We start from the raw sequence: 60,972 nt of genomic DNA, 5'->3' as shown, positions 1-60,972 counted from the left end.
TTTTATTCCTTATTTAGAAACAGGGTCTCATTAAGGTGTGGAGGGCCTCACTAAAATAGCTGAGGCTGGCCGTGAACCTGCGATCCTCCTGTTTCAGCCTCTCAAATACTGGAATTACAGGTGTGCATCACCACACCTGGCAGCTTTCTTTTTTTAAAGAGAGGATCTTAGTCGGGCGTGGTGGTGGCACACGCTTGTAATCCCAGCATTCGGGAGGCTGAGACAGGATTGTGGTTGGTGGACAACCTCAGCTATTTAGTGAGGTCCTCTGCAACTTAGTGAGACCCTGTTTCTAAATAAAAACTAGAAGGGCTGGGGGTGTAGCTCGAGGGTCAAATGCCTCTGGGTTCCATCTCCAGACCCGAGAGAGAGAGAGAGAGGAGAGAGAGAGAGAGAGAGAGAAGGAGAAAAGGGAGGGAGAGAGAGGGAGGGAGGGAGGGAGGGGGAGAGAGAGAAGGGAGGGAGGGAGGGAGAGAGGGGGGGGAGAGAGAGGGAGAGGATGAGAATGAATGAGAATATGAATCAGTCTTGCTTTGTTGCCCAGGCTGACCTTAAACCCCTGGATTTAAGCAATCCATCTTTCTCAGCCTCTCAAGTGGCTGGGACTACAAGCATATGCCATTACACCTGGCTTCTTTTTTCCTTTTTCCTGATGTTTGCTAAGATTTCTGTGTAGAAACAGTAATCGTTAAAATGTTACAGACATACGTGAACATGAAAGTACAGGTTGTAGAGTTGGAAGTAGCAAAGACAGGAAAGGTTTGGCAAGTTGCAGTCGGCTTGAACGGGCTGCAGGAAGGGAGAGGGAAGTTCTTTCAACCTTGTCAAAGTTGTTAGAATGAGTCTGACCCCATGAGAAGTTCTAGTCACATTTGCAGATCATCCACAGTGGGTACTGTTTGACCAATCTTTTTTGACGGGTTCCCTGAAGGAGTTTTATATTTCGAAGAAAGGAAGACTTATATAATTAGGATCATTCATTGCCAATTTCTGCTTACATTTATTTAACTAATTCTTTGCAGTTCTTTCCATGGTGGTTACCAAGCATTATACACAGCATGGTGACATTTGGCCATGTGCTATTGGGGGTCCCCTTTCTGAATGCAGGTACATTTTGCAGTCATGCAAATAAGTCACTCAGTGTAGAGTAATGTGCTCCAGTTGAGTGCTTCTGTTGGGGTTCTCCAAAGAGTGAGCAGTAGGGGTAGAGGTTCCATACAGATACTCCTCCCACCCAAAGGCCCCTCGGGAGCAAGTCAGAGCACCCAAGAAAGGGAAGCCAGTAGAGTACTTTTTTTTACTTACCCACCATCTCTTCTTTAACCAAAGGCACCCAAAAAGAAAGGGAAGAAAGGCAAAGCCAAAGGCACCCCTATTGTTGATGGGATAGCTCCAGAGGACATGAACAAGGAGCAGGTGAGCAGGGCCTGTGTGGCCCAGGCCCAGGGTGGGGCGGGTGCTGCTTCAGAGGTCTTGGTGAGCATCTCAGCACGGCCATACCCCACCATCTCCCCTTAGTCTGGATCTTTCAGTTTTTTCCAAATCTACAATTTTTAGATGCATTATATAAGGAAACATTGGTTTTAAATTTATGGTACTGGGGATGGAACTCAGGGGAATTCTACCTTTGAGCTGCACCCCCAGCCCCTTTTACTTTTTGTTTTGAAGCAGGGTCTCAGTAGGTTGCTTAGAGTATTGATATGTTGTTGAGGCTGTCCTTGAACCTATAATCTTCCTATCTTAGCCTTCCAAGTACTGGGATTTCAGGCATGTACCAGCACTCCCAGCTGGAAGGAAATATTTTTCTGATATTTTTTTTTCAGTATAGGGTTTGAACCCAGGGGCATTCCACCTCCGAGCTACACCCTCAGCCCTATTTTTTTTATTCTTTACATTGAAACGGGGTCTCACTGAGTAGCCGAGGCTGGATGCAAACCTATCCTCTTCTTGTCTCAGCCTCCCAGTACTGGGATTACAGGTATGCACCACCATGCCTGGCTCTATAATAGCTATTTTTTTTTTTATTTTTTGTGGTAATGGGAATGTAACTTAGGGGCATTCTACCTCTGAGCTATACCTCCAGCCCTGTTTTTTATTCTTTATTTTGAAACAGGGTCTCACTGAATTGCAGAGGGCCTCATTAAGTAGCTGAGGCTGTCTGTGAACCATGATCCTCCTGTCTTAGCCTTCTCAGATGCTGAGATTACAAGTGTGTACAATCATGCCTGGCTTGTGATAGCTATTTTTAACTTTCTTTTTCTTTTCTTTTCTTTTTCTTTTTTTTTTTTTTTTTTTTTTTTGTGGTACTGGGAATTGAACCCAGGAACATTCTTCCTCTGAGCTACACCCCCAGCCCCCTTTTTTTTAAATTCTTTTTTTTGTGTGTGTGTGGTACTGGGGATGGAACCCTTAGGCTTTCTACCTCCGGGCTACACCCCCAACCTATTTTATAATTTATTTGGAAACAGGGTCTCACTAAGTTGCTGAGAGCCTCACTAAGTAGCTGAGACTGACTTCGAACCTGTGCGATCCTCCTGTCTCAGCCTCCCAAGTACTGGGATTACAAGTGTGTGTCACCATGCCAGGCCTTATTCTTTATTTTGAAACAGGGTTTTACTAAGTTGTGGAGGACTTCCCTAAGTATTTGAGGCTGGCTGCAAACCTGTGATCCTCATGTCTCAGCCCCAAGTACTGGAATTAAAGCATATGCCACCATTCCTGGCTCTGTTTTTAACTTTCTGTGTTCCCTTTCAGTCTTACCCTATTATGCTTTGATGTTCACAGAGCTGTTATTATAGTGTGTGTGTGTGTGTGTGTGTGTGTGTGTGTGTGTGTGTGTGTATTCCATTCTCTTTTATTTATCATTAAACATTATAGCAAAAGAAAGTTTTTGAAGGGAATATGATTTACCTAAAAATCAGATTGTATCTACCTGATTAGTAATTTATTTTTTTCCCTTTTTTTTTTTTTTGGTGCTAGGGATTGTACCTAGGAGCATTTTTCCTCCAAGCTACACCCCCAGCTCTATCTCTAAAAAATTTTTACTTGGAAAACAGTGTCTTGATAAGTGCAGAGAGCCTTATCAAGTGGATAAGGCTGGCTTCAAACCTGTAATCCTCTTGTGTCTGTGCCACCCCACCCAGCTCATTCATTGTTTTCTTTTTTTAATTTTTTGTGATACTGGGGATGAAACCCAGGGGCTTTCTACCTCCAAGCTACACTCCCAAACCTATTTTTTTTTTCTTTATTTTGAAACAAGGTCTCACTGAGTAGCAAAGAGCCTCACAAAGTAGCTGAGGCTGTCCACGAACCACAATCCTCCTGTCTCAGCCTCCTGAATGCTGGGATTACAAGTGTGTGGTACCCCGCCCTGCTCTTTCATTGTTTCTGACAAAAGCAACCCCTCCTTTCTCCTCCCCTCCCCCTCTCCCCTCCCTCCTCCTCCTCTTCCTCCTCCTCCTCCTCCTCCTTTTTACAGCACTGGGGATGGAACCCAGGGGGGCATTGTACCTTTGAGCTACACCTCTCAGCCCTATTTTTTATTCTTTTATTTATTTATTTTTATTTTTTTGGTGGTACTGAGGGTGGAACCCAGGGGCTTTTCTACCTCTGGGCTATACTCCCAGACCTATTTTATATACTTTATTTGGAAACAGGGTCTCACTAAGTTTCTGAGAGCCTCACGAAGTAGCTGAGGCTGGCTTCGAACTGGCTCTTTTTTTGTTTTTGTTTTTTTGAAACAGAGTCTCACTGAGTTGCAAAGGGCCTCACTAAGTAGCTGAGACTGTCCGCAAACTGTGACCCTTCTGTCTCAGCCTTCCAAATGCTGGGATTTCAAGTGTGCACCACCATGCCCAGCTCCTCTTTCTACCTCCCAGCTACACCCCCAGCCCTAATTTTAATTTTTACTTTGAAACAGGGTCTCACTGAGTTGCAAAGGACCTCACTAAGTAGCTGAGGCTGTCCATGAACCGTAATCCTTCTGTCTCAGCCTCCCAGATCCTGGGATTACAAGCGTGTGCCACCATGCCCGGCTGAGGGATTCTATATCTGAGATACACCCCAGCCCTACATATATATATATATATATATATATATATATTTTTTTTTTTTTTTTTTTTTTTTTGCAAGTCTGGGGATGGAACCCAGAGGCATTTGACCTCCAAGCTACTCCCCCTGCCCAAGCTTTTATTCTTTATTTTGAAACTGGGTCTCACTGAGTTGCAGATAGCCTCACTAAGTAGCTGAGGCTGTCCGCGAACCTTGATCCTTCAGTCTCAGCCTCCCAAATGCTGGGATTACAAGCGTGCGCCACCACGCCCCCAGCCCTATAGTTTTGATATTGGAGGTTGAACCCAGAGGTGTTCTATCTGTGAGCTATATCCCAAACCATATTTTATTTTTATTTTAAAATAGAGTTTTACTGATTTGCTGAGGGACCTTGCTAAATTGCGGAGGCTGGTCTTGAACCTGCAATAATTTTTCTCAGCCTCCCAAGTACTGGGATTACGGGTGTGCACCACCATGCCCAACTGTTTTTTTATTTTATTTTCTACCTCTGGGCTATACTTCCAGGCCTCTTTTATATTTTATTTGGAAACAGGGTTTTACTAAGTTGCTGAGGGCTCACTAAGTAGCTGAGGCTGGCTTCAAACCTGTGTGATCCTCCTGTCTCAGCCTCCCAAGCACGGGGATTGCAAACGTGTGCCACCACGCCTTGCTCCCAACCCTATTTTTTATTCTTTATTTTGAAACAGGAGCTCACTAAGTTGCAGAGGGCCTCACTAAGTACCTGAGGCTGGCCACGAACCTGTGATCCTCCTGTCTCAGCTTCCCAAGTACTGGGATTACAAGTGTGTCCCACTATGCCTGACTTAATTTTTTGTTTTGAAACAAGGTCTTGGCTGGGCGTGGTGGGCACCCTTGTGATCCCCGGCTTGGGAGGCAGAGACAGGAGGATCGCGCAGGTTCGAAGCCAGCCGTGCTGGCTTAAGAGACCCCGTTTCCTAATAAAAAGTATAAAATAGGTCTGGGAGTGTAGCCTGGAGGTAGAAGGGCTTCCAGGAACCCCAGTACCACCAAAAAAAAAAAAAAAAAAAAAGAAAGAAACAAAGTCTTGCTGAGACTCAATACACTGCTGAGGCTGTCCTCGAATCCATAACCCTCTGCCCAACTTCCCAGTTACTAGAATTTCAGTGTGTACCACCATGTCCAGCTATCTTTTATTTTGAAACAGAGCATTACTAAGTTGCTGAGGATGGCCTGGAATCAGTGATCCTCCTGTCTCAGTCTCCCAAGTATTGGGAATATAGGTGTGCACCATCACATCTGCCTAGTATTACCTCTTATTTGTTTCCTATGCTCAGTTAGGGGAAGGGGTGAAGTCTTCTTAGGTTCTTTGTAGGAATTATTTTAAGCCACTTGTATATTTTGATGTAAAGGGCTGGAGAACATGATTATGTAATTATAATATTACTTAAAAAGCTCTTAGAGCCGGGAGTGGTGGTGTATGCTTGTAATCCCAGTACTTGGGAGACTTATACAGGAGGTTCACAGGTTCAAAGCCAGCCTCAGTAACTTAGTGAGGCTCTCAGCAACTTTAGCAAGACCCTGTGTCCAAATAAAAAGTAAAATAAATAGGTCTGGGGGTATAGCCTGGAGGTAGCCTGGCTAACTCCTTTAGTACCATATCCCTCCCCCACAAAAAAAGATTAAAAAATAAATACAAAGGGCCATGTGACCTGAAGTTGGAGCAGGCCAAAGGCTGCTCCTGAATAGTGGTGATAAGTGCTTTATTGTACATGCAGGAAAATCACTGGCAGTTTAAGCAGGAAGGTGATGGGATCAAGTTTGTATTTTGGAGGTGGATGGAGAATGGATTGAACATTGTATTGCCTCAATATCAAGACCTTGCTTCAAAAGAAAAAAATTTTAAAAAGGGCTGGGAAGAGGTAGAATGCTCCTGGGTTCAATCCCCAGTACCACAAGAAAGAAGAAAGAGAGAGACGGGGAGAGACAAGGGGTGGTGCAGGGGAGGAAAAGCTAGGAATGATGGGTATTCGTAAGAAATCTGAGTAGTAAGTGATGGCAAACTCTAACACCATGTGAGTCAAACAGAGCAGGGAGGAATGCCGTTTTCTGTAATCTTTTCTTTTTTCCCCAGTATTGAGGATTGAACCCGGGGCATTCTACCACCACACTACACTCCCAGCCTGATTTTTTATTCTTATTTATTTATTTATTTATTTATTGTGGTGCTGGGGATGAAATCTAGGGGCCTTCTACCTGTGGGATACACTCCCAGACCTATTTTATTATATATTTTTTCCAGTACTGGGGATGGAACCCAGGGATATTCTACCTCCGAGCTGCACCCCCAGCCCTGTTTTTATTCTTTTATTTTGAAACTGGGTGTCACTGAGTTGCAAAGGGCCTCACTAAGTACATGAGGTTGTCTGTGAACCACGATCCTCCAGTCTCAGCTTCATGAATGCTGAGATCACAAGAGTGCGCCACCACACCTGGCTGCTATTTTATATTTTATTTGGGAACAGGGTCTCACTAAATTGCTGAGAGCCTCACTAAGGAGCTGCTTGCTACCTTCGAACCTGTGTGATCCTCCTGTCTCAGCCTCCCAAGGACTGGGATTACAAGCATGTGCTACCATTCCCAGCTCCAATTTTTTATTCTATATTTTGAAACAGCATCTCACTAAGTTGTGGAGAGCCTCACTAAGCAGTTGAGGCTGGCTGTGAACCTGTAATAATCCTGTCTCAGCCTCCCAAGTACCGGAATTACAAGTGTGTGCTACCACACCAGGCTAATGGAATTGAGTGACAGTAGTGGTCTGTGTTGGGAAGACATTTGTCATTTTGAGGGGCACTAGTCAGATTTCGGGATGCTGTGCTCTCCCATGGAAACTCAAGCCCCTGCCCAGTGTCCTTGCCTCAAGAGCTCCTGGTTGGTTATTTTAGTGAGAAAGGTTGTTTCCCTGTGGGGAATGTGGTTTTGGGAGAGAAAAACTTTACAGTAAGTGGCCCAGTGCTGTACCTAAAGATAACCAGTTCTCGAGGGAAATGAGATCCCAAGAAAGCTGTAAGCCTGACCTACTTTTCTCTTTAACCTATTTGCTGATTTGTGATTGGCCCTGGACCAAAGGCTATTGGGTGTTAGAAATTTACTGGCTTTGTGGATTTTTTGCTTAACATTAGATGCTTTAAGGTGAATGGTTTTTTATTTAATATTATTTTGTAGGCATGTTTACATGCTCCTACATCATTTATTTATTTACTTATTTTTGTGTGGTAGTGGGGATTAAACATGGGCATTCTTCTACCTCTGAGCCATCCCACCCCTGGTCCATTTTTGCTTTGTTTTGAAATGGTCTTGCTGGGTTGCTGAGGCTGGTCGTAAACCTGCAGTCCTTCTGTTTCAGCCTCCCAAGTACTGGGATTACAGACGTGCCACCAGGCCTGGCTTGCTACATTATTGCATGTGTGTGTGTGTGTGTGTGTGTGTGTGTGTGTGTGTGTGTGTTACTGGAGGTTGAACCTAGGGGCATTCTACCTCTGAGTTACACTCCCAGCCCTTTTTTTTTTATTATTTTACTTTGAAACAGAATCTTGCTAGGTTAATGAGTCTTATTATATGCTGAGGTTGCCCTCAAACCTGGGAGCCTCCTGTCTCAGCCTCCTAGGTTTTGAGATTACAGGTGTGTGCCACCATGCCCAGCTTTACTACATCATTTAAAAAAATTTTTTTTGCGGGTCTGGGGATGGAACCCAGAGGCATTCAACCTCCGAGCTACACCCCCTGCCCAATTTTTTATTCTTTACTTTGAAACAGGGTCTCACTGAGTTGCGGAGGGCCTCACTAAGTAGCTGGGGCTGTACACGAACCGCGATCCTCTGGTCTCAGCCTCCCAAATGCTGGGATTACAAGCATGCGCCACCACACCCGGCTTTTTCACTACATCATTTTAATATCTATTTTTGTCATATAATACTTCATTTAGTTGATACATTCTAATTTTTCTTTACTTTTTTTTTTTGTGGGTCTGGGGATGGAACCCAGGGACATTCGACCTCCAAGCTACACCCCCTGCCCTATTTTTTATTCTTTGTTTTGAAACCAGGTCTCACTGAGTTGCAGAGGGCCTCACTAAGTAGCTGAGGCTGTCTGTGAACCGTGATCCTCTGGTCTCAGCCTCCCAAATGCTGGGATTATAAGCGAGCGCCACCCCGCCCGGCTTACATCCTAATTTTTCAAACATTTTCCCACTTAAGCCGGGCGTGGTGGCGCACTAATCCCTGCGCTTGGGAGGCTGAGACAGGAGGTTCGCACAGGTTCGAAGCCAGCCTCAGCTACTTAGTGAGGCTCTCAGCAACTTAGTGAGCCCTGTTTCCAAATAAAATATAAAATAGGTCTGGGAGTATAGCCCGGAGGTAGAAAGCCCCTGGGTTCCACCCCCAGTACCACCAAAAAAAAAAAAAAAAAAAAAAAAAAACAAAAAACATTTTCCCACTTAAAACCATCCTAAACCCGGAGTGGTAGTGCATGCTTTTTTTTTTTTTTTTTTTTTTTTTTTGGCAGGTCTGGGGATGGAACCCAGGGGCATTCGACCTCTGGCTACACCCCCAATACTATTTTTTATTCTTTATTTTAAAACAGGGTCTCACTAAGTTGCTGAGGCTGCCCTTGAACCGCAATCCTCCAGTCTCAGCCTTCCGAATGCTGGGATTACAAGCGTGCGCCACCACGCCTGGCTTCCTTGCCTTTTTCTTCACTCACGTGCCTCTTGCTGTGGGTGGGCCTCTGCTGGGTGCCTTGCCTGATCCTGTGCCTCGTCAGGTGGAGGAGCATGTCAACCGCATCCGGGAGGAGCTGGACCGTGAGCGGGAGGAACGCAACTACTTCCAGCTGGAGCGGGACAAGATCCACACCTTCTGGGAGATCACAAGGAGGCAGCTGGAGGAGAAGAAGGCTGAGCTGCGAAATAAAGACAGGGAGATGGAGGAAGCTGAGGAGCGGCACCAGGTGGAGATCAAGGTGAGTGGACTCTCCCGCCTGCACTCCTGGGCTTGACCCTTAGCAGCACAGAAGCTGGACCAGATGCTGGGTGGGCACAGCTTTTACCCTCTCTTTGAGAGATACCCTTTGTGTCCTTTATTTTTTTTTTATTTAAGAATTTTTTGTGTGGGGGTCTGGGGATGGAACCCAGGGGCATTCGACCTCTGAGCTACACCCCCTGCTCTGTTTTTCATTCTTTATTTTGAAACCAGGTCTCACTGAGTTGCAGAGGCCTCACTAAGTAGCTGAGGCTGTCCACGAACCACGATCCTCCGGTCTCAGCCTCCCAAATGCTGGAATTACAAGCGTGCCCACCACGCCTGGCTTGTGTCCTTTATATTGGGAACCTGCAGGTGATTTTTCTAAGAGGTTGAGGAGAAGAAGTTTTATTTCTACATTGGCAGGAGAGTTCCTGCACGTCTCCAGTGTTTGAATCGAAGCCTCCATGATGTGGAAGGAGCATGGCTCTGGAAGCAGGCTGACCTCCTTATAGCCCAGCTGTGCCACTTAGCACCACACGAGCTGGGCATGCATCTCCTGCCAGCCTAGGTACACTTCTGTCTAAGGTGTCAGGGTGTTAGCAGGTGGAACCCCTTGCCCTTCAGGTGTACAAGCAGAAGGTAAAGCACCTGCTGTACGAGCATCAGAACAGCCTGACTGAGATGAAGGCTGAGGGCACAGTGGTCATGAAGTTGGCCCAGAAGGAGCACCGCACACAGGAGGGCGCTCTGCGCAGGGACATGAGGACACTGAAGGTGGCGCTCAAGGAGCAGGAGCTGGCCAACGAGGTGGTGGTGAAGAACCTGCGCTTGGTAAGATGCGGGGCCAGGGCTGACAGGCTGCGGGGACCCTGAGCCTGCTGCTGCTTAAATCTCTCCTTATTCAGTAACGGGAACTCATGTTTCTGTGTGAAAAAACGACTCCCACATATTTTATTTATTTTTTGTGGTACTAGAGATTGAACCTGTGGCATTCTACCTTCAAGCTACACCCCAGACTTACTTTGATTTGAAAACAGGGTCTCACTAGGTTGATGAGAGTCTCACTACTCCCTGAGGCTGACCTCGAACCTGCAGTCCTCCTGTCTCAGCCTCCCAAGTACTGGGATTACAAGCATATGCCCCTACACCTGATTCTTCTTTTTATTTCTTATTTTGAAATGAGCTCTTGCTGAGTTGCTGTGACTGGTCTTGAACCTGAGATCCTCAGGCATCTCAAGTGCAGGGATTACAGGTGTGCACTGCTGCACCTCGCTCTGGCTTACTTTTTTTGTGTGTGGGTCTGGGGATGGAACCCAGGGGCATTTGACCTCCGAGCTACACCCCTTACCCCATTTTTTATTCTTTATTTTGTTTTGTTTTTTGTTTCATTTTGTTTTTTGTGGGCCTGGGGATGGAACCCAGGGGCATTTGATCTCTGAGCTACACCCCCTGCCCTATTTTTTATTCTTTATTTTGAAACAGGGTCTCACTAAGTTATGGAGGGCCTCACTAACTAGCTGAGGCTGTCTGCGAACTGTGATCCTCTAGTCTCAGCCACCCGAATCCTGGGATTACAAATGTGTACCACCATGCCTGGCTTTTATTCTTTATTTTGAAAGAGGGCCTCACTAAGTAGCAGAGGCTGTCCGCAAACCGTGATCTTCCGGTCTCAGCCTCCCAAATGCTGGGATTACAAGTGTGCAACCATGCTCAGCTCTGGCTTACTTTTGATACTGGGATTGAACCTTTTTGAGGGATGCTGGGAGTTTCTAGATGGAAGCTGAAATTCACTTGCTGAGTATCCATTAGGTACCAGGCCATGGTTTGATTCTGACAAAATACCTTCTCAAGTGGGCTGTGATCCAGAAAGGAGAGAGACAACACATGGGACAGAAGACAGATTAAATGTGTCAGTGCATATAGCATAGCTGGTATGGATGAGTACTTTTGGAAGAGCAAATTGAGAGAAAGGTGGGGAGCTTAAGTTGGAAGGTTTGTAGCTTTTTACCAGGGCTCCAGGATTGCCTTATTGATAAGGTGATGTTTGGGGAAATGCTGGAAGAACTAGGTGACCAGGCTTGGGGAGATCAGCCCAAGAGAATGGATAGGCTGGTGGAAAGGCCTACAGCCAGAGACCAAAGAGTAAGGAAGCTGGAGGAATGGGTCGGAGTTTGTTGGCCTGGAAAGCCACAGTAAGGATGGGAGTTTTGACTTGGGGTGAGTTCGTAGCAGTCTGAGAATTTGGGAGAGAAAGGATGTGTCTGAGTTTAGTTTTGAAAGGTTCTTCCTGGATGCTGGGTGAGAAGACTTTCTCAACACATTTGCCGCATGATGGGAGCAGCCTAGCCTGAGGTGACTAGGTGAAACTCAGTGGCAGTGTAGACTGTAGCATGAGAGTACTGAGGTGTCAGGCCATTCCTGAGAGGCACAGGATGGCTGGTTTCAGATTAATTCAGTGATATGAAGCTGGCTACTTAGCCTAAGGCCTGAGTATGTATGATGTTACATGATCAGAGTACACCTTTTGGTAAAAATACTGCTCTAAAAATAGCTTAAGGTTTTTATTAAAAATTTATTCAAGCTGGACGTGGTGGTGCATGCATGTAATCCCAAGCCTTGAGAGGCTGAGACAGGAGATCACAGGTTCACGGCCTGCCTCAGCTACTTAGTGAGGACCTCTGCAACTTAGTGAGACCCTGTTTCCAAATAAAGAATAAAACATAGGGTTTGGGATATAGCTCGGAGGTAGAATACCTCTGGGTTCAACCCCTGGTACTGCACACATGAAAAAAAATATATATAAAATATTTGATTATTTATTTCCCATGGTACTGGGGGTTGAACCTAGAGACATCCCACCCCCGAGCTACACTTGCAGCACTCTTTCTTTTTTTATTTTTTTAATTTTGAAACAGGGTCTCATTAAGTTGTGGAGGGCTTTGTGAAGTTGTTGAGGCTGGCTATGAACCTGGGATTCTCCATTCTTCAGCCTCCCAAGCACTGGGATTATAGGCATGCACCACCATCCCTGGCGGCTGACTACCTACTTACCTACCTTCCTTCCTTCCTTCTTTCTTTTCTTGAACCCAGGTGCATTCTACCTCCGAGCTATATCTTCAATCCTATTTTTATTCTTTATTTTGAAACAGGGTCTCACTAAGTTGTGGAGGTCCCCACGAGTTGCTGAAGCTGGCCACAAACCTGTGATCCTCCTGTCTCAGTCTCCCAAGTACCAGGATTACAAGTGTTTGTGCCCCACGCCTGGCTCCTTCCTGCCTGTACTTATTTTGTGGTACTGAGGATTGAACATAGAGATACTCTACTACTGAGCTACATTCCTAGATACCCGCTTTCTTTTTTTGTGGTACTGGGGATGGAACCCAGGTGCTTTCTACCTCCAGGCTATTTTATATATTTCTACACTCCCAGACTTATTTTGTATTTTATTTGAAACAGGGTCTCACTTTGTTGCTGAGAGCCCCACTAAGTAGCTGAGGCTGGCTTCAAACCTGTGCGATCCTTCCTGTCTCAGCCTCCCAAGTACAGGGATTATAAGCGTGTGCCACTACGTGCAGCTTCTAGACACCCCCGCCCCCCGCTGTTTTATTGTGGTGCTGGGGATGGAACCCAGGGGCATTCCACCTCTGAGCTATACCCCCAGCCTAATTTTTTTATTCTTTATTCTGAAACAGGGTCTCACTTTGTTGCTGAGAGCCTCACTAAGTAGCTGAGGCTGGATCCTGGATCCTCCTGTCTCAGCCTCCCAAATGCGGGGATTATAAGCATGCACCACCATGCCTACCTCCCTTTTTTTTTTTTAATGGAATGAAAGACTGAATCCAGGGGTGTTCTACCTCAGAGTTACACTCTTATCCTTTTTTATTTTTTACTTTGAAACAGAGTCTTTTTAAATTATTGCACACTGGCCTTGAACTTGTGGTCCTCCTGTCTCAGCCTCCCAAATATTGGGATTACAGGTGTGTGCCACTGCACCTGGCTTCTTTTTTAAATATTTTATTCTGAGACAGGGTTTATCTAAATTGCCTAGATTGGTCTCCAACTTGTGATCCTCCTGCTTCAGCCTCCCAAGTAGCTAGGATTCCAGGCATGTGCCATTTCACCTGGCATAATAATTATTAAAATAAAATTTTTTGTGTGGTACTGGGTATTGAACCAAGGAGAATTCTACCTCTGAGCCATATCCTTACACCCCAAAGTAGTTTTATTTTTTAGTTAGAAACAGGGTCTTGCTAGGTTGCTAAGAGTCTTACTATGTCAAGGCTGCCTTTGAACCTATGGTCCTCCTGTCTCAGCCTCCCAAGTACTGGGATTACAACTGCATGCCACCATACCCAGCTTTAAAAAAATACTTCTGCCGGGCGTGGTGGGCACGCTTGTAATCCCCGCGCTTGGGAGGCGGAGACAGGAGGATCGCACAGGTTCAAAGCCAGCCCTGCTGGCTTAAGAGACCCTGTTTCCAAATATAAAAAAGTATAAAATAGGTCTGGATCCTCCTGTCTCAGCTTCCCAAATGCTGGGATTGTAAGCGTGCACCACCATGCCTACCTCCCTTTTTTTTAATGGAATGAAAGACTGAATCCCGGAGGTAGAAGGGCTTCCAGGAACCCCAGTACCACCAAAAACAAACAAACAAAAAACATGTATTTAAGCCGGGCGTGGTGGCGCACGCTTGTAATTCCCGCACTTGGGAGGCTGAGACAGGAGGATCGCACGGGTTCGAAGCCAGCCTCAGCTACTTAGTGAGGCTTTCAGCAACTTAGTGAGACCCTGTTTCCAAATAAAATATAAAAAAGGTCTGGGAGTGTAGCCCGGAGGTAGAAAGCCTCTGGGTTCCACCCCTAGTACCACCAAAAAAAAAAAACAAAAAACTTCTGAATAATGCTCTAAGCAACAGTGAGGCAGGTTAGTAGGAGCTACCTGAAGCTTTGGAGAGATCACCCAGGTCTGTGTGGACCTAGCTGCTGTCTCCAGCCTTGGAAGGCTGTATGGGGAGACCGAGGAGTATTCAGTGCTCAGGGTTAGCATTGTTCCTCAGGCTCAAAGGTGACCTTGCTGAGGGAGTTGGTCACGAATGTGGAGAGTCCCAAAATCATGTTCTCGGCTTGAACTTGGGGACCAAAGGAGCCCAGCAACCTATTAGCAGCCATAGCACAGAGTTTATTGAGCTGGATTTTTCCAGGGTTAGAAGGAGGGTTGGCATAAAGGGAGTGGCCTCTATGTCTCTGTTTGTCCGTGGAGCATTGTCCCAGGATTGGCCTGCCTGGAGTGGGTCCCTCTCTGTTTGGCTACTGAGTAATGTCCCACTCTCACCTGTACAGAAGCACACTGAGGAGATCACCAAGATGAGGAACGACTTTGAGAGACAAGTTCGAGGTCAGTTTCTCACGTGCATCTTGCACAGGATGGTGCCAGAGGTCCTCCTCCAGCAGAAAGTAATTTACTGCCAGAGCCTGTTAATTCAGGACATAGAAACCAGATGAAAAGAGCCCACATGTGGAAAAAGGAGAGATATTGGGACCTTCTGTAAGCCAGTGGACCCGCTCAGAATTCCAGAACACCCTATTCCCACGCATGTTTGGGGATTGCAGTTACCACACACTTCCCCACTCCCATCTAAAATTGGTAGCTAACAGCAGGCAGGAGTTATTCAGTCTTTCGGGCAGTGTTCTTAGAATAGTCTGAGAATACTGGCCCGAGAATACTCCAGTTTCAGAAGTCTCTGGTGTACTAACCAAACCCTGCATCCCATCTGTGGCTGGATGGCCGCACAGGCCATGGTTAGTGCCCACTGGGGTCAGCTGGCAGTCAGTGCTGGGAGTTCCGATGCAAGCATTGATTGGTTGTGCCTGTCTCTGGCAGGGAAAGGCCAGCAGGGACCTGTGCTCATCATCAGGCAAAACTCCCCTAAGCCAGCCCGTTCTTTGGCAGAGCTCGTTTGTACAGCGTTGTTCTGGCCGTGACGGGAGTTTGTGGGCCCTTTTTGCAGGCTCTGTCATCCTTTTAGTGACAGGGCATTTCTTCTTCCTCTGCTTAGTTATTGTGTGTGCTGCTGCCTTTCAGAAATTGAAGCCAAGTATGATAAGAAGATGAAGATGCTGAGGGATGAACTTGACCTTAGGAGGAAGACTGAGATCCATGAAGTGGAGGAGAGGAAGAATGGGCAGATCAACACGCTGATGCAGCGTCATGAGGAGGCCTTCACTGACATCAAGAACTACTACAATGATATCACCCTTAACAACCTAGCCCTGATCAACTCTCTTAAGGTGCTGACCTGGGGTGGGCTGGGAGATGGTATACTCTACCTTTCCTAAAATGGGATACTAAGACTGGGGGATTCATGCCCCAGTTTTTAATACCCCAGACCCAATTCCCCTTTCTATAAAAAAGTATTGGACAGCCAGATGTAGTGGTACATGCCTATAATCCCAGTACTTGGGAGGCTGAGGCAGGAAGATCACAGGATTAAGGTCAGTCTCAGCAATTTAGTGAGATCTTGTTTCCAAATTAAAAAAAAAAAAAAAGTATTGGACAATGTCCCCTTGGTACCCTCAATTGAAATTCACGAGTAATATAACTTACTTACACTGATAATTCAAAATAATTAGCGAAGCCAGGTGTGATGATACATGCTTTTAATTCCAGCATTCCGGAGGCTGAGACCAGAGGATTGCAGTTTGTGGACAGCCTCAGCTACTTAGCAAGGCCCTTTGCAACTCAGTGAGACACTGTTTCAAAAATAAAAAATAGGAGCCAGGTGTGGTGGCGCACGCTTGTAATCCCCTTGGGAGGCTGAGACAGGAGGATTGCACGGGTTCGAAGCCAGCCTCAGCTACTTAGTGAGGCTTTCAGCAACTTAGTGAGACCCTATTTCCAAATAAAATATAAAAAAGGTCTGGGAGTATAGCCTGGAGGTAGAAAGCCTCTGGGTTCTACCCCCAGTACCACCAAAAAAACAAACAAAAATAAAAAATGGGGCTGGGGGTGTAGCTTGGAGGTATACTGTCCCTGGATTCCATTTCCAGGGCCGCAAACAAAGCAAAACAAAACAAAAAGCAACTGGGACATTTTCTTAACTGTAGTATAGCGGAGGATTAGTAACAAAAGCATACTCTGACATGTACGTTCAGGCAGAACTGCAGCGGGCACTGCCCTGTGGCCACTGTGTGGCTGGGAGGGACAGTGTCATCCCCCTCAGGTGCTGGCAGCGCAGGCTTTCCACAGTGGAGAATGGCCTGGTGGAATCCTAAAGAAAGTGCAGCCTCTCCTCTCAGTTCACATGGAAACTGCATTCCTAGAAAATTTAGGATAAGTTAAAAATTGCAAGACTACTGTTTATACATAAAACAAACCTAGGACCTCACATGCGTGTGGCTGGCAGGACCTGTGTGTGATCAGAGGAGCACCCAGCCTATGCCTGCAGGCTGAGCCCCTCCTGTGCCTCATCTACGCCCACAGGAGCAAATGGAGGACATGAGGAAGAAGGAAGAGCACCTGGAGCGGGAGATGGCAGAGGTGGCCATGCAGAACAGGCGCCTGGCTGACCCTCTGCAGAAGGCACGGGATGAGATGAGCGAGATGCAGAGGAAGCTTGGGAACTATGAAAGGGACAAGCAGATTCTGGCCGTGAGTTTCCTGCTGAACTCCTCCCCTCTTGGGCTGAGGAGAGAAGGCCGACCTGGGACTTCACCAGAAACCCGAGCCAGGCTTAGCCCTTGGGGCCAGGAAGGGGGAGATGGGGAGCTGGACTCTCCTTCCATTGACTGTCCTGGGGCTGGAAAGTGGGAGGGAACTGTGGAGATGTTTGTCATGTATTCCATCCACCAGTCTGGGCAGGCCCAGCTGCTGAAGTCTTCAGACCAGTTGTTCCCAGTGATTATTTCTGGCCTCCCCATCTCCCAGAAGCCTCTGTGATTTGGATGCCTGTGAATCCTGAATGCTTTCTGTTCCCCCACTTGCTATTTTCTCCCTAGTGCACAAAAGCACGTTTGAAGGTTACTGAGAAAGAGCTTAGAGACCTGCAGTGGGAGCACGAAGTGTTGGAGCAGCGGTTTGTCAAGGTGAGCCAGGCGTGGAGGCTGTGGCTGGTCTCTGCTAGGAAGCTGGAGGTCTTCTTGCCTGCCCCTCAGTCACACAGCCTTTATGAGTCAAACACCTGTGACGTTGCTGGAGTGGTGGTGTGTGCATGTGATCCCAACTACTTGGGAGGCAGAGGCAGGAGTATCATAAGTTTGAGGCCAGCCTCGGGAACTTAGCAAGACCTTGTCTAAAAATAAAAAATAAAAGGGGCAGGGAATGTAGCACAGTGTTAGAGGGCCTCAGGGTTTTATCCTTAGGATCCAAAAAAGTAAAAAGCCCTTTGGCACATTCTGCAGAAGGCCTGCAGCCTCATGAGGAGTGGCTCTTCTGTCCCTCAGAAGCTGGCCTCTCAACAAGGAGGATCCCTGACCCTGGCAGCACCTCTCTCTTCATCTGCCTATGCACATTTCTGAGGATCAGCCTAGATAGACCGAATGTAAAGAAGTCGTGGGATTCTCAGAAGTGTAGGTCAACTTGAATATCTCTCTGCTGCTTACTGGCTCTCACAAGAGATGGCAGTGAGTTTCATTTCAGCCTTCTTTCTGCATGCTCTAGCACAGATGTGACTTTTTGCTTTACAAAAATGGAATCATAGCTTGGCTTCGTAGTGCATTCTTATAATCCCAGAATCTCAGGAGGCTGAGGAAGGAGGATTGTAGTTTGGAGGCCAGACTCAACAACTTAATGAGACTCTGTCTCTAAATAAAAAATAGAAAGGGCTGGGGATGTAGCTCAGTGGTAGAACACCCCTAAGTTCAGCCCCGAGACCCTGAGAAACAAAACAACAACAAAAATTCCCCAAATGGGATCATGCCATAAGAGGACCTGCCTTTTAATGTCAGTCTATCCAGGCTGCACGCAGAAAAGAGCCTCATTCTTCTTCTTTGTGTCTGTGTTACTGGGGATTGACCTAGGGACATTTTATCTTTGAGCTACACCCCTAGCCTTTTTAAACTTTTTATTTAAATTTAATTTTTTTTTGTGTGTGGTACAGGAGTTCCTGGAAGCCCTTCTACCTCCGGCTACACTCCTGGACCTATTTTTATACTTTTTTTTATGTGGAAACAGGGTCTCTTAAGCTAGCGCGGATGGCTTCAAACCTGCACGACCCTCCTGTCTCCGCCTCTCACGCCTCTCAAGTGCGGGGATTACAACTGCGCCACCACGCCCGGCTTTTTTTTTTTTTTTTTTTTTTTTTTTTTTTTATGGTACTGGGGATAGAACCCAGGGGCATTCTACTTCCGAGCTATACCCCTGCCCTATTTTTTATTCTTTATTTTTGAAATAGGGCCTCACTAAGTAGTCCAATCTCAGCCTCCCAAATGGTGGGATTACAAGCATGTGCCACCACGCCTGGCTTAATTTTTTTATTTTTCATGGTACTAGAGATTAAACCCAGAGGCATTCTACCTTGAAGCTACACCCCTAGCCTTGTGTGTGTGTGTGTGTGTGTGTGTGTGTGTGTGTGTGTGTGTGTGTGTAGTGCTGGGAATGTAACCCAGGGGCTTTCTACATCTGGGCTATACCGCCAGACCTATTTTATATTTTATTTGGAAACTGGGTCTCACTAGGTTGTTGAGAGCCTCACTAAGTAGCTGAGGCTGGCTTTGAATCTGTGCGATCCTCCTGTCCCCGCCTTCCAAGCGCTGGTATTACAAGTGTGCGCCACCATGCCTGGCACCCTGAGCTTTTTTTATTTTATTTTATTTATTTATTTATTTATTTGCGGGTCTGGGGATGGAACTTAGGGGCATTTGACCTCTGAGCTACACCTCCTGCCCTATTTTTTATTCTTTATTTTGAAACCGGGTCTTACTGAGTTGCAGAGGGCCTCACTAAGTAGCTGAGGCTGTCCGCGAACCGCGATCCTCTGGTCTCAGCCTCCCGAATGCTGGGATTACAAGCATGCGTCATCACGCCCGGCTCTGGCTACCCTTTTTAATTTATCTCTGTGCAACTATATGATCTCTTTTAGGAAGGTCAGATCCTTACAGCAGAAGCAGTGGGTAAGAGGGCTGATGAATACTGATGAATTCCTTCCTGCTTCAGCTGGTTTGAAAGTGTGGCCAAGGCCAAATTGGCCCCAAAGTGCCCTTTGTGTGACATACAGCCAAGCATTTTATCTGTGAGCTATAGTGACAAGAATATTCATGATGCAGAATAATAATGGGATTGGATCCATCTCTCCCAGAGCAGGCACCCCAGGAACATCCCATCCATGTGTCGGATTTACATCCACCTTCAAAGGCACACAGGGTCTTGCAGGACCAGAGTCACTGGGCTCCACCAGGCTAGCCACAGACCTGCACAGACAGCCCAAGGGCCCCGAGTCCTACACTAACCAGGGCTCCCTCTTTCCTGTGGCCTTTGAACTGGGATTCATGGGAGGAGGAGAACAGAGATGTGTCTGGGTTGCAGCCTGTTCTTTGTCCCTTCTCCCTCCTCTTGAATGTGGCTGGTGATGCCTGTCAGTGTCTCCTCTTAGAGAACTGAGAGCTTAGATTTGTTAGCAGAATCTAGAGACCAGAGCTGCTTACAGTCAAATGTCTATTGTTAGGAACTGGGTGGAGGTAAATCTGTGGAACTCTACAAAATTTGGAAAGGGTACCTGTGGCTCTGGGTGGGGCTCTAGGGGACAATGCTATGTAGTGTGTGGCATGATCTTGTTTCCTTCCTACCATAGAGTTTTTTTTTTTTGTTTTTTTTTTTTTGTTTTGTTTTGTTTTTGGTGGTATTGGGTTCCTGGAAGCCCTTCTACCTCCGGGCTATACTCCCAGACCTATGTTATACTTTTTTGTTTTTGAAAATGGTCTCTTAAGCCAGCGGGGCTGCCCTCGAACCAGCACGATCCTCCTGTCTCCGCCTCCCAAGCGTGGGGATTACAGCGTGCACCACCATATCCGGCTCCCATAGTGTTTTTACATGTGTAGAGAACATTCTGGGAAGAGTCACACCAAATGATCATATGGAAGCCTCTGGGGATTGGGGTTAAGTGTATGTTTGCCTTTTACTACAAAGTCTTCATTTTCTACAGTGCACATTAAGAAACGGAAGGGATAGCATTACTAGTTGATGGGCCGTTGGTGCAAGACTTTGCTCTAGACCTGCCATGTGGGTGTATCTACGGCATGCCCACGCGGCACGTGGGAGCCTCCAGGGCCTCACCTGCCAGCAGTGTGATGCCCTGGCTCTTACATGGGATGACCAGGGACACAGCTGGGCGCCCGCAGCCCTAACTCAGGCAAGGCTCGCCCTGACCCACCTGTGAAGCGGCTTTCAGGGTGGGGCTGCTCCAGCTCTTGCTGTGATACCCCATTGCTTCCTGAAAGGAGGAACGTTAGCATGTGCTAACATTTCACTCCTGCCTCCCACAGTGTAGACAGCCACACCTTTAATTCTGTGCACAGAAGATGGGGCTGCAGGCCGTGTAGATGGTGCACAAACCCATGTGGTACGGGTGTAGGCACAGGTTAAGTGACCCTTCATAGAAGCAGTGTGCTCCACACAGGGGTAGGGGGTGGCTTCTCCTTGGCAAGATTCTCCAAGCGAGGGACCTTGCACCCACCCCAGCCTCATTCACACAGGTGCAGCAGGAGCGGGATGAACTCTACCGAAAATTCACCCTGGCCATCCAGGAGGTGCAGCAGAAGACAGGCTTCAAGAACCTGGTGCTAGAGCGCAAGCTGCAGGCACTGAGTGCTGCTGCAGAGAAGAGGGAGGTTCAGTTCAACGAGGTCCTGGCAGCCTCCAACCTGGACCCCGCAGCACTGACTGCTGTGTCCCGCAAGCTCGAGGTGGGCTTGGAGGGCTTCTGAGGAGGGGTCGGGCCAGTGCCCCTGCTCCTACCCCTGGTGGGCAGTCTTGTCTCCTGTGGTGGGACCTTTCAGTCCTGCACATCTCCTGAGTCGGGCACAGAGACCCCCAGCTAACGGGGTTAACGGGAGGGCTGTCGTGGAGTTCTCACAGCTCGAGAACAGGGTAAGGTGCTACCAGCGAGTGCCTTTCAGGCCCGTGTGCATCCCAGTGTCCTCGTGGGTTTTGCTCATGTCTCTCTCGGGCCTTCTGAGTTTCTCTTTAACCTCATGGCACCTTACAACCTCCGAGCCTCTGCTCACTAGTTGCCCGGAGTGACTCATCATGGCATGTCGGACCGTAGACTCCCAGGAGAGCCTCAGGACAGCCCGGGAGTGGAAAAGCTGCTCTCCTGATCTGTGGGGATGAGTTTCTTAGTCATTTGAAGACAGACTCAGGCACAGGGCTGGGAATAGACACAGCACAGGGTACTCCAGGTTGTTTAGGTCATGGACAGTTACATTGGGGAAAGTTCTGGGTTCTGAGTAGTAAAGCTGCTTTGCAGCTGGGCATGGTGGTACATGCTTGTAATCTCAATATTTGGGAAGGTGAGACAGGAGGGTCACAGGTTCATGACCAGCCTTAGCAACTTAGTGAGGCCCTTAGCAACTTAGTAAGACCCTGTTTAAATAAAATAAGGCTGTGGGTGTAGCTCAGAGGTAGAATACCCCTGAGTTCCAGTCCCTAGCACCCCCTACACACAAAAAAAAAAAAGAAAGAAAGAAAGAAAGAAGAAGAAAGAAAGGAAAGAAAAAGAAAAGCTGTTTTTCCAGTCTGTGGGACAGTGTTCCTCAGACAGGGTTGGGGAGAGATGCAGCACTGGGGGCCCCAGGATGGGCTGGCTTAGGGCATGGACAGGAACAAAGGGAAAAGTGAGGGGCTCAGAAGAGAGCCTGAAGACAGTCAGGGTGTAGAAAAGCCGCTCTTGTAATCTGCGGGACTGAGTTGGTCACAGGACTGGGGACAGACACGGCACAGCGGCCCCCGGTTGCACTGGTTTGGAGCAGGGTCAGTAACAGTGGGAGAGTGCAGGGCTGTGGGCACCAGGAGCCTACCCCTAACCTGGCCCTTGTTCCCTTTACAGTGCCAGGGGGAGTGAGGTCTGAGCAGAGGTTAGAATCTTCACTCGTTCATGGGGCACTGCTCTGCGAGGTCTTTCCTGGGCACAGTTGGAGACAACAGATAAATAAAGCAAGGGAGGTCTCTGCCCCAGTGAGCTATCTGAGGAGGCAGAAGCCTCCAGTCGATTGAAGAATCAGGATGCAAGAGCTTTGGCAGAGCCTCCCAGCTCCTCTGTCAGCTGCCTCTCAAGCTTTGAGCACTGGGCAGGTGTTTCTTCTTCTGCTTCTTCCACTTGGTTGGGAAGTCACAGGGGGTCTTCGATTGACACTGGAAGCCCAGGTGTGGCTCCCTGGGGCCATTGGAGACAGACAGGCGTCCTCTCCCTGACCTGGCTGTTGCTCCTGAGTTTGAAACAGCTGGTCCTTAGCCCCCACCAGGCCCAATGAAGGGGGATAGGGAGGTTCTTCCAGGGCAGGAGCTCCATCTGTCTCTGCTACTTGTGCCAGGCATATTTCGGAGAGGCAGACCTAGGGCAAAGGCTTAAGCTCCCATACTGTAGAGATGGATGTTTTCATTCTGAGAAGCACCACAGGCAGTATTTCTGTAATTTCACAAAGGGCTGTGGGTGTAGCTTGGAAGTAGAATGCCCCTGAGTTCATTCCCCAGCGCCACCCAAGCCAAAACAAAACAAAAAAAGTTTGTCTTTTTTTTTTTTTTTTTTTGATACTGGAGATTGAATCTGGGGCCATTCTACCTCTGAGCTACACACCAGCCCCTTTTATTATTTATTTTGAAATAGGGCCTTGCTAAGTTGCTTAGACTGTCCTTGAACCTACAGTCTTCCTGAATTGGTTGTGGTGGTGCAAACTTGTAATTCCAGTACTTGGGAGACTAAGACAGGAGGATTGCAGGCTTAAGGCCAGCCTCAGCAACATAGCAAGAAACTCAGCAACCTACTGAGACCCTGTTTTAAAACAAAAAATAAAACAAGGCTGAGTGTATAGCTTGGAGGTAGAATGCCCCTGGATCCAATTCCCAGTAACAAACACGCACACATGCACTCAGCATGCACTTACAAAAATTTAAGTAATTAGAGCTGGAGCTGGGCATGATGGTGAATGCCTGTAATCTCAATACTTGGGAGGCTGAAACAGGAGGTTCAAGACAAGTCTCAGCAACTTCTTAAGACCCTCAGCAAGTTAGTGAGATCCTGTTTCAAAATTAAAAAGAATTTGGGCATGGTGGTACATGCTTGTAATCCCTGTACTTGGGAGGCCGAGACAGGAGGATCCTGGACAGCCTCAGCTACAACTTAGTGAAACCTTGTTTCAAAATAAAGAATAAAAAATGGGACTGGTGGTATAGCTCTGAGGCAGAATGGCCCTGGGTTCCATCCCCAGTACCACACACACACAAAAATCCTGGTGTGGTGGTGCACGCTTGTCATCCCCACACTTCGGAGGCGGAGACAGGAGGATCACACTGGTTTGAAGCCAGCCTTGCTGGCTTAAGAGACCCTGTTTCCAAATAAAAATATAAAATGGGTCTGGGAGTGTAGCCTGGAGGGAGAAGGGTTTCCAGGAATCCCAGTACCACCAAAAAAAAAAAAAAAAAAAAAAAAAAGGCTGGGGTAAGCCGAGCACCAAGTCAGGCATGGTGGCACGCACTTGTAATCCCAGCATTTGGGAAGCTGAGACAGGAGGATCGTGGTTCGCGGACAGCCTCAGCTACTTAGTGAGGCCCTCTGCAACTCAGTGAGACCCTGTTTCAAAATAAAGAATAAAAAATAGGGCAGGGGGTGTAGCTCGGAGGTAGAAAAAGTCTCTGGGTTCCATCCCCAGTACCACCAAAATAAATTAATTAATTAATAAAAAAATAGGGCTGGGGGTGTAGCTTGGAGGTAAAATGCTTCTGGGTTCTATCCCCAGTACTGGAAAAAAAAAAAAAAAAGGCGGGGTGCTGGGGTATAACTCTGAGGTACGGTGCCCCTGGATTTGATTTTTAATTTTCAATACCTCCTACACTCACATAGTTGGGATAATAAAAGCCACATGACTAAAAAGTTTAAAAATAAGCTGGATGTGGTGGCGCACGCTTGTAATCCCAGCATCTGGGAGGCTGAGACCGGAGGATCACAGTTCATGGACAGCCTCAGCTACTTAGTGAGGTCCTCTGCAACTCAGTGAGACCCTGCTTCAAAAAATAAAGAATAAAAAAAAAAATAGGGTAAGGGGTGTAGCTCGGAGGTTGAATGTCCCTGGGTTCCATCCCCAGACCCACAAAAAAAAAGTTTAAAAATACACACTACCAGTTTACCTCATGGAGAGGTCCATGCTGCTCTTCTCTAAGATTAGCTTTAATCTTTTTTTGTGTGTGTGATACTGGGTATCAAATGCAGGGTCATTCTACCTATGAGCTATATCCCTAGCTCTTTTGTTTTTTCTTTTTTGTGGTACTAGGGATTGAACCCAGGGATATTCTAGCTGCAAGCTATACTCCCAGTCCTATTATTTATTTATTTATTTATTTATTTATTTATTTATTTATTTTGTGGTACTGGGGATGGAACCCAGGGGCATTCTATCTCCGAGCTACACCCCCAGCCCTATTTTTTATTCTTTATTTTGAAACAGGGTCTCACTGAGCTGCAAAGGGCCTCATTAAGTAGCTGAGACTGTCCTAGAACTCTGATCCTCAAGTCTCTGCCTCCCGAATGCTGGGATTACAATCATAGGCCACCATACCCGGCTGTTTCTTTATTTTGAAACAGGGTCTCACTGAATTGCAAAGGGCCTCGCTAAGTAACTGAGGCTGTCTGCAAACCTGGTTCCTTGTGTCTCAGCCTCCCAAGTACTGGGATTACAAGTGTGTGCCACCATGCCTGGATCCCCAGCTCTTTTGTTTTGTTTTGTTTTGTTTTGTTTTGAAATGGTCTTGCTAGGTTGTTGAGAGTCTCACTAAGTTGCTGAGACTGGCTACCAACCTGCACTCCTCTGGTCTCAGCTCCCAAGTACTGGGATTGCAGGTGGGCATCACCATGTCCGGCTCCCAGCTTCATGCTTCCTGTAGTTTCTTCGTGGAGATTTAGGTGGCACAAGTGTATATTCCTGTTTTTCATCGCTGTTTTCTCATGACCCTTGGAGACTTTTTCCTGCTGACACACCCCTATGTGAATATATACGCGGATTGATCCTGGCCTTTATTCCTTGGGCTTCTCAGGATCCCTGAGGAGCCTGCAGATTGGCATTTACCTCTGTCACTTTAGCTAGAAGATGAGTCTCGAGCTCACCTCTGCCTCTCTCCTCAGGATGTTCTGGAATCAAAGAACACTACCATCAAGGACCTGCAGTATGAGCTGGCCCAGGTTTGCAAGGTACAGATGTGCTCCCTTGCCTCCTCCTTCAGGCCACCCCCTGCCCCTGGCTTCAGCCCACTTACAGCATAAGTACAAATGGTCTGTTTCACAAGGAGGGTGTGACTGTCCCCCTGTGAGGGACAGAGACAGTCTGAGGGTGTCTGTACCTGCCCAGGGTTGCTCAGCCTGGCATGTGGTCTGGGCACAGTGCTGGCCACTATCCTGGCATCCCTTACAGGCCTTCCTTGGGCATGCTTGGGGCTCTGTCCTGCTGTCCCGCCATCTCACCCACAGTGCTTATCAGGCCTCTGGGCAGTGGGAAAGGCCTCCTCTGCTCTCCCAGATGAGTGTCCACTGCCCTCACATGGGACAGTCAGGGGCCTAACCTCTTCTGACTCCACTGTGGATTTGATGCAAACTACATACCCTTTCCATGATGAATCCTGTAGTTCTGGAGAGAGGGTGAAGCCCTTGACAGTAAGGCCTGGACCCCAGCACCGCTGTCCAGATGGCACTGAGGACAGAATCTGCTCATGTGCTGAAAGAGACCTGGACCCTGCACCCAGTGTCCCTGCCAGCGGGACTGAGCTGCCTGTTCTGTCTGTACCTTACCTGCTGTCTGCAGGATTTCCAAGAGCAGCTGCCCCACAAGTGTGACTTGGTTGTACCCTTAATTCTCTTGACTGCAGCCGTAACCCACACATTCCTGGCATCCTGGTTTTTGAGACCCTTGATTTAGGCAGGGCCGGTCACTGGTAACGTGGTGCCCAAATCACTTGAGCTTTCAGCCCTCCCCAGACTGGGCCCCAGTTCTCCTGAGTCTCTGTCCATTTTAACTCTCCCTTAGATGCTGATACTTGTCTGTGCAAAATTAGGGCCACCTGTTGTGCATGCAGTTCTTGGGGGGATATCCAGGACTTTCTTCTGGGCCTCAGGGGGTATAAACTCCAGCAAGAGTGAGAACCAGGGCCCAGTCCCTAAGCCTGTTCTGTTCACCCTGTACTTCTCAGTTCTGAGTCCTAGAGTCTTTTCTGGTTCATGGTGAGAACAGAGCACTTGCTATGAGTCAGGCCAGGCTCTGAGCACTTCACACACATTGATTTATTGAGCCTTTATAACTACCCAGTGTAACTAACCCTTTTAGACATGTGTGCTTTCAGAGCATGGTGGCTGGGAAGGGGTCTGTCAGTGCTGTCTCCCAGGCCTTGTCTCTCTTTTTTTGTAATACTGGGAATGGAACCCAGGGGCATTCACTTCCGAGATACACCCCAAGCCCTATTTTTCATTCTTTATTTTGAAACAGGGTCTCACTGAGTTGCAAAGGGCCTCACTAAGTAGCTGAAGCTGTCTGCGAAGTGCAATCCTCCTGTCTCAGCCTCCCAAATGCTGGGATTATAAGCATGTGTCACCATGCCCAGTTTTATTCTTTAATTTTGAAATAGGTCTAAGTTTCTTAGGGCCTCACTAAGTTGCTGAGGCTGGCTACAAACTTGTGATCCTCCTGTCTCAGCCTCCCAAGTACTTGGATTACAAGTGTCTGCCACAAAGCCCGACTCAGGCCTTGCCTCTTGGGACAGACCAGGGGTGGCCTGGACCTTTCCCAGGCAGTCCCTGTCCTTGTTAAAGATGCAGAGTTACTAGGGAGGCAGAGGGTGTTGTCCCACCAGGAGCAGGGAGCAGATGCTATTTGACAATGATGACCCTCACTGAGACATGCCTGGTGAGGATCCAGGAGCCCAATCAGGCCACAGTTCTGCTCTGAGTGTCCCTTGGTGAGCTAACAGAGTTAATATACATAAAGGTATTAGCACCGTACCTGGCCCAGAGTAGACTACTGACAAATGACCACTTCATTCTTTCACACTGAGCTAGCTCGACCCCTCCCTGCAGCTCCATGGAACAGAACTTAGCTCTGGGCCAGAGCCTGGCATCCAAGGTACCCAGGCCAAGGCCAGCCCCTCTCTTCTCCCTGACATTGCCCCATCTCTGCAGGCACACAACGATCTGCTGCGCACATATGAGGCGAAGCTGCTGGCCTTCGGGATTCCCCTGGACAATGTGGGCTTCAAGCCCCTGGAGACGGCCGTGATGGGGCAGACGCTGGGCCAGGGCCCTGCGGGACTCGTGGGCACACCAACGTAGACACCTGCCTAGTGCTGCAGCTCCACTCTAGATGACAGCCCTTTTACACCAAGGACGGCAAGCTTTTGTTTTTTAGATTCTATCCTCAATGAATGAAAGTTTTCCCATGTTTCCTTTATGTTCTCTTGCCTGGCTCTGTGGAGAAGTGCCTGCAGGCTCTCTGCCCAGGGCATCCTGGGCTGCTACCTCTTACGGGTGCAAGTCCAGTCGAATCCATGACCACCATCTTGAGTCCTGCCTCCAGCCTCAGCAGTACCTTCTCCAAGAGCCCCTTGCTCACCTGGGGCCAGGGCAGCAGAGCTCTGGCCACCCACACATGGCTCCTTTCCCCACTCTGGGAGCAGATTTGCAGGCATCGGTAATGACTTTATTGACTGAGTCACAGCTGCCCCCCAGGAAGCACCGGGGTGGGGGGGCAGAACTTCCCCCAGGATACGGTGACTGTTGAGGGCTGGGTGGGTGGCTCAGCCAGAGAGAAGAGTGGACAGCAGTCTTCCTCTGACCAGGCTCAGCTCTAGCTTCCTCGGTAGGTGGTATAGGACCACGGGCTCAGCAGCAGAGGCACATGGAACTTCTGAGTCTCATTTGTGATGGTGAAAACAACCTGAGAGAAGCAGATGAGGCACCAGGAGACAGTGAGGGACTGCGGCACAGGAGCCACCTGCCCTGGTGCACCAGGGAGAATTCAGCAGCCACACTGGGGCTGGGTGGACTGGTGCCTTCCTGAGGACTGAGGGTGAGTTCTCCCCTGGCCTGCTGGACATGAAAAAGCTCTGGCACTTCAGTAGCATCTCCGATGAAAACATGTCTGTAAAGGGGACAAGTCACTCCTGGCTGGCATCCTCCAAAGCCTGAGCCAGGGCCAGCTCAGGGATGGGCATGTTGTCATGAGGTCTCCCGGTGTCTTAGGTCCCAGGACACTTGTGTGTTGGGAGGTCAAAGCAGGGGAGCTCACCTCCCTGCCACCACCTGGGGAAGGTGAAGCTGTTCTGCCAGATAAGGCCTGGTTCGGGACCTGGCAGGTCAGTGAGTCAGGGTCTCTACCACCACAGCTCTTACCTCTACATATGGGTAGAAGCTCTCCTGTCCCCTCTCCTTCCAGTAGCCCTCAGTGTCAAAGGACAGCTTGTAGGTGCCTGGCTTCATCTGATCTGGCCTCAGGAGCCCAGGGCAGCGGCCATCCGGGTCTGTGTAGCTGAGGAGAGGACAGGGCTGCAGAGGTGGGATGAGGAGCCATCCTACCCTAGCTGTGGGTCTGCATCCCTAGAGATCTCAGATATTCCCCATGGCCTGATGCAGACACAGGTTAGCAGAGATGGTGGGACAGTTTCTATGGTCACCACTGTACTACCTCTTTAGGAAATTAATATGAAGAAGCAAAAATGCTAAAAAAAACTCCCAATAATCATTTTATATTTGCATATGTTTTTCTATATTTTCTCTATGCTTAAGTATGTTTACAAATGTTTTATACAAAACAAATAGGTCTACTATTCATGATGTTTTACAATCTGTTTTTCCAGGGGTATTTGACCTCTGAGCTACACCCCCTGCCCTATTTTTTGTTCTTTATTTTGAAACCGGGTCTCACTGAGTTGCAGAGGGCCTCACTAATTAGCTGTCCGCGAACTGCGATCCTCCAGGTCTCAGCCTCCCAAATGCTGGGATTACAAGCGTGCGCCACCACGCCCGGCTCTGTTTTTTTCTTTCTTTCTTTCTTTTTGTTTTTGGTGGTCTTGGGGATGGAACCCAGAGGCATTCTACTTCTGAGCTGCAACCCAGCCCTATCTTTTATTCTCTATTTTGAAACAGGGTCTCACTGAGTTGCAGAGGGCCTCACTAAGTAGCTGAGGCTGGCCACGAACCACGATCCTCCTGTCTCAGCCTCCCAAATGCTGGTTTTACAAGCGTGTGTCATCATGCCTGGCTTACAGTCTGTGCTTTTCATTTAATATGTTGTGCATGGCTGTCTCGATCAGTAGCTCCTCAACCCCCATTTACATGGCCTATTTCCAACTGGACAAAGGGCCCACATGATGTCAGACCAGTTGGACCTTACAGTGTATCACACTGATTAGGAAGAGGAAGTGCAGCCAGGCTCAGTGGCACATAGTTGTAATCCCAGTACTTGGGAGGCGGAGACAGGAGGATCACAGGTTTCTTTCTGATACTGGGGATTGAACTCAGGGATATGCTACCTCCAAGTTATACCCTCAGCCCTGTTTTATTTTTATTTTTATTTTTGAAACAGTCTTGCTAGGTTGATGAGAATCTCAAGTTACTGAGGCTGTCCTTGACTTGCGATCCTCCTGTCCCAGCTTCCCAAGTACTAGAATTACAGGAGCATGCCACCATACCTTGTTGTGACAACACTGTTTCAGAATAAAAAATAAAATAGCACTGGGGTGGCCGGGTGTGGTGGCACACGCTTGTAATCCCCTCACTTGGGAGGCTGAGATGGGAGGATTGCGTAGGTTTGAAGCCAGCCTCAGCTACTTCGTGAGGCTCTCAGCAACTTAGTGAGACCCTGTTTACAAATAAAATATAAAATAGGTCTGGGAGTGCAGCCCAGAGGTAGAAAGCTCCTGGGTAAAAAAAAGCACTGGGGTGTAGCTTAGATGTAGAATTAGCCCAAAACACAGAAGAGTGTACACAGCATGGGCATGGAACAGGTCTGTAGACCCTCTGAGGGACTCCTAGCCAACATAACACCGGGCTGACTAGTTGATCACTCAAATGGAATGGGGTCTTTATTCATAGGTTTTGTGAGGGTTGAACAGGGAGGAAATGAGCCATACCCTCCTCAGATCTTGAGCTTTTGGGTCTCCTTACAACTTTAAAGCTGGAAGGGAGGAGGTGACCAGAGGGCCAGTCCCCCTCAAAAAAAGGGAAGGATCTGCCAGTAGAGCCAGCCCCAGAGCCGCATGTAGCCAGACAGGGCTGTGCAACTTCAGACTGGAAGGGCTCTCAGCAGAGTCTGTGCCAGGGGCAGGGGTCCAGGGTCTGGCCTCATGCACACACCAAAGCTCACACACCAAGGCTGAGAAGCACAGCCCCCATGGCTTGGCTTGGAAGCCCAGCTTGTATCTCATCCTGCCGCCCCAGTCTTCACATCTGTAAAAGGATTAATGATGGTGGCAGCCCACTGGTGTATGGAGAATAAAAGGCAGAAAGAATTGCCCAGCAACTTCCCAGTACAGTGTTACCTGGTAATCACAGCGACAGAGAGGACTTTGGGAGCCCATCTCAGACCTTAACTAGCCAGCCTTCTCGAGCTATGAGCAGGCTGTCAAGGAGGCAAACCTGGCTCCCACCCCAGCAGGCTACAGGAAACAGGCCTTAGCAGATGCCGTCCCAGCACGTGCACACCTGATGACGTTCACCTCCTGTTATTCCCATCTCTTCAGGTGAGGAAACCGAGGCTTAGAGAGTCAGGAGGGAGGTGCCAGGCTCTGAACCGAGGCGGTGGGCTCCCAGCACCTGCACACCTTGGCTGGCTGGGATCTGTCACAGGGACTCAGGCTGGCCCTGTGCAGGGGGAGCCTTCCCTGTCCTAGGGCTACCTCTTACCTTTTCCTCAGCTGTTTCCACTGCTGGCCAAGGTCCTCCATCCGGGACAAACGAAGGCAGAGGCCCCTGGCTGGGAGTCCAGAGGCAGTGTCAAGCACATGCGTGGTCAGCGGGCTGCTCTCAGGCTCCATGCTACTGCCCTAGACTGGGAGAGGAGCAGGGTGAGCCACTTGGGCCTCTGTGTCCACAAGAGCTGGTGAGAGTACACAGCCCAACTGCCCTGGGGGCAGGCTGGGTGCAAGGGTGACTGGAACTGCACAGTTGCACGATGTGGTGCCACATTTGCAAACAGAGCTGGCCATGTCCTTCCACTGCCCCCTGTGGGAGCCCTCCCTCTCCCCCCTCCCCTTTCCCTCTCCCCCTCCCCTCTCCCCTTTCCCCTGTCCCCTGACCCCTCTCCCCTCCAGTCTAGCTAATCAGTGGCCTTGTTTTTCCAGAGCCCAGCTCTCCTGTGTCTGTGGTCTGAGTCCCCTCGGAGCTTAGTCCCATAGATAGAGGAGCCCAGGGAACCCTGAGGGGTTCAGGCCTGCCCCCTTACCTCTGGAGAACCCAAATGTTGCTTGGGCACAGCCAGGGCACCCTGAGCTGTGTCCTGCCAGCCGCTCCAGATCTCTGGACTTTGATGCTGGTGGGTGGAAAGGCAGCGAGATTGGAGGTCACCATGCTAGGCCACAACAGGCCCCTCTTGTCAGCCGGTCCCTGGGCCCGCCCCAGCACCCCAGGCCCCTGCCTGACTGAACTTGGAGGAATCGCCCCTCGGTCCTACCTCCTTTTAGGTGCGGCTCCCTTTAATCCCCACCAGGGGAGCCCAGAGAAGCTTTCCCCAGGAGGGGCCAGGTGGGCGGGCAGGGTGGGGGTGGGGCGCAGAGTTGCGTCAGTACAGTTAAGTCCTCACCAGCCTGCTGAGCAGGCTGCAGTCTGAAACATGGGGCGTGGCTGTGGGATGGACTTGGGCGGGGACCTGAGGACCAGGCCCGTGACGACTGGCGGGCATGAGGGGTGGGGTGGGGTGGTAGGTCCAGCAGAGACTAGTGAGGGCAGGGAGCCCAGGGCTGTGAGGTGGGGAGGTATGTGCTGGCACCGGTTCCCCCAGGAAGCCCAGAGCAGGCAAAATTTTCCTGAAATCTCAACAAGGCAGGCAAGGTTTCTGATTCTGACTGCCCCAGAGGCCATGTGACCTTGCTTCAGTGTCCTGGTTTTAAAACAGCAGGATGCAATTGGACAAGGCCCAGCTCCATGTCCAGACAGTGTAGGAGGCTGGGCTCTGCAGGAGAGGAAAACAAGCCATAGCTGTGTACAGGTGTGAATCCATAGCCATATTAAAATTGTATAGCATAAATAAAAGGCCAAAATGTGCTATATGTAAAACCGTGCTGTTGGCTACTGGTTTATTGCTCTAGCATATGGGAACTTTTTCCCTCCTTGCCAAGTTGCATTTCAATTACTCAGCAGTGAACCATGGGTTATTTATTGGTTAGGAATTAGGCCCCATCCTGGTAAGGTAAGGAAGCCCTCTCAGCAAAGACTGGGAATGTTTTGGTCAAAACCACTTTGGAGGTAATTAGGGAACATCTCTCTGAGGTCTAAGTGAACATGTTTGGCACCGCTTCTGTTTAAGGACATGCCCAAGAGATGCTCCTGCCTGTTACGGCAAATACCCGTGGGTGCCAGAGACCTGAAACAACCTGACTGGCCCCTCTGGAGACCAATTAAATAGGTAAGTCCATCACACACCAGCGTGCTCTGCAGCCCTTTCAGAGGAATGAGGTCAGTTGTGTGTCAGATGAGCAGTCTCCTGGAAACATCGAGTGACATGGAGCAAAACACTAAAAGTGGGAAGGCTGAAATTTACAGCTTCTGCTGTATTACAAAGATCAGCTGTAACTGCACAACAACCTCATCAGTGTATTATCTAGTGCTCAGAAGAAGAAAAAGGCTCAGAGAGGCCACTACTGGACTATTTCCTAGTAGGGTAGACACACACACACACACACACACACACACACACACCATAAAAATGGCAACCACCTCTCCAGATAAGTATTTGTGGATGAGGATAATTATTTTCAATACTTCTTTAACCTTTGCTGCTCTTGGAATTTTCTAACATGGGCATGTATCACTTTTTTGAAAGTCTCAAATGTTATAAATAAACCAACAAAACCAACTGTCAAACCTTCTTGGTGGGTGGTATCCTTTAACTGAAGCTCTGTATCTTTGAGTATGCAGTGTTGCTGTGGGGGTTCAGGTTAGACAGGGCTCCCTGGATCCAGCTGGCAGCTGACAACAGAGTCCAATGTGTGGGAGGCCATCACACTGCTCGCCCACAGCTTGGCACCCTCTGGCAATCCTTGGGCTGAAGGAGAAGGGCACCAGCAACTAGAGTTCTTGAGCTCAAAATGTGCTGCCAACAGGTTCAAGGTCAGGACCATGTTCAAGTGTGAGGTCAAGTTCATGTTTAAGTTCAGGTTCAAGCTCAAAAGTCAAGGTAAAGAGCCAGGTGTGGTGGCACATGTTTGTAATCCCAGCATTCAGGAGGCTGAGCCAGGAGAATCCGGGACAGCCCCAGCTACTTAGTGAAGCCCTTTGCAACTCAGGCCCTGTTTCAAAATAAAGAATCAAAAATAGGGTTGGGGTGTAGCTCAGAGATAGAATCAATCCCCAGTGCAGAGAGAGAGAGAGAGAGAGAGAGAGAGAGAGAGAGAGAGAGAGAGAGAGAGAGAGAAGAAAAGAAGAAGGAGGAGGGGGGGGGAGAAGGGGAGAGGAGAGGAGAGGAAAATAAAAAGGAGTGAGTCATGGGCTTTCTGCGGAGTGCAAGCCAGATCGACAGAAGCATGGGCAGGGAAGAACTTGATCAGTTGTCCAGGCTGGGAGATTTTCACTAAACTGAATGAACAGGATTCTTGCTAAAGGTATACTGAGATAGAGGTCTAGAAAAGAAGAGAAAAGGAAGGAACCTGCATCATTAGTATGTCCAAGAAAGATAACCATTAACCCTGAGGTTCTGAAATTCATCCCCAAAATCCTACCAAAAAAATCCACAAGAAGGTAAATGATAACCTTAATTGTCTGCTATCTTAGGTTTCATTCTGACCAACCTCTCCCTCTACAAACCCTTATTCTAAAAAAATGGGCCGGGCGTGGTGGCGCATGCTTGTAATCCCCGCCCTTAGGAAGCCAGCCTCACTGATTTAAGAGACCCAGTTTCCAAATAAAAAAAATATAAAATAGGTCTGGGAGTGTAGCCCAAAGGTAGAAGGGTTCTATCCCCAGTACCACACACACACACACACACACACACACACACACACACAGGGATTTCTTTTTTTCTTCCATATCATATCCGTTCTTGGACAAGAAGCCTCCTGTGTGCTGTCACCTTTTTTTTATTTTATTTTTTATTTTACTTTATTTTTTGGTGTTGCTGGGGTTCCTGGAAGCCCTTCTACCTTAGGGCTACACTCCCAGACCTAATTTATATATTTTTATTTGGAAACAGGGTCTCTTAAGCCAGCATGGCTTAAGAGATCGCGAACCTGCGCGATCCTCCTGTCTCTGCCTCCCAAGCGCCAGGATTACAAGCGTGTACCACCACGCCCGGCAGTGCTGTCACATTTAAAGGGGGAGCTTTGCTTCATTGTGGGAAAGACTCGTACTTTTTTGCCATAATTCTTTATGAGTTGTGGTAGTCATTTGGGACTAGTGATTCCTAAGTAAAAAAATCCACTGAAGTACCCCTAGATGGTACCAAGTATGTATAATCTCTCTCTCTCTCTCTCTCCCTCTCTCTCTCTCTCTCTCTCTCTCTCTCTCTCTCTCTCGTTAGTGCTGGGGATTTAACCCAGTGGTGTTCTACCTTTGCGGTACACTCCAGCCATATCTTATTTTTTATTTGGAAACAAGGTCTTGCAATGTTGCTGAGAGCCTCACTAAGTTGCTGAGGCTGGGTTGAACCTGTCATCTTCCTATATCAGCCTCCCAAGTACTGTGATGGCAGTTGTGTACCACCATAACCAGCTGTATGATCTCTTTAATGCCCACAGTAGTGATGATATTAGCATATCTAGGTGAGAAAACCACAGCTGAGAGGGATGAATACCAGTCTGGCTCCTGGTTCAAGGCTACTATTTATTTCTTCCTCAGTCCATTATCTTGGAAAATCACTGAGACAGTTTTACTGACATGTGTTCATCACAAAAGGGCCTTAGTGAGTTAGTTTTGCACAAATGTGTTTGTAGAAATTTGAGGCTGAACACGGTTGCAGTGTCAGCTAAAGAAAGGCAAATGGAACAGGAATGGAGTCTCCCAGTGCTCCTCAGGCAGGATAAGTGCTGAGATGTGTTTGCATTTTGTTGTAGTGTCATGGGGATTGAAACCAACACAATTCTCTGTGTTAAATGGTTCTGGGATTAGGTGTACTTTCTTGGGTTAAACAAGACTGAAAACAAAAGTAACTCACATAGTGCTCCAGAAAATAATATTGGAAACCAACTAGAATTATTTGTTATTGCTACGTATGGCAGCCTATTCATTAGGCCTCACTTCATGGCCTTTGTTTTGCTGTGCCAATGGATCCCATCATAGGCTTGCGGCGACATCCTAAAACCTCACAGTACAGGTCCTAAAGTGCTGAGGTCTCCCTTGCTTTCCTTTCCCAACACAACAAAGGTGGTGTTCTCTTTCACTGTGTTACAGCTGACGAACTTCACTTTTCAGGAGCAACAGGTTTTTTCTGGTGATCTTTGGAGATGCCTACAGACAAAAGCTAGAAACAGAACACATAGGGAATGAAGGCTTTGTTTTCTGAGCCTTTGTCCCTTTACTCTGGGAGTTATAATTAGATTTTGTTTCTGTAGAGACACATTTCTATGTACAGATAGATGGCCACTCCTCCCTCTCCCATACATACTTTTTAATAAATTAACAAGGACATGTCTGTATAGTTAAAAGTCCAATAAACATATTTTAAGCATTGTTTCTACAAATTGCTCACTACACAGGTTAACAGTTTTGTTGTTGCTGCTGTTTTGGTACTGGGGATTGACCCAAAGAGCATTATATCACTGAGCTATACCCCCAGCCCTATTTTGTTTTTATTGTGAATCAGGATTCTGTTAGGTTATAAGTCTCACTACTTGCTGAAGCTGTCCTTGAACCTTTGACCCTTCTGTCTCAGCCTCCCAAGTACTAGGATTAGAGGTGTATACAACTACACCCAGCTACATGACAACTACTTACAGAAATGATGCATTCTATGATACACTGTGAAACTGTGTAGAATGTAGTTTTTATAGGAAACATCATCTAAAATGGTTTCTCTACATACTTTTCAATGCATTTCAGAATAGTAAGCAATCTGTTCACTGAATTTACATTTTTAACAATACATTGTAGAATTAACAATTTTAGAGGAATCTTTTAAACAAGCAGCTATAAACATTTTAGCACTAACTTGTGTATATTGAAATGACATTCTATACAGCAGAGCATGCAATCACCAATCAAAGAAATATGTTTTAGAGGTTAGAAGATGGCTAAATAAAGGTGCCTACCGCCTCTTCCACAGAAAAAGAGCCGAATCAACAGATGACCAGCTGCCTGTTGAGGGGAATAGCCAAAGTAGTTCACTGGAACTTGGCAAGGGAGACGCTGGAACCCTGTAAGACCTAGAGACCTGGGATACAGTATAGTGAGGAACAAAGTGACCCAGGACCCAGGACCTCAGCTCCACAGCCGGGGGACCCTCCATCCCGGAGGAGAGTAACCAGGAGCCCTGGCATCCCATCCATCACTGTGGAGGCTGGCAATCCTCGCTACAGGGGAATTACACAGTAATCACAGTTTTGGTGCCTAATTAACAGGAAACTGCAGAGAACACACAGCAGTTTGACTTCAGGGAGGGAATAGATGGGCAGCATGGTCTCTCCTCCAACTATTGGAGCACAGACAGCTGCAGCATGAATCATCTTGAGAAAGGAGTTATCACTTTAGGATTATTATTATTGTTATTATTACTATTTTAGTGGTACTGGGAATTGAACCCAGGGGCATTCTATCACTGAGCAACATCTCAAGTCCTTGGCCTCAGAATAGTCAAAGAAAAAGCAAAAAATTACTTTGTAAGCCTTAGGAACTGGCTGACAGGGATAAAGTGCTATAGAGAGACTGAGCCAAGACCTGAAAATGTGGCCATTTTGACAATACTTCTTCTACTTCTCTAGAAACATGGAAGATGTTTCCATCTTTTTAGAGTTTCTTCACTTTCTTCAGTTTTTTTTAAATCTCTTTGCTTAGATGTATTCCTCAATGTTTTTGTTTGTTTATTGAAGCTATTGGAAATGAAATTGTTTTCTGCATTTTTTTCCAGAGGTTTTGTGGCTGGTGTATAGAGAAGCTAATGATTTTTGTTAGTATCTGGCTATTTTGCTGAATTTATCAGCTTCTGGTTGAGTGTTTTGAGTCTTCTAAGTATAGGATCATGTCACCTGCAAAGAGAGATAATTTCATATATTTCCCTATTTATATTTTTTAAATTTACTTCCCTTGCCTTATTGCTCTGGCTAGAATTTCAAGTACTGTATTGAATAGGAACAGTGATAATGGGCTTCTTTGTCTTGTTCCCAAATTTGGAGGAAATACTTTGTTTCCCCCTCTTCAATATGATGATGGCTATTCCTAGTTTCTTCAGTGTTAGTGTTTATTATTTTTATTTTATTTTTTTTATTTTTTGGTGGTACTGGGGGTGGAACCCAGAGGCTTTCTACTTCCGGGCTATACTCCCAGACCCATTTTATATTTTACTCAGAAACAGGGTCTCACTAAGTTGCTGAGAGCCTTACTAAGTAGCTGAGGCTGGCTTCGAACCTGCACAATCCTCCTGTCTCAGCCTCCCAATCGCGGGGATTACAAGCGTGAGCCACCACGCCTGACTGTGTTTATTATTTTTAAACATGAATTGGTATTGGATTTTGTCAAATGCATTTTCTGCATCTATTGGGATGAATTACTTTTATTTTCTGCATCTATTGGGATGAATTACTTTTATTGAATTGCAAATGTTGAACCCACCTTGCATTCCTATAATGAAACAAAATAGGTCATAATGCCCAATCTTTGAAATCTACAGATTCAATGAAATACCTATCAAAATATCAATGCCATTCTTCACAGAGCTAGAAAAAGCAGTCCTAAAATTCATATGGAAGAACAAAAACCTAGAATAGTCAAAACAGTTCTGAGCAATACAAATCACTCAGGAGACATCACAATATCTGATTTCAAATTATACTATTGAGCTATGGTAACAAAGATAGCATGGTATTGGTATAAAAGCAGACACATAGACCAGTGGAATGCAGTTAAAGATACAGAAACAAATCTTCACACTTATAGCCAGTTATTTTTTTTGGACTAATGAGCCAAACACATATGCTGGAGAAAAGAAAGTCTTTCAACAAATGGTGCTTAGAAAACTGGATATCCATGTGTAGAAGAATGAAACAAAGGGCTTATCTATCACCCCATACAAGAGTCAACTCACAGTCAGGCATGGCAGCACATGCCTGTAATCCCAGTACTTGGGAAGCTGAAACAGGAGGATATCAGGTTCAAAGCTAGCCTCAGCAACTTAGTGAAGCTCATAGCAACTTAGACCCTGTTTACAAATAAAAAATAAAATAGGGCTGGGCATATAGACTGAAAGTAGAAAGCAACTGCATTCCATTCCTGGTACCTTAAAAAACAAACAAACAAACAAACAAAAAAAGAGTCAACTCAAAATGAATCAGGGTGGTCTAGAAATTAGCCCAGAATCTTTGCAATTACTAAAAGAAAACATAGGACCAACTCTCCAACACATAGATACTAGTAGAAACTTCAATAAGCCCCCCAATGCTGAGAAAATTAAACCGATAATAAATGGGATGACATCAAATCAAAAAGCTTCTGCAAAGCACACGTACATAAACACATACAAAAGTCTAAAGAAAGCCTGAAGAATGGGAAAAAGTCTTTGCCAGTCCCTCCTCTGTTAGAGGAATAATATCTATAACATATAAAGAATTAAAAAATACAACTTTAAAAAACAATAAGAATGGGCAACTGAACTGGAGACGCTTGTCAAAAGAAGAAATACATGAAAAATGCTCACCATCACTGACAGAGACATGCAGACCAAACCACTGAGCGTCCACCAACTCCAGTTAGAATGGCAATCACCAAGAATTCAATCAATAGCAAATGTGTAAGAGGATGTGGGACATTAGGAACTTTTATTTACTGTTGGGATTTGAAATTAGTAAAACCACAATGGAGATGAGTATGAAGGCTCCTCAAAAGACTAGGAATGGATCCACCACATGACCCAGCCATACCTTTCCTCAGCATCTTTCCCAAAGAATTAAAGTCAGAAGACTATGGTGACACTTGCAGATCCATGTTTATAGCAACATGATTCTCAATTAGCCAAATTATAGGAACAACCCAGGTGCCAACAGATGAATGGATAAAAAATGTGGGACATACACAAACAGAATTTCACTCAGCCATATAGAAGGGTAAAGTTAGGCCAAGTGCAGGAAAGTGGATAGAATTCAAATTAGGTCAAGGATCATATGTTTTATATGTGGAAGCTAGAGAGAAAATTGGAAATTAAAAGGACTTCAGATAAATGAGGAGAAGCCGGGTGTGGTGGCGCGTGCTTGTGATCCCAGCATTTGGGAGGCTGAGACTGGAGGATCGCGGTTCACGGACAGCCTCAGCTACTTAATGAGGCCCTCTGCAACTCAGTGAGACCTGGTTTCAAAAGAAAGAATAAAAAATAGGGCAGGGGGTGTAGCTCGGAGGTCAAATGCCCCTGGGTTCCATCTCCAGACCCGCAAAAAAAAAAAAAAAAAAAAAAAAAAAGACCAGTAGAGTAGTCGAAGAAGACTTCAGGAAGAAAATAGTTCAAGTAATGTGTCTCTAAATGAAGGTATCCCTGCCAATTTCAATAGCAAGTATGGGGAAGGGAGAGCAGGGAATGTGTGCAAGTGTATATATCATTTTGAGCCTGACTATAATGTGTAATTACAATACACCAGTGAAAATACATGAAAAGATTCAAATGCAAAATTTAAAACTTATAATTTTTGGAAGTTGGTCAATAACCAATGGGCATTGAGATTTCACAGGTGTGGATTTTTAAATGGACTTGCAAAATATGTGACACCCTGACATGTCAGCTCTTCTTGAAGGAATGCTGAGCTACAGGTATCCTCCCTCCCTTTTAAAATAAAAGCCCCTGATCTGCCTTGACTCAGCACAGCACCTATTTGATTTCTAATGAAACCCTGTCCCCTCATTTACAAACCGATTCTACACCTGAATACAACTCTCTCGGCTTTTATTTAAACCTATTTTCTGGCTCTTTGGCTCACACATTTGACAATGATGAAGGGACACAGAAACAGCCCATGGATCTCCCTAGATGCCCAGACATTTGAGGCTGCCCTGGTAGAAACCCACTGCAGTTCTGCTGGTACTAGTGGCTCCTGGGAGCCTTGGTGGATACTGGGAATCAGAATCTCCCCTACCTGGTTGGTTTTGTTTGATTCAGGTTCATTTTACTCAGGTTCTCTTCTCTTCTGAAAGGTTCCCTCATTAATAATGATGTAGAAGGCATTATGGTGCCTGTCTGTTCCTGTGATCATAGTACCTGGGAGGTTGAGATAGGAGGGTCTCAGGATCTGGAAGGATTCCCTCATTAATAATGAGGTAGAGTCAGGCATTATGGTGCCTGTCTGTTCCTGTGATCACTACTTGGGAGGTTGAGATAGGAGGATCTCAGGTTCATCAGCACTTTTGCAAGACCCTCTGAAACTTAGTGAGACTCTCTTTTAAAACAAAAAATAGAACCAGCTGTGGTGGCACATGCCTGTAGCCCCCAGTACTTGGGAGGCTGAGACAGAATTGCAGGTTCAAGAACAGCCTCAGCAATGTAGTGAGACCCAGAAATCTAGTAAAATCCTGTTTCAAAAACAAAAAAAAAGGGCTGGGCTGGGGGTGTAACTCTGAGGTGGAATGCCCCTGGGTTTAACCTCCAGCACACACACACACACACACACACACACACACACACACACACCTGAAAAAATACTTGGGGAAGGCTAATTTTTGCTTTCCTTGGATTCTGGGAATAGCACTGGGACTAGATTAATACAAACCCATCAAGGTAAGCTGTCCTCTAGAGGACTGTCCAGAATTTGATTCAAGCCTGTCAAGGCGAGTTTTCCTCAGAATTTGTGAAGTGGCTTTGGTAGAGGATTTCTGTGGTTGCTCCCTGGTCAAGTTTAACGTGGTTGAATTTACACTGCCATCTTGTGGGCTATTTTAAAAATGCAATTGGAACATTTTTAGTTTGAACTGACCAACATTACCAACAAACACAGGGTATTTACACTCAGATGAGGCATTTACTCCTCCTCACCCGCTTAGTTTTTTCCTAGGAAACTAGAGATCTCAGTGAGTGTTGGGTTATGGCTGATCACACAGTGGGCCACAGGGCATCCAGACAGGCAAACTCACGCATCAGTCCAATAGAGCAGCACTGGCTCTGGGCCAGGACCCCAGCCTGCTCCTCTCAGCCCCTCCAGGTGCAGACTCCTTCCTGAGGCTTGCAAGAGAAGGGCCACTGGCCCTGGTGACGACTGGGGAGGACTCCTGAAGCAGCACAATTTAAACCCCAAACACGTATCCTCTGGCATTGGTCAGCCTAAAGCAGCTCATCTAAGCTCATACTTGACAGTCATTTTTCTAAAAAAAAGTATCAATAGGAAAATACTTTCTGGAACATTTTATATTTAAAAGATATAGAACCGCATCTTTCAGGGACCTGTCATAATGGACTCCTAACACCTGGGATGATTAAGTTATGTTAACCAACTTGGTTAACACCCCAAATTCGTCTATTTGTGTGATCAGTTGGAAAAATGAAAGGTCTTTCTATAACCCCTTACATCACATGAAAGAAAATACAGGGTTTTATTTGCTTTTGAGAGACTGATGAGAAAGAAAGATACTCAAATTTTAGAATATCCAAAGAAAGTTCCCATCAAGGACTCCTCCAGCAAGGTATATTAGGGGCAATCATATGCATACGCCTTTTTAAACCAATGGGAAAATTTGTTCTTAAACCATAATTGTAGGTATCAGCCGCATCCGAGCAAAACCCAGAAGAATGAGGATGTTCTGCCTAGAGGCCTGGCATGATCTGCACGCGGGTCAAGTCAGAAAGAGCTGCAAACAGCTCTGAGTCAGTCAGAAGCTCCTCAAGGACAGATAGGAACTACTATCTGCTTGAGAAGCAGGTACGAGGCTAAGTTATGGGCAGAACCTCCTGAAGGACAGGTAGGAGCTAATATCCGCTTGAAAAGATGTGAAAGGCAATATTCTCATGCTTTGTTTAGTTACTTAGATATGTAACCAAAGTGTTTAAAGCTATCTCCAGCTTGAGCTGATTATTTCTTGGCTTATATTTCACTGTTTATGTGCTAGCATTTGGGAGACTGACTGAACCAGGAGGATGGTAGGTTCAGAGTCAGCCCTGACAAGTTAGCGAGGCCCTACTCAAACAAAAGTCTTGGTGGCACATGCCTGCAATCCCAGCTAGTAGAGAGGTTGACACAGGAAAATAGCAGGTTCAAGGCTTAGTCTCAAAATAAAATAATAAGATCTGGGGAAGCCAGGCATGGTGGCACACGTTTGTAATGTCAATACTTGGGAGGCTGAGACAAGAGGATCTTAAGTTTGTGGCCAGCCTCAGCTACTACTAAGTGAAGCCCTGTGTAACTTAGTGAGACCCTGTTTCAAAAAAAAAAAAAGAACAAAAAATAGGGCTTGAGGTGGAGATTGGAGGTAGAATGGCCCTGGGTTCAATCCCCAGTACCGAAAACAAAAACAAAAGTACCAAGGAGTCAGAACCCAGGATGAGTGAATATTGGCCAACTGTTCCCCACCACTCGTGCAGGTACCCCAGAAAAAGAATAAAAGTTCCTTACTCTGCTCTTTTTTTCTTCCTATCTACCTTTATCTCTCTCTCTCTTTCATTCTTTCCTTTTTCCTTTCTTTTTTTATTTTTCGCAGTACTAGAGTTGGAACCCAGGGGCATTCTTCCTCCGAGCTATGCCTCAGCCCTGTTTTTTATTGTTTATTTTGAAACAGGGTCTCTCTGAGTGGAAAAGGGCCTCACTAAGTAGTTGAGGCTGTCGGCAAACTCAGAACCTCCTTTCTCAGCCTCCAAGATACTGGGATTACAAGCATGCATCACCACTCCCGGCTTCAATCCAAGTGTCTAAATCTCCCAAGTACTAGGATCACAGATGTGGGCCAGCATGCAGGACTCTGCAAGTCCTTTTTTTAAAAAATTTCTCGTTTATTTACTATTTATTTATTTATTTATTTACATTTTTGTGTTGCTAGGGATGAAACCCAGGGGCATTCTACCTCTGAGCTACACCTCCAGCCTATTTTTTATTCTTTATTGTGAAACAGAGTCTCACTAAGTTGTAGAGGGCCTCATTAAGTAGCTGAGGCTGTCTGTGGGCCCTGATCCTCCTGTCTCAGCCTCCCAAATGCTGGGATTACAAGTGTGTGCCACACGCCCAGCTGTGATTCATCTTGCCTTAACATGATTGTCAGGCTTGTGTCTTCCAGCTTAGAGGCAATTAAATTATAAATGATGTGCCAGATGGAGCCACAGATGACAGCCCCGGAAGGTTCTACCCCAGCCCCCTTGATCTTGTGAACCCTGAGAACCTGTCTATTGGACCCTGGCTGTCCTCCCTCATGGGTCCTCAAAATGAAGTAGGTGGAGCAGCCTTTGCTCCTGTTCTCTAAGGACAGTTAGGTATACCAGTACAATTTAGGGGGTGGTGATAAAGAATAAAGGGCGGCTGGGAGCAGGAGTAAGACTGGAGCAGCAGCTCCCCCTGACTTCTAGGTCAAGACTAAGCAGGATTCCAAAAAAAGATGGAAAATGGACCAATTGAGGCCCAGATTTAAGGACCAATCAGATCCCAGCGCTAAGGACCAATTAGAGCCCAGATCTAAGGACCAAGCAGCAGAACTGCCAGGCTATTTAAGACAGCCTCCTGCCCACCAAGTAGACAGGAGAGAAGTAGAGCAACAGCACACAGGAGGACTGAAGCAGAGCCATGACTACCTACTGGTGGGAGAGGAAAGGCAGTGGTGGGTGAAGATACCTACATGTGCAGAGCCATGGCACCTGAAAGCCGAGCTAGTAACACATTCAACAGTGCCTCCTCTGCAGAAGTGACAGCCCAGGCCCTGCTTGAGCTCCACGACCCTCTCCAGCTCTTCCCTGTGCATGGGGTGCCTGCACCACTGAGGATCGTGGTGGGCCACTAGGCTCGGCTTCTGCAATTTCCTTCTGAATTGTCCGTCTTTCTCCACTCAATGCTTGCTTTCTTACCCCCACCCCCGCCAGCCCATGAGGCCAGAGAAACCTGGACTCAACAGGGCGCCTGGCCCGGGTGCTCTCCTGAGTCAGCATTTGTGTGGAAACAATAAACAGGTCAAAGAGCACGGCCGCCCGTTCTGAAAGCCAGGAGACTCCCTTCCAGAAAGGTCTGGAGTTCCCTCACCTGTGCCGCGGTGGCTTTCAGGGGCAGAACAGGAGGCCCTGTCCCGGGACACCTTGCATTGGCAAACTGGAGGCCACTCTGCAGGCACAGAGGCCATGACGCGTGGCCACTGGCAGAGCTTGCTGAGGGAGGCGCCGTTCCGGGCTACAGGGGCAGTGAAACCACGGGCAGCAACAAGGTTCAGAATGGAGTGCCAGTGGGTGGAGAAGGAAGAGAACCTTCCCAGAGGGCAAAATACGATATGCCAAACAGGCAACGGCTCTCAGGGCCTCTCTTTAATGCTGGACTGGACTTCATTCTGGACCAAGAGAGGCAGCTAAGGTACATTTTAATGTATTAGTTAATTTTGTTGGTGGTACTGGGAAGGGATCTCAGTGGCATGCTACCTCTGAGCTATACCCCTGATCCTTATTTATTAATTAATTAATTAATTTATTTATTTTTGAGCTACTGGGGATGGAATCCAGTGGAATACTACCTCCGTGCTATATCCCAGCCCTATTTTTAAATTTTATTTGGAAACAGGGTCTCACTGAATTGCACAGGGCCTTACTACCATTACACCCAAAATCAGAGCTAGCAACAGATTCTACAGGGCCTCCTCTGCAGTAGTGGCCCAGGCCTTCCATGAGCACCACAGCGCAGCGACCCTCTCAGACCTTCTCAGGCTCTTTCTTGTGCACGAGAACCCTGAGCCACCAGGGGTCATGATGGTGCACCACCAGGCTCGGCTTCTGAATGGTTTTTTTTTTTTTTTTTTTGGTGGTACTTGGGGTTCTGGAAGCCCTTCTACCTCTGGGCTACACTCCCAGACCCATTTTTATATTTTTATTTGGAGACAGGGTCTCTTAAGCCAGTGCGGCTGGCTTCGAACCTGCGTGATCCTCCTGTCTCCAACTCCCAAGCGCGGGGATTATAAGCGTGCGCCACCACGCCCGGCTTCTGCATGTTGTTTTGAATTGTCCATCTTTCTCCACTCAAGGCTTGCTTACTCCCCCCTCTGCACAGCCCCCCCCCACCCCGGTCCGCAGTTCAATGAGGCCAGAGAAACCAGGACTCAAGAGGGCACCTAGCTTCTGAGAGGCTCTCCAGAGTCAGCAGTTCTATGAAAACAATAGCTATATCAAAAAGCACCTCTTCCCACCCTGAGACTCAGAGAGGGGACTCCCTTCCCAAGAGCTCTGGAGGCCCCCACCTCTGCCTGCTGTGACTCTCGGGGGGCAGCGCAGGAGGCTCTGGTGCAGGGAACCCTAATTTGGCAAAAGGAGGCTGCTCTGCAGACAGAGGCCATGACCCATGCCCACTGGCAGAGCTCGCTAAGGGAGGGCCACTACAGGGGCAGCAATGCCAGGGGCAGAAAAAAGGTGCAGAATGGAGTGCCAGCAGGTGGAGAGAGGGGAGAACCTTCTTAAAGGTCAAATACGGGATGCCATCCTGGCAAAGGACTTCCGGGTCTCTCTTTAATACTGGACTGGACTTCATTCTGGACTTGGAGAGGTAGCTAAGGTGCATTTAAATTGATTAGTTTTTTTTTTTGTTTTTTTGGTGATACTGGGGTTCCTGGAAGCCCTTCTACCTCCGGGCTACACTCCCAGACCTAGTTTTACATTTTTATTTGGAAACAGGGTCTCCTAAGCCAGCGCGCAGCTGGCTTCCAACCTGTGTGATCCTCCTGTCTTTGCCTCCCAAGCGCGGGGATTACAAGCGTGCGCCACCACGCCCGGCAATTAATTAGTTTTATTGGTGGTACTGGGGATGGATCCCAGTGGCATGCAAAACATGAGCTAAACTCTCAATCCTTGAAGCCGGGCTTGGTGGTGCACGCTTGTAATCCCAGCGTTTGGAGGCTGAGACAGGAAGGTTGCACAAGTTTGAAGCCAGCCTCAGCTACTTAGGCTCTTGGCAACTTAGTGAGATCCTGTTTCCAAATAAAATATAAAATAGGTCTGGGAGTAGAGCCTGGAGGTAGAAAGCCCCTGGGTTCCACCCTCAGTACCACACACACACACACACACACACACACACAAATGCTGACTACTGATACTGTATGATGCTTAAAACCATTTAAAATATAATTTCTTCAGGAGTTAAATTATTAGAACATGTGAAAACACAAATCAGTACCTTTTTTGTAAATATCATGCATTTACTAAAAACTATTTTTACTTCAAGACACTGAAACGAGGGTGTCTCCTTCTATAGGGTTTTGTCCAGTGGATCTCGATGAATGAAGTCCAAGGACTAGCAAAGGGTACATTAGGGTGGAAGCTCATTTGCTTATTGTAGTACTGAGGATTGAATCCAAGAGCATTCTACCTCTGAGCTACACCTACGGTCCTATTTTTAATTTTATTTTGACACAACCTCTCACTAAGTTGTAGAGGGCCTCACTAAGTAACTGAGGCTGGCTGCGAATCTGCAATCTTCCTGTCTCAGCTTCCTGAATCCTGGGATTACAAGCCTGAGCCACCACACCTGGCTGGAAGTTATTTTTAAGTTGGGAAAAGATAGAAGACAAGGGCATCTCCCCCTACAAGGGGGTTCATCCTAGAAAGTGACCTCTTGGGAAGTGGGCTTTTAAACCTTCCTGAGGTTTTCTTTTCTTTTTTTTTGGGGGGGGGGTGTAACACAGAGGCTTTCTACCTCTGGGCTGTACTCCCAGACCTATTTTATACTTTATTTGGAAACAGGGTCTCACTAAGTTGCTGAGAGCTTCACTAAGTAGCTGAGGCTGGCTTCGAACCTGTGTGATCCTCCTGTCTCAGCCTCCCAAGCGTGGGGATTACAAGCATGCACCACCACGCCCGGCTCCCTCCCCTTCTTTACATTTACTTCAAAACAATTTTTTTTTCAGGTCTGGGGATGGAACCCAGTGCATTCTACCTCTGAGCTACATCCCCTGCCTATTTTTTATTCTTTATTTTGAAACAGGGTTTCACTAAGTTGTGGAGGGCCTCCCTATGTAGCTGAGGCTGTCTGCACAAATCTTGATTCTATAGTCTCAGCCTCCCAAATGCTGGCTTTACAAGAGTGCACCACCACACGCGGCTTTAAGACAATTTTTTTTTTTTTTTGCAGTACTAGGGTTTGAACTCAGTGGCATTTGACCTCTGAGCTATACCCCCAACAATTTTTTTTTTTAATCCAGGGGCATTCTACCTCTGAGCAACACCTCCAGCCCTATTTTTTATTCTTTATTTTGAAACAGGGTCTCACTGAGTTGCAAAGGGCCTCACTAAGTAGCTGAGGCTGGCTGCAAACCTGAATCCTCCTGTCTCAGCTTCCTAAGTACTGGGATTACAAGCGTGCACCACCATACTCAGCTAAAAAGAGAGTTTATTGTCAGGACCCTAAAATGCTGTTTCAGGTTGTTATGGTTTAAATGATGCAGAAGACTCTTATTCAACTAAAGTTTGTTGAATAGAAAAGTTAAAACTAATACGCAGCTCAGTGCAGCTTTAACAAATCTTTATTACAAAATTAGTAGGAAATAGACAAGAAAAGGAAAAAGCAGCATGCTGACACTCATGCTGGAGAGAACCGGAAAGTGGAACTCTGGCCCCTTTGTTGGGACCTCAGCTTTTATTTAGATTTTGTATTGGTGTCTCATCAGTGTTACCAAGGCAACGGGCTAGTGTCTTGTTCCTTAGGCAGGTGGAGCCTCTTTGTCTCTGGACAGTGCACTTGCTAAGTGCAGGGTCAAGAATCTCCCTGGCCTTTGCCTCTATTGTACTGGGCAGCATTGGTTGGTCATCAACTATGGGTGCTTTGAAGCAGCCTACAGACTTTACCTTTGCTATACCCAGGCCAGGTCACAGAGGAGAGGAGGCAAAGAGGCACTGATGGCCTCTATACACTTTTGGGGGCTAAAGGAGTTAATAGTCTCTAAGAGTTTAGGTAAAGCATTAGAAGGAAGGGTAAAAAAGAGAGGGGGGCTCTGCATTATAATAGCTGCTGCCCCCTCCCTGCCTGAGTGCCTGCACAGTCTTCAGAACCTGACTAATTTTACAGTTTTGAAATTAGTATCAAAGCAATTTTCCAATACTGGCATAAGGTGAGAAAGCAGCAGCTGGGACCCTTTGTCAGTCTGGTTATATAGGGTTTTTGAGGTATGGACTGAAAGGTGGGGGAGTTTGTTAGGGGTTGTGTTGATATTTTTATTTATTTATTTCAGCAGAATGGCGGAGCCAGGGAGCGGTGGGGTGGCCGAGGACTTAGACTCTGTTTCCAAATAAAATATGAAGTAGGTCTTAGAGTATGGCCTGGAGGTAGAAAAGCACCTGGGTTCCACCCCAAGTACCACACACAAAAGAAGGGCAAAATACAGGATGCCATTCAGGCAACAGCGCTCAGGCTTTCATTCCACACTGGACTTCATTCTGGATGTAAAGAGGCAGCTAAAGTGAATTTTAATTGGTTAATTAGTTAATGCTATGAGTCTTACTGATACACTGGCGAGAAGGACGGGTCACACGTAGTGTGTTTCACAAATACTGAACCCTAGCTACCTTCCCCCGTCAACCCTTCTCAGAAGGAAGCACCTGGAGCAGCCGTTGCTCCTGTACCCTACAGACAATTGGAATATCAGTACAATTTGGGGGCAGCTGATAAAGGATGAAAGGTGGCTGCAGCAGGAGTCAGGGTGGGCTGGGGCTCCCCTGCTTCTAGGACAAGACTAGGGATTCCAAAAAGAGATTGAAAATGGACCAATCAGGACCCAGTTCTAAGGACCAATCACAGCCCAGTTCTAAGGACCAATCACAGCCCAGTTCTAAGGACCAATCAGAGGCCAGCTCTAAGGCTCAATCAGAACTCAGAACTAAGGACTAATCAGAGTCCAGATTTAAGACCAAACAGGAGAGTTGTCAGGCTACATAAGACAGCGTTCTGCCCTCCAAGTAGTAGTGGCGGAGCAGCTGAGCAATCAAGGGGCTGAAGGGTCAATCGGCCAAGGGTCCATGGGGCTGAGCGGCTGAGGGGCCGAGGGGCTGAGGGGTGGAGGGACTGAGGGTCGAGGGACCGAGCGGCGGAGCGGCGAGGCCGAGGGGCTGAGGGAACATAGAATAAGTTTCCAAATAAAATATGAAATAGGTCTCAGAGTATGGCCTGGAGGTAGAAAAGCACCTGGGTTCCACCCGAAGCACCACACAAAGATCGGGGCAAAATAAGGGATGCCATTCAGGCAACAGCTCTCAGTTCTTTCATTCCACACTGGACTTCATTCTGGATGTAAAGAGGCAGCTAAAGTGAATTTTATTGGTTAATTAATGTTATGAGTCTTACTGATACACTGGTGAGAAGGACAGGTGGCACAGAATGTCTCACAAATACTGAACCCTAGCTGCCTTCCCCGTCAACCCTTTTCAGAAGGAAGCACGTGGAGCAGCCATTGCTCCTGGACCCTACGGGCAAATAGCAATACCAGTACAATTTGGGGGCAGCTGATAAAGGATGAACGGCGGCTGCAGCAGGAGTCAGGCTGGGCCAGGGCTCCCCTGACTACTAGGAGAAGACTAGGGATTCCAGAAAGAGATTGAAAATGGACCAATCAGGGCCCCGTTCTATGGACCAATCAGAGCCCAGCTCTAAGGACCAATCAGAATCCAGAACTAAGGCCCAAACAGGAGAGTTGTCAGGCTATATAAGCCAGCCTTCTGCCCTCCAAGTAGTAGCGGCAGAGCAGCTCAGCAACAGAGCAGTCAAGGCATTGAGGGGTCAGTCGGCCAAGGTTCCTGGGTCCAAGGATCGAAGCGGCAGAGGGGCCGAGGGTTCGAGCGGCAGAATGGCGGAGCAACAGAGCGGCTGAGGGGCAGAGCGGCGAGCTGAGGAGCCGAGGGGATATAGAATCTGTTTCCAAATAAAATATGAAATAGGTCTCGGAGTGTGTCCTGGAGGTTGAAAAGCACCTGGGTTCTACCCCAAGCATCACACACAAAGCAGAGCAAAATAAGGGAGGCCATTCAGGCGACAGCTCTCAGGTCTTTCATTCCACACGACTTCATTCTGGATGTAAAGAGGCACCTAAAGTGAATTTTAGTTGGTTAATTAATGCTATGAGTCTTACTGATACACTGGTGAGAAGGACGGTTCACACAGAATGTCTTTCACAAATACTGAACCCTAGCTGCCTTCCCCGTCAACCCTTCTCAGAAGGAAGCACGTGGAGCAGCCGTTGCTCTTGGACCCTATGGGCAAGTAGCAATACCAGTACAATTTGGTGGCAGCTGATAATGATGAAGGGTGGCTGCTGCAGGAGTCAGGCTGGGCTGGGGCTCCCCTGACTACTAGGATAAGACTAGGGATTCCAAAAAGATTGAAAATGGACCAATCAGGGCCCAGCTCTAAAGACCAGTCAGAGCCCAGAACTAAGGACCAATCAGAGTCCAGATCCAAGGACCAAACAGGAGAGTTGTCAGGCTATATAAGCCAGCCTTCTGCCCTCCAAGTAGAAGTAGCCACGCAGAGGAGCTGCAGAGCAAATTAGGCTCTGTTTCCAAATAAAATATGAAATAGGTCTTAGAGTATGGCCTGTGGGTAGAAAAGCACCTGGGTTCCACCCCAAACACCACACAAAGAGCGGGGCAAAATACGGGAGGCCATTCAGGCAACTACTCTCAGGCTTTCACTCCACAATGGACTTCATTCTAGATGTAAAGAGGCAGCTAAAGTGAATTTTAATTGGTTAACTAGTTAATGCTATGAGTATTACTGATACACTGGTGAGAAGGATGGGTCACATGTAATGTGTTTCACGAATACTGAACCTACCTATCCTTCCCCCATCAAACCTTCTCAGAAGGAAGCACCTGGAGCAGCCATTGCTCCTGGACCCTACGGGCAAATAGCAATACCAGTACAATTTGGTGGCAGCTGATAAAGGATGAACGGCGGCTGCAGCAGGAGTCAGGCTGGGCCGGGGCTCCCCTGACTACTAGGAGAAGACTAGGGATTCCAAAAAGAGATTGAAAATGGACCAATCAGAGCCCAGCTCTAAGGACCAATCAGAGCCCAGCTCTAAGGACCAATCAGAATCCAGAACTAAGGCCCAAACAGGAGAGTTGTCAGGCTATATAAGCCAGCCTTCTGCCCTCCAAGTAGTAGCAGCAGAGCAACTGAGCAACAGAGCAGTCAAGGTGCTGAGGGTTCTGTTGGCCAAGGCTTCGTGGGTCCGAGCATCGAAGTGGCAGAGCGGCAGAGGGGCCAAGCGGTGGAATGGTGGAGCGTGGAGCGGCCGAGGGGTAGAGCAGCTGAGCGCGGAGCGCCCGAGGGGCAGAGCGGCAGAGCAGTGAGCTGTGGAGCCGAGGGGACATAGAATCCATTTCCAAGTAAAATATGAAATAGGTCTTGGAGTGTGGCCTGGAGGTAGAAAAGCACCTGGGTTTCACCCCAAGCATCACACACAAAGCAGAGCAAAATAAGGGAGGCCATTCAGACGACAGCTCTCAGGTCTTTCATTCCACACTGGACTTCATTCTGGATGTAAAGAGGCACCTAAAGTGAATTTTAGTTGGTTAATTAATGCTATGAGTCTTACTGATACACTGGCGAGAAGGACAGTTCACACAGAATGTCTTTCACAAATACTGAACCCTAGCTGCCTTCCCCGTCAACTCTTCTTGGAAGGAAGCATGTGGAGCAGCTGTTGCTCCTGGACCCTACGGGCAAATAGCAATACCAGTACAATTTGGGGGCAGCTGATAAAGGATGAACAGTGGCTGAAGCAGGAGTCAGGCTGGGCTGGGGCTCCCCTGACTACTAGGAGAAGACTAGGGATTCCAAAAAGAGATTGAAAATGGACCAATCAGGGCCCAGTTCTATGGACCAATCAGAGTCCAGAACTAAGGCCCAAATAGGAGAGTTGTCAGACTATATAAGCCAGTCTTTTGCCCTCCAAGTAGTAGCGGCAGAGCAGCTGGGCAGCAGAGCCTTCAAGGGGCTGAGGGGTGAGTTGGCTGAGGGTCCATGGGCCAAGCATTGGAACATTGGAGCGGCGGAGCAGCAGAGTGGCCAAGGGGCTTAGGGGCCGAGCGGCAGACTGGTGGAGCGGCGAATCGGCGGGCTGAGGAGCCAAGGGGACATAGAATCTGATTCCAAGTAAAATATGAAGTAGGTTTGGAGTGTGGCCTGGAGGTAGAAAAGCACCTGGGTTCTACCCCAAGCACCACACACAAAGCGGGGCAAAATACAGGAGGCCATTCAGGCAACAGCTCTCAGGTCTTTCATTCCACACTGGACTTCATTCTGGATGTAAAGAGGCAGCTAAAGTGAATTTTAAATGGTTAAACAATGCTATTAGTCTTACTGATACACTGGTGAGAAGGACAGGTCACACAGAATGTCTTTCATGAATACTGAACCCTAGCTACCTTCCCCCATCAACCCTTCTCGGAAGGAAGCACGTGGAGCAGCCATTGCTCCTGGACCCTATGGGCAAATAGCAATACGAGTACAATTTGGGGGCAGCTGATTAAGGATGAACGGTGGCTGCAGCAGGAGTCAGGCTGGGTTGGAGTTCCTCTGACTACTAGGACAAGACTAGGGATTCCAAAAAGAGATTGAAGATGGACCAATCAGGGCCCAGCTCTAAAGACCAATCAGAGCCCAGTCCTATGGACCAATCAGAGTGCAGCTCTAAGGACCAATCAGAGCCCAGCTCTAAGGACCAGTCAGAGTCCAGATCTAAGGCCCAAACAGGAGAGTTGTCAGGCTATATAAGGCAGCCTTCTGCCCTCTAAGTAGTAGCGGCAGTGCAGCTGAGCAGCAGAGCAGTCAAGGGGCTGAAGGGTCAGTCATTCATGGGTCCGAGCATCTGAGCCGTGGTGTGGCTGAGGGGCTGAGCTGCGGCAGCGGCCTAGGGGCCGAGGGGCAGAGCGGTGAGCTGTGGAGCCGAGGGGACATAGATCTGTCTCAAAATAAAATATGAAATAGGTCTTGAATGTGGCCTGGAGGTAAAAAAGCACCTGGGTTCCACCCCAAGCATCACACACAAAGCAGAGCAAAATAAGGGATGCCATTCGGGCAACAGCTCTCAGGTCTTTCATTCCACACTGGACTTCATTCTGGATGTAAAGAGGCAGCTAATTTTAATTGGTTAATTAGTTAATGCTATGAGTCTTACTGATACACTGGCGAGAAGGACGGGTCACACATGTCTTTCACAGATACTGAACTCTAGCTATCTTTCACCTGCCAACCCTTCTCAGAAGGAAGCACCTGCAGCAGCCGTTGCTCCTGTACCCTACGGACAATTAGGAATACCAGTACAATTTGGTGGCAGCTGATAAAAAATGAACGGTTGCTGCAGCAGGAGTCAGGCTGGGCCTGGCTCCCCTGACTACTAGGACAAGACTAGGGATTCCAAAAAGAGATTGAAATGGACCAATCAGGCCCCAGTTCTATGGACCAATCAGAGCCCAGCTGTAAGGACCAATCAGAGCCCAGAACTAAGGACCAATCAGAGTCCAGATCCAAGAACCAAACAGGAGAATTGTCAGGCTATATAAGCCAGCCTTCTGCCCTCCAAGTAGAAGCAGCCAGGCAAAGGAGCGGCGGAGCAAATTTAGACTCTGTTTCCAAATAAAATATGAAATAGGTCTAAGAGTATGGGCTGGAGTGAGAAAAGCACCTGGGTTTAACCCCAAGTACCACACACAAAAGAGTGGCTAAATACGGGATGCCATTCAGGCAACAGCTCTCAGGGCTTTCATTCCAGAGTGGACTTCATTCTGGATGTGTAAAGAGGCAGCTAAAGTGCACTTTAATTGATTAATTAGTTAATGCTATGAGTCTTACTGACACACTGGCAAGAATAACGGGTCACACAGAATGTCTTTCAGGAATACTTGGTTTATTTTATAATGCTCATTACACTCCTATCCTTCTCTAAGTAAGCCACTGGCCAGATAGCATTGGTTACCTGAGGCAACATGGGTCTCTGCGGGTAATCGAGGTTCAGGATTGCTGTCACAGCCATCATCGATGGTCAAGGTGCAGATGCTCCATGTCCAGGGAGTCAGACGGCGATGAGCACAACTGTCATTTAGAATAATTGTCCAGCAGCTGCCAGAGGAATGTTTCCTTCTGGCCAGGCTAAGTTTCAGCCACTTAGACAATTGGGTCAGGACCACCGATCTGGCCATTTGCTAGGTCTTCTGTATCCTAAATTGATGTCACTACTTATGTAGGCTCATTGCTTCGACCGTCATCTTGTTTTCTCAGCTGTTTCATCTCATGGACATATGTCTAGGATGTGTGTCCGTTATACTCATAACAGTTAATTTTGTTTTGGGGACTGGGGATGACTCCCAGGGGCATTCTTGCTCCAAGCTACAGCCCCTATTCTCATTTATGTATTCCTTTATTCATTTACTTTTGCTCTACTGCGGATGAACCCCAGGGGCATACTACTTCTGCGCCACACCCCCAGCCCAATTCTTTATTCTTTATTTATAAACAGGGTCTCACTGAGTTGCAAAAGGCTTCACTATGTAGCTTAGGGTGTCTGCAAATACCAATCCTCCTGTTTCAGCCTCTGAAATACTAGGATAACAAGTGTGTGCCACATGCTCAGCTGTGCTTTATATTTGCTTAACATGATCGTTAGTCTTATGTCTTCCCATGTAGAGGCAATTAAATTATAAATAATCCGCCAGACAGAGCCACAGGGATGGCCCAGGAGAAGTCTCCCAGCTCTCCAGAATCTGAGTCCTGACTGCCTGTCTACTGAACCGTAGCTATCCTTCCCCCTCATCGACCCTTCTCAGAAGGAAGCAGCTGGAGCAGCCATTGCCTCTGTTCCCTATGGGCAATTAGGAATACCAGTACAATCTGGGGGTTGCTGATAAAGGTTGAAGGGTGGCCGGAGAAGGCGTCAGTCTGGGGTCGCAACTCCCCTGACCTCTAGGACAAGACTAGGGATTCCAAAAAGAGGTTGAAAATGGACCAATCCGGGCCAGCTCTATGGACCAATCAGAGCCCATCTCTAAGGACCAATCAGAGCCCAGAACTAAGGACCAATCAGAGTCTAGATCTAAGGACCAATCAGGAGAGTTGTCAGGCTATATAAGCCACCTTCTGTCCTCCAAGTAGAAGTGGTAGAGCTACCTGGCGGTGGCGGCTGCTCCTAATGTAGTGTTTTAACTTCCTACTGGCAGTAGAGCAAAGGCAGTAGTGACACACGCAGAGCGGTTGTGCTGAAAAGCAGAGCTTGGGACAGATTCTACGGTGCCACCTCTGAGTAGTTGTTGGCCAGGCCACCAGGAGCACCTGGTGACCAGGAGCACCTCTTAGACCTTCTCAGGCTCATCCACCTGCATGGGATCTCTGGTGGAGCAGAGATCATGGTTCACCCCCAGGCTCGGCTTCTGCCTGTCCTTTTGAATTGTCCATCTTTCCCCACACAAGTCTCATTTCCCCCAGATTCCCATGAGCCCAATGCATGCAGAGCCATGGTACTGGACAGCTAGAGCTAGCAATTGATTTGACACAGCTTCCTCTGCAGTAGTGGCAGGCCAGGCCCTCCATAAGCTCAAAACACAGAGAACTTTTCAGGCTCTTCTATGTGCACAGGATCTCTGCGCCACTGGGAATCATGGTGCGCCACCAGGTTTGGCTTCTGCACGTCCTTTTGAATTGTTCCTCTTTCTCCACTCAAGGCTTGCTTTCTCCCCCCTCTGTGCACACCCATTTCCCCAGTCCAATGAGGCCAGAGAAAATTGGAATTAACAGGCTACTTAGTCTGGGAGGCTCTCCGGAGTCAGCAGTGGTATGAAAACAGTACATGTGTCAAAGAGCACTGCTTTTCCCCACCCTGAAACTGAGGTGAATCCCTTCCTCGGGAGCTCTGGAGGTCCTCCATTTCTGCCCACTGTGGCTTTCAGGGGAGCAGAGCAGGTGGTCCTGGCCCCGGGCACCCTAATTTGATAAAAGAGGAGGCTGGTCTGCAGACCCAAGGGCCATGACACGTGGCCACTGGCAGAGCTCGCTAAGGGAGGGGCCGCTCCAAGCTACATGGGCAGCGAAGCCATGGGCATTGATGAGATGCAGAATAGAGTGCCAGTTTGTGGAGCGGGCAGAGAACCTTCTCAAAGGGCAAAGTATGGGATGCCATCCAGGCAAACGGCTCTCTGGGCCTCTCTTTAATGCTGAACTGGACTTCATTCTGGATGTAGGCAGCTAAGGTGCATTTTAATTAATTTTGTTGGTGGTAGTGGTTATGGTTCTCAGTGGCATTTCACCTCTGAGCTACACACCCTATCCTAAATTATTTATTTATTTATGTATTTTTTTGCGTTATTACCCATTAACGATTTTATTATCATTAAGGTAAGCTGGGCCTGGTGGCATACACTTTTAATCCTAGCATTTGTGAGGCTGAGACCAGAGGATTACGGTTTGTAGACAGCCTCAGCTCCTTAGTGAGGCCCTCCGCAACTTAGTGAGATCCTGTTTCAAGCTAAAGAGTAAAAAGTAGGGTAGGAGGTGTAGCTCAGAGATTAAATGCCCCTGGCTTCCATCCCCAGACCCACAGGAAAAAAAAGATGCATTAAAACCAGAATAAGCCAGGTGTGGTGGCACATGCCTGTAAACCAGTACTTGGGGGGCTGAGACAGGAGGATAGGTTCACAGCCAGCCTCAGCAACGTGTGAGCCCCTTTGCAACTTATTGAGACCCTGTTTCAAAATAAAATATAAAATAGGGCTGGGGTTTAGCTTTGAGGTGGAATGCTTGGGTTTAATCACCAGCACCACACAAACAAACAAGCAAACAGTAAATAGGAGACTCAAAAGTGAGGAAATAGTCTTATTCATTCTCTAAGATCTTTAAGATAAAAAGTGCTGGGTGTGGCTTGCACACACATAATCCCATTACTCCAGGGGCTGAGACTTGAGTAGAGCAGGTTCTAGGCAACCAGCAAGACCCTGTTCCAAAAGGAGGGAATGCAAAGGAGCTTCTATTTCAGGGTCAGAGGCAGTGACTTTGTTCTCCACTAAGTTAGCTCTCTTCAGGCCTCTAGGCCTGGGGGTGGGAGGTGGGGTAGAGTATCAGCCAAAGCAATCTGGCTTCCTCTTCTTGTTTTCAGGACCTGTGAATCCTTATTCTCATACACAGTTTAAAGTCTATTTTACTAAGAATTAAATTTTAAAAATCAAGGTGGGTTAAAAAATTTTTTTTTGGTGGTACTGGGGATTGAACCCAGGGGCATCTACCTCCATGCTACACCCCCAGCCCTAATTTTTATTCTTTATTTGGAAACCTCACTAAGCAGCCCAGGCTGTCTGCAACCTGCAGTCCTCCTGTCTCAGCCTCCCAAATGCTGGGGTTACGAGCCTCCACCACCATTCCCGGCTTCTGTTATTTTGAAACAGTTTCACTAAATTGCAGATGGCCTCACTACATTGCTGAGGCTAGAACCTGTGACTGTAAGAGAGTACCACTTCACTTGGTAAACCAGAATATCTGAAGGACCTAGCTTTATTATTACTATTACACCTAATTACCTAGGAAGCCCAAGCAAATTGCTGTGCTCATGGTTGGTAGGAAATCTTTACGTTAAGTTGTATCCAAGATGGTTGTGAGCACATCTGGAAAATGGGAAGACTGCAGTCAACTTGTTTTCTGCTCCTGCTTTATGAGAATGACCGGCTCACTCTGTCCTGCCGATACCACACGGCAGCAGAATGGCTGCAGTTCTGGTGAACCTGGTAAAAGAAAACAACTTCACTTCTGTGAACTATTCTGTGGTGTTGGGATTTCCCTGTTGCTGTGGACGAGGCTTTGGAATTGATGAGGACAGAATGCTGAGACTCACCTCCCATCAAAGGGTGCCCTGGTATCGATCCTGGCCAGCTGTCGGGCTCCTCGGTTCCCTCCAGGTGACCTCTTTCCTTGCTAGACACCGTCCTGTGGGCTGCAGTAACACCTGGAGTGAGACAGCACAAGTGGTCGCTTAGGTATACATTTAATGTCATCGTAGGTGCAGAAAGTCTTCTTGAAACTCTTGAGAAGCTTAAGTAATGCTTTTGACTTGGTTTCTTTTAATGCAAGACACCTGAAGTGTGCTGAGTATTCTGTATTGTTGTATTTCTTCTGCCCCAAAGGTCAAGCAGAATGTAATTGGTAAGCAGAAGTCTAGTTGGTCACTGAGCTGGTCAGGATGATGGAGCTTAAAAGATACTAATATGTCACCATTACAGAGCAGGCCCACTTCCTAGTGTTAGAAGCCTAGGGGAAGCACTGGGCTGAGGCCCCACCTCTGAGGGTGGAGGCTAGCTCGAGCAGCCCCTTCCCTGCCTTCTACTCACGCCCCCAGCAGCTTTAAGCATTTAAGCCCCGTGGAGCACGCCCTCTTCCTTTTTGCAGGGAGCAGGGAGCTGGCCTCCTGCAGGAGGGCTCTGCAGGCCCTGCATCTGCTACCTCACCAGACACCTTCCCGTTTCCTCCTGTGCCTTTGGGGACCTGACCTCAGCTGTGGAGACCTGCCCCTGCTGAGTTTCCTCCTGTGCCTTTGGGGACCTGACCTCAGCTGTGGAGACCTGCCCCTGCTGAGTTTCCTTGGGTCTGAAAGCCGGTGCTCCTGCAGCCCTGCCCTAGGGCAGGACATGGCTTTCTTCCCTCCAGGCATGAGGGAGAGGCTTCTTGGTGCTGCAGTGTCCAGGTTCCTCTGGCCCTATTGCTCTTTGGAAAGTGTATTCCTTGAGACATACAGCACACCACGGTGGATTTCAGGTAAGTTTGGGTGTGAACTTGTTGGATCGATGTGGGTCTCAGAGTGTTAGTAGACCCCGCTGTGGCCCTGAGGTCTGCTCTAGGGCACTGGGCCCATTGTACACCAGTCCGTAGATTGGACAAGGAATTTTTTCATAGTGGCCTTCAGTGCCAGATACCTTGTCTCTTACAGCTGGCCCTGGAGGCAAAGTACCTAGAATCCTACTACTTGGAGCAAGAGACTGGAGGGTCTCATTTTAGAGGATGGCCTCAGCAAGTAGTGGGACTCTCAGGACCCTGTGAGATCCTGTTTCTGAATTAAAAATATAATAGAAGCTGGGCATGGTGGCGCACGTGTGTAATCCCAGCATTCGGGAGGCTGAGACGGAAGGATCGCGGTTTGCTGACAGCCTCAGCTACTTAGTGAGACCCTTTGCCAGCTCAGTGAGACCCAGTTTCAAAATAAAGAATAAAATACAGGGCAGGGGCTGTAGCTCAGAGGTCAAATGCCCCTGGGTTCCATCCCCCAACCTGCAAAGAAAAAAAAAATAGTGTTGGGGGTGTAGCTCAGAGGTAGAATGCCTCTGGGTTCAATCTCCAGTACCAAAAACAAGAAAAAAAAAAAAAAAGAAGATACTATTTCTGGTGAATATATTCCTGTTTAGAGGTATGAAGGAGCCTCCTTTTATTTATTTATCTATTTACTTACTAGTTTTTTTGTGTTACTGGAGGTTGAAGTCAGGGGCATTCTACCTTCGAGCTACACCTGAGCTCAATTTTAGTTTTTGTTTTGAAATAGAGTCTTGCTAAGTAGCTTAGATTCTCACTACTTTTTGAGGCTGCCCTGGACCCTGTGATCCTCCTGCCAGCTCCCCCCTCCCCCCAGCACTGGGATTACAAGTGTGCACCACCACACGGCTCTCCTCCAGCCCTTTACATTTTTCATTTTGAAATGGTGTTTAAGCCTTGCATGGTGGCACATGGCTGTGATCCCATTAGTTGGGAGGTTGAGACAGGAAGGTCATAGGTTTGCGGTCCTCCTCAGCTACTTAGTGAAGTATTCTGCTATTTGCACTTTGTTTAAAAAAAAAATAAGCCAGGCTTGGTGGCGCATGCTTGTAATCCCAGCATTTGGGAGGCTGAGACAGGAGGATCTTTGGAGGATCTTTGGTTTGCGGCATGGCTAGCCTCAGCTAAACAAACAAGAAAAACCAGGGCTGGGGTGTAGTTTAGAGGTCCAATTCCAGCTGCCTTCCACCCCCAGTTCTCCCCCCCCCCCAAAAAAAAAAAGGAAAACCATCCTGGAGGCTGTGTCCTTGGGCTGAGCCTTGGGAAGGACGGGTTTCTGTAGTCACTGCTCTGAAGATTACTGTGACCTCTAACCTATTCAGTACACTCAGGGATGTTGTGGAGTTGTGGGAGCTTGATTAAAAACAGCAACACCTGAACATGAAGTCCCTCCGGTTTGAACTGGTTTCTGTGGGAACCACTTTTA

The 60,972-nt window shown here is 47.5% G+C and overlaps 2 protein-coding genes across 2 annotated transcripts; one reads left to right on the top strand and one right to left on the bottom strand.

Moving 5' to 3' along the window:
* Positions 1–1,335: 1,335 nt before the first annotated feature.
* DRC4 (dynein regulatory complex subunit 4) lies at positions 1,336–27,561 on the top strand (the record flags this gene model as incomplete). Its single annotated transcript, XM_080703142.1, has 10 exons — positions 1,336–1,416; positions 8,851–9,048; positions 9,675–9,881; positions 14,390–14,444; positions 15,132–15,337; positions 16,530–16,697; positions 17,045–17,131; positions 20,735–20,944; positions 25,372–25,437; positions 27,412–27,561. The coding sequence occupies exons 1-10, from the start codon at positions 1,402–1,404 to the stop codon at positions 27,559–27,561; spliced, it is 1,362 nt and encodes a 453-aa protein (XP_080559268.1). The 5' UTR covers positions 1,336–1,401.
* A 514-nt stretch (positions 27,562–28,075) lies between these two features.
* Positions 28,076–31,265, bottom strand: LOC308268088 (5-hydroxyisourate hydrolase-like; the record flags this gene model as incomplete). Its single annotated transcript, XM_080703135.1, has 3 exons — positions 31,132–31,265; positions 28,621–28,756; positions 28,076–28,165 (listed from the first exon to the last, which is right to left on the bottom strand). The coding sequence occupies exons 1-3, from the start codon at positions 31,260–31,262 to the stop codon at positions 28,076–28,078; spliced, it is 357 nt and encodes a 118-aa protein (XP_080559261.1). The 5' UTR covers positions 31,263–31,265.
* Between the last annotated feature and the right edge of the window lie 29,707 nt (positions 31,266–60,972).

The sequence above is a fragment of the Muscardinus avellanarius genome, assembly GCF_963383645.1.
Source record: "Muscardinus avellanarius genome assembly, chromosome: 10".
Classification (NCBI taxonomy): Eukaryota; Metazoa; Chordata; class Mammalia; order Rodentia; family Gliridae; genus Muscardinus; species Muscardinus avellanarius.
The sequence above is the reverse complement of the archived record's forward strand: the minus strand, read 5'-3'. Positions and strand labels throughout refer to the sequence as shown.